General features: G+C 40.7%; 10 protein-coding genes across 12 annotated transcripts in view; 6 read left to right on the top strand and 4 right to left on the bottom strand.

Annotated features, from left to right (window-relative positions):
• rcan1b (regulator of calcineurin 1b) overlaps positions 1-6486 on the top strand; it is a 16708-nt gene extending 10222 nt beyond the window's left edge. For both annotated transcript variants that reach the window (XM_080052603.1, XM_080052604.1), the window contains exons 2-4: positions 3170-3343; positions 3574-3733; positions 4307-6486. In XM_080052603.1, coding sequence (XP_079908729.1) covers positions 3170-3343; positions 3574-3733; positions 4307-4491 — 519 coding nt within the window. In that variant the 3' untranslated portion in view covers positions 4492-6486. The remainder of the gene's footprint in view (positions 1-3169; positions 3344-3573; positions 3734-4306) is intronic.
• A 6425-nt stretch (positions 6487-12911) lies between these two features.
• On the top strand, positions 12912-18898 carry cyp4f3 (cytochrome P450, family 4, subfamily F, polypeptide 3; the record flags this gene model as incomplete). The annotated part of the gene is made up of 13 exons (XM_080052960.1): positions 12912-13115; positions 13416-13560; positions 13663-13716; positions 13905-14032; positions 14267-14388; positions 14473-14619; positions 14814-14937; positions 15061-15127; positions 15763-15892; positions 16083-16216; positions 16335-16399; positions 16492-16574; positions 18671-18898. The coding sequence occupies 13 exons, from the start codon at positions 12912-12914 to the stop codon at positions 18888-18890; spliced, it is 1623 nt and encodes a 540-aa protein (XP_079909086.1). The 3' UTR covers positions 18891-18898.
• Positions 18899-19697: 799 nt separating this feature from the next.
• LOC307270039 (cell adhesion molecule CEACAM1-like) lies at positions 19698-24180 on the top strand. The gene is made up of 11 exons (XM_080053169.1): positions 19698-19949; positions 20888-21037; positions 21151-21276; positions 21379-21542; positions 21944-22037; positions 22149-22277; positions 22398-22418; positions 22758-22778; positions 22919-22945; positions 23032-23085; positions 23182-24180. The coding sequence occupies exons 1-11, from the start codon at positions 19874-19876 to the stop codon at positions 23199-23201; spliced, it is 882 nt and encodes a 293-aa protein (XP_079909295.1). The 5' UTR covers positions 19698-19873; the 3' UTR covers positions 23202-24180.
• A 939-nt stretch (positions 24181-25119) lies between these two features.
• LOC307269943 (uncharacterized protein) lies at positions 25120-30168 on the top strand. Of its 2 annotated transcripts, none has more exons than XM_080053032.1 (9): positions 25120-25419; positions 26140-26301; positions 26560-26685; positions 26800-26963; positions 27091-27178; positions 27286-27375; positions 27506-27526; positions 27784-27835; positions 27945-30168. In XM_080053032.1, the coding sequence occupies exons 1-8, from the start codon at positions 25341-25343 to the stop codon at positions 27798-27800; spliced, it is 747 nt and encodes a 248-aa protein (XP_079909158.1). In that variant the 5' UTR covers positions 25120-25340; the 3' UTR covers positions 27801-27835; positions 27945-30168. The 2 variants fall into 2 exon arrangements, with proteins under 2 accessions (XP_079909158.1, XP_079909157.1); XM_080053031.1 differs by having other exon boundaries at positions 27283-27375; positions 27945-30165.
• A 4-nt stretch (positions 30169-30172) lies between these two features.
• slc19a1 (solute carrier family 19 member 1) lies at positions 30173-37679 on the bottom strand. The gene is made up of 6 exons (XM_080053030.1): positions 37659-37679; positions 36200-36770; positions 34243-35032; positions 32981-33173; positions 32231-32372; positions 30173-31616 (listed from the first exon to the last, which is right to left on the bottom strand). The coding sequence occupies exons 2-6, from the start codon at positions 36500-36502 to the stop codon at positions 31416-31418; spliced, it is 1629 nt and encodes a 542-aa protein (XP_079909156.1). The 5' UTR covers positions 36503-36770; positions 37659-37679; the 3' UTR covers positions 30173-31415.
• Positions 37680-39464: 1785 nt separating this feature from the next.
• LOC307269877 (C-X-C chemokine receptor type 2-like) lies at positions 39465-40532 on the bottom strand (the record flags this gene model as incomplete). Its single annotated transcript, XM_080052959.1, has 1 exon — positions 39465-40532. The coding sequence occupies one exon, from the start codon at positions 40530-40532 to the stop codon at positions 39465-39467; it is 1068 nt and encodes a 355-aa protein (XP_079909085.1).
• Positions 40533-47614: 7082 nt separating this feature from the next.
• Positions 47615-55346, top strand: arpc2 (actin related protein 2/3 complex, subunit 2). The gene is made up of 10 exons (XM_080053201.1): positions 47615-47806; positions 49220-49254; positions 49545-49657; positions 51200-51245; positions 51370-51556; positions 51695-51788; positions 52021-52147; positions 52245-52345; positions 54110-54210; positions 54818-55346. The coding sequence occupies exons 1-10, from the start codon at positions 47733-47735 to the stop codon at positions 54837-54839; spliced, it is 900 nt and encodes a 299-aa protein (XP_079909327.1). The 5' UTR covers positions 47615-47732; the 3' UTR covers positions 54840-55346.
• Positions 55347-56442: 1096 nt separating this feature from the next.
• LOC307269745 (keratin, type I cytoskeletal 18-like) lies at positions 56443-59542 on the bottom strand. The gene is made up of 7 exons (XM_080052774.1): positions 59147-59542; positions 58863-58945; positions 58592-58748; positions 58333-58494; positions 58098-58223; positions 57540-57769; positions 56443-56633 (listed from the first exon to the last, which is right to left on the bottom strand). The coding sequence occupies exons 1-7, from the start codon at positions 59531-59533 to the stop codon at positions 56618-56620; spliced, it is 1161 nt and encodes a 386-aa protein (XP_079908900.1). The 5' UTR covers positions 59534-59542; the 3' UTR covers positions 56443-56617.
• Positions 59543-59912: 370 nt separating this feature from the next.
• Positions 59913-63311, top strand: LOC307269876 (intermediate filament protein ON3-like; the record flags this gene model as incomplete). Its single annotated transcript, XM_080052958.1, has 9 exons — positions 59913-60071; positions 61016-61224; positions 61412-61472; positions 61759-61854; positions 61942-62106; positions 62200-62325; positions 62441-62661; positions 62782-62807; positions 63130-63311. The coding sequence occupies 9 exons, from the start codon at positions 59913-59915 to the stop codon at positions 63309-63311; spliced, it is 1245 nt and encodes a 414-aa protein (XP_079909084.1).
• Positions 63312-65761: 2450 nt separating this feature from the next.
• On the bottom strand, positions 65762-68333 carry LOC307269616 (G-protein coupled bile acid receptor 1-like; the record flags this gene model as incomplete). Its single annotated transcript, XM_080052614.1, has 2 exons — positions 68264-68333; positions 65762-66855 (listed from the first exon to the last, which is right to left on the bottom strand). The coding sequence occupies exon 2, from the start codon at positions 66815-66817 to the stop codon at positions 65762-65764; it is 1056 nt and encodes a 351-aa protein (XP_079908740.1). The 5' UTR covers positions 66818-66855; positions 68264-68333.
• Between the last annotated feature and the right edge of the window lie 778 nt (positions 68334-69111).

Here is a 69111-nt window from a genome sequence, read left to right as displayed (position 1 = left end):
GCTCCATCCTCCTTTTGACTATGACTCACCACACAAGTCCACGGCAAGTGATTGCTCCTGTGCTGCAGTGCAGTCCAGTGTGTACAGCATGCTGACTTTTAACTGCAGGAGGCCGAATGACTGATGAAATACTATATATTAATCCAACTGCAAGAGTCAATTTAATGCTGATCATTATTTTTCAGCTTTGGCTGGGTATGCAAGTGCCCTTCAATCATGAAACACTGAAGGCCCTGTACCAAAGCTATTACATAAATAATCTTATAGATTAATTTATTTTAAGAATAATACTTCAGAGACTGATATGACACAATCTGCTATTCAGAAGATGTATTCCTCTGTTGGATTTGTTGGCATGAAAGAAAGGCTCAACCCACTCACGGTTGTGTGGAGTTACAGGGAAATGCTTCCCCATTGGTCATAAACAATCTTTTTGAAGAGAACAGGCAGAGAGCACACAAACAGCCAAGTGTTATTTTGGTCGACCAATTATTCACAGAATTAATTTTAACAGCTGATACATACAATCAGCCGCTGGCGAGGTTATTCATTTTGACAGTTGGCCACTTGCATACAATACAAATAATATAACAACTTATGTCAATCTGTTGAATGGTAGAGGGAAATAAACAATTCACTTATGAACAAGAAGTTCACAGGTCAGCTAATAACCAGTCCAAGTCTTGTATACAACATGTAAATCCTACATCTATTAAAGCTGGGGTATGTGATTTCTGATTGATCAAAGTTAAAATGAGCTGTACACTTTGGTCAAAGTTAAAATGAGCTGTACACTTTGACCAATCAGAGTGAGGCTCTGATTCTCTGTTCTTAATGGCTGTTGGGACTGTCCATTCACATTGGAACAAAGTTGTTGGTGTAGAGCGTGTCAGGCAGGGACCATAGGGGAGGGACCAAAGAGAACAAGTGGAGCGGTTGAGGTATTTGGATTCGAATCTCTATCCCAACTGCCATTTTCTCCCCAAATCATATACCCCAGCTTTAATGAAGACCAGGGGCCTATTGCATAAAACTAGGATAAGGGATTAACCTAGGATTTTTCGGTTATCCTGGCTTGCGTTAGCCATGATCCGGTTGCATAAAAGCGGAGGGACATAAGTTACCCTGGAGATTTATCCTTTACGTTTAGCCTGGTCCCGACCAGGCTAAACGTAAAGGATAAACTTATTCTGTTGCCTGACTGGCTCAGTCAGCTGTCACTCCGATCTGAAGGTGTTTAACAGTTATTCCATGATCTTCTGTGTCAATAGTTTCAATAACCTGTTTTAAAGTACCATATAAAAGACTGCATTGTCATTTAGTTAAATAGTTCTTCTTTTTTATTATTTAACCTGAACCATTTATAATTAACTTAATTATAATTACATTAAGATGAAATTATATAAATTATAATAATTTATGTAATAGTCTGTTCATATTGCGGGCTATATTTATACAATTGATTATCGATGGTAGATGACGTTGCAAATGTGGGTCAAATAAATTCACTTTGTACTTATAACTATATCGAGGTGCATCTAAAACAAAATTAAATATCAATGAAAGTTTCCTTTTTTCTGTAATTTAATTAAAAAAGTGAAACTTAAATATGTTCTAGATTCATTATACATTAAGTGAAATTAATCTAGAATAAACATACTTTTCAGAAGGTCAACATTTCTGGTTGGTTGTATGCAATATTCTAATATTTTGAGATACTGGATTTTTTATTCCATGATCAATCAATCAATCATCCAAAAAGAAGGCCTGACATATTTCACTTTGTGTAATGAAAGTTTAACTTTTTTAATGGACTTTCCATGATATTCTATTTTTTAAATGCACCTGCAGACTGCTCACTGTCAACTATTTTATCATAAAACAATGCAGGGACATCAAGATTAGTTGGCAGAGATGACATCCCCTGTATAAAATGAACTGCCCCCTGATTTACGGTTTAAACTAGCAAGGCATTGTGGGAAAATGGGCCGTCTTTTACATTTTTACATCAGTAAATCTGTGTTCGATCTCTGGGTCTACTTCTGAAAGCTGTGGGCTGGCACTTAACAGAATGACTTACACCTGGCTTGACAAAGCGGCCCCTTTACATCCTGGATTGGCATTTATGCAATTGACTAATCCAAAGTGCCCAGGCTAAACTTTGTCAAGGCTGGCTTTATCAATCATCCTGGATATCTTAATACCACTTTTATGCAATAGGCCCCAGGACTATTTATTTATATAAATCTATTTCTGTTAAAATATAAAGTAAACAGTCTTTCTATTATATTTCTATAATTAATGGAGCTAGACAAGCAGCCATCTGTTGACTGTCTGTTACTTCATCTTTCTGACGAGACATGAAAGGTTGCGACAAAGGCTCTTTGCGTCATTGCAAGACAAGCAGTTAACTGAGCCAGAGAGTAATATGTGAGGCCGCTGTGCAGACATGATCATTATGTGGGGAAACCTGCACTCCGGCAATGTTATCGCTGTCTGCCCGGGTCTGCAACGGCTCATCACTTTGTCTTGTTGTGCACACACTGACCTAAGACTGAGAAAACAGAGTGGCCTGCTCTCGATGGATGGTTTCCACAAGTTTGAACTAAGCCGCTTAATGTGTGTGTTTTTTTATAGGCCCTGTCGTGAGATGTGGGTGAGATTAAGTAGCATCCATAATATGAGATATCTTCACATATCAAGTGTGTCCATATTAATGGACTTCTGTCGGCCTTTGCTGTTTGTGTGCGTGTCCTCTTAAATGGAAGCGAAGGTCAGCCGTCTATTTAATTTTTCTCTCCCTATTAGTTTCGGTGACAGCAATTGGTCGTCTAAAATTGGGGCCATAGCTCTGCCTCTCTGACGCAAAACGCATGCCTAGTCAGACACCCACAGGCTGCAGGCTTTCTTGGCAAACACAATGGACAGATAAAGTATCATCTTATAATAGAAGCTATTTTTATAAATTTTATTCATAGCGATTTCTTAAGTCCCATAACTGTATTTATGGCATCCTCCAGCCCACGCTGTTAGTATTTTTAGATTAAAAGAAGAGCTGAAGGGGAACAAATGGAGTGGAACTGGAAGAGGTGGTGCAGAAAATGGTTAAAATTTCCCGTCTTCATTACATCATGTCAGTCCTGTTCTCACCGCTATCTCTCTTTTACAGGCCAGTTTCGAAGCCTTGTTCCGCTCATTTGACCCAGAGGTGCAGTTCCAGTACTTCAAGTCCTTCCGGCGGGTCAGGATCAGTTTCAGCGATGCCCTGGCAGCAGCCGAGGCCAGACTGCGACTCCACAAGACCGACTTCAACGGAAAAGAGATGAGACTCTACTTCGCCCAGGTAATCCCTTTGATATTCACCTTTTTCCAACTGCTGCACTGATCTTAAACAAGACACTTTGATCTGTGTCACATGGTTATTTTCAGTCACATCTGGCTGCTATTTTGTTTGAAGTCCAAAAGTGTTTAATTAAATGAATGGATATTTGATAAATAATCAAATTAATTGATGGTGTCAAATCTATAAAGTTATTTTGTCACCAAGACTCACATCTGGCTTTTTGTCTGCAGTCTGTTCACATTGGGAGTCCTCGGCTAGAGCCCCCAAAACCAGATAAGCAGTTCCTGATCTCACCCCCCGCCTCACCTCCAGTTGGCTGGCAACAATCTAAGGACGCCATGCCGGTCATCAACTACGACCTGCTGTGTGCCATCTCAAAGCTAGGACCAGGTATTTACTCTATAAAACAAGTTTCCATTTGATCACACAGCGCCTTACAACTCTGTGTAGGTCAGCAAGGTTTGTGAAGTGTACAGCCTGTGGTTTAAGCAGCCGCTAATTACAAAGTGAACGCACATTGAAAGCCCAAATCAAAGCTGAAAGGAACAGTAAGAGGAGTCAGCTTTCTGCCATGTCTTTCTTGAATAAAGCATGATTAAAGGATAATGTGCAAAATCAATCAGCAGTCGCTCAAAAGCAACCAGGCCATCAGCAGAGCGATGGAAACTAATAGGATTTTGCCTATAAGCATACAGCTGGGTTGGTGTGTGACTACGACAACCTTTTTGCATGGTGCGTTTGCTCAGTATTATCAGTGGAAGTCTTCAATTATGTCCACCCCACTGAATCGGACGATATTAAGCCTCTGAGGGGATGTGTCATTGATGCATCACAGCATTGGTCGTTCACCAATTTTTGGTTTTCCTTAAGTAACTTAATTTTTATTTTTGTTTAATTATTATTAAAATTGTCATCTGAAAATACTGGCATTGTGACCGTACTTCCTCTATTTCTGACCCCCAGGTGAAAAGTACGAGCTCCACACTGCCACGCCCACCACCCCCAGCGTGGTCATCCACGTCTGCGATGACGACCACGGCGACAGCTCTGCCCCAGACGACAGCGACCATGACGACAAGCCCCGCCCCGCAAGGCCGAAGATCATCCAGACGCGACGCCCCGACTTCACGCCCGAAGTCGAGCAGTGAGCTATGGCGAGCTGCAGGGCGCAGTGTGACGGCTGTAACATTTCATCCTGAAGTGATTGTTCAAGTGCTGAAAAAAATGCTCTCAGAGCTTTGAAAAGGTGCCCGAGGGTGCATCAATGTCCTGTAGACGAGCATTTCATAAGACAGGGAGAAAACATATTGAATGCTGTATTCATGTCCCGTGGGAAAGACGGGAGTTATTGACTTCCTAGCGGGAAATACTTTTCAGTTTAGCCCATCAGATGATATGTACTGCTTGTGAATTTGAGGTTTGGTGATGGAGCCGAAGGAAATATTTATACAAGTTTTCAATTGTAGGTGTAATTGTGTACAAATGTTTTGACTCTATTGCTGAAGAACAACAGCAGGATACTTTGCTGGATTTTTGTTTGTGGTGATATTTTGCAATAAAAAAGAAGGAAAAAAGAAATGTATCCTGATAAAGATTGTTGTTTTTTGTGAGATGAAGCTGGTCGGTCGCAAACAAAGTTTGAACAAGACTAATGAAAGTGATTGAGATGCTGTTTATTCCCACGTGACATGAATGAAGCATTGTTATGACAAGTCGAGAAGAGAAAATTAGATTAATTTTTAACCGTTTAAAAAAAAAATCTTTCTTGTTAGGGTGCTACAAATGTTTGTCGGTTAGCTATGGAGTTTACACGCCTCTGACAAGTGCTTCACGATTTTGCAGCTGTTTTGTGGCGGACATGTTAAGACGAAGCTCACCTTACTCAACATTTTGCAGGCAAGCCCCTGGTTTGTCCTGCTTCCACTGCAACCTGTTTCTGTAATGAATTTCAACAGTGTAAACCGGGGATTACTTCACTTTTGGTACTGGTTGTCTTTCTGTCTGTGTTTTGGTTGTAGTGTAGCAAAGATCTGTTGCTGTTTGACGTTTTAATGGAGCTCAGTTACTACAAGGCTTTTTCTTTGTGAATGTAGAAACAAACAGACCTTGTAAGTCTGAGAACTTCAGCTGCACTAACTGTAGTATCAAGTCAATACGAAGGAGACGAATATAAAAAGGACAAAGAAAATGGTTAATAATATTTTAAAGTAAAAGTCTGTGTGGGCACAGGGCAACTAAACCACTGTTATTCAAACATATGACTCGCGTCCAATGCGGCCGTAGGAGTGCTTGCATGTTTAAACGAGATTAGTTTGTTGCCTATAGTTCATGTCTTGACTGGTATATTGTATACATTGTATAACAATGGAAAATGTGCACCAGAAGTATATGTGGAGTGTTTGGGTCTACTTCTGTTCGCACAGGCGTGTTAAGTGTATGTATTTGCCATCTCAAGTAGCTTTTTGCTTTTCATGCTGTGTTCTCCCCCATCTGTTGCTGCATTAGCTTCAAGCCTAAATCTTAATAGAATCTCATATTGTGTTGCTCACTCTAAAACACTTGACTGTCACCTCAACAACAACAAAAGTGAGAAAAAAAATGGGAAGACCCACTTCAAAACATTCAGTTTGACATTTTCTTTTGAGAGAAACTAGTTTGATTTGCGCCATGGAACATGTCCATGTTCCGCGATTCTTAAGCTAAATAAAATAAAGCTGGATTTCAAATAGGATTTCTTTTTTTTACTGTGGCTAGTATTTGTCTAGTAAATGGTATGGAAATTATATAAAAGCTGCTGTTGTGGCAAATAGAGCACCTTCAAACTGTTAAACCTACTAACATAAGTATCCTGCATAATGTAATAATGTAGGCTGAAATTAGAAGGTGAAAAAAATATGATTATTGCATTACTTCTAGTTTGTATCGGTTGTTAGAGGATGTTCATTCAGGGTGATGAGAGAACGCAGCACTGTGAAGCCTGTGACTCACTGCCAGAAAGCTCATCCATCCAACTTCAGCGGACTGGAGGTTGCATTAGGCTCTGTATTTAGCTACTTTTTTACTACTGGTATTTTAAGTTCATTTATCTTGGAAAACATTTTGTATTTAACATTATTGAGTTACCATTAAAGAAAGATTTGACCATCTTAGTTCATGTGTCTCTGCCATTTTATTTCATCCTGACTCAAGTTTGACTTTCGAGGTTTCCTTCACAGCTTTCAGTTTGTTTGCTAAGTTCAGAAGGAGAGAGACATTGAAGAGAATTAAGTTATCCATCAGCTGATTAAAACACAAACAAACAATATATGTGTAGTGGACCTCCTAACTCAACAGCATCATTTTTTTAAATATGAAAAACACTTATAAGTAGTGTCAACTTTGAATACATTTATTTAAGGGTTAAAGCCCGAAGGCCGAACAGAGCAGAGTCACTACTGCTCGAGCTGACCAGTACATCACAGTATGAAAAGCACAAAAGGTGTTAGGAAAAAAGCCATACTCTGATCATCCTGCTGTATATACTGACTGTGTCTCTAGAGCAGGTGGAGCAGCAGCACCCCTTGCTGTCTTTAGAGAGGAATGAAAAAGCGTACAGCACCTGGTATTCCCAGGCAGTCTCCCATCCAAGTACTAACCAAGACCAACCCTGCTTAGCTTTTGAAATAAGATGAGATTGGGCATGTTTAGGGTGGTATGGCCATAAGCATCAATGGCAGCAGCATAAGGGCTTTTTGTAGATGTCATCACCATCATGTACGACTGTGCATTTGGTGCATGAAAACTCCACTACATCGATGAGATATCTTATAGAACAGTAAATAAAGTAATTTATAGCAGCTTCACCTCAGTAATGATCAATCCAATAAATGAATGATATACAATTGTGTTACAATGACGGGAGACCCCATTGTGTTATAAAGTGATGTCTTGAAACGATCCACATTTAAAATACAAGACTGCATGATGTTGAAGCACCTACAAAAAGCCTATTTTCTTACCATTATCACATATGGCCATACCACCCTGAACATGCCGGATCTCGGCAGCTAAGCAGGATTGGGCCTGGTTAGTACTTGGATGGGAGAACCATGGGGGCTTTAAGCTTTTTCACTTCTCAACAGACAGCAGGGGAGCTGCATGATAGACTTTGGAGTGTAATGAGGTCCCTACACACAACCCAGTAACCACCTTCATGCACTGGTTTTAGAAAGATTTTTACAAAAAATTTACCAATACAGTATTTGAAAAAAACTCCACTTTAAATTTGTAGATTTGACTGAAAGTCATAGGCTTACTGGTGCCGTTAGACTCTCGTCTTATGTTTTAATAATTGTGTCCAAATATAACATCTTCCGTTTCTCCTGACTGAATAGAAGTACAATTCTGATGATTGGAAAACCTCACGCTTGAGCTGTGTGAATATTTGTAAATGAAGGCTTAAAGAAAAATGTGCATTCATGTGACTTTATTATTTTCCTTTATATATAACAGTGGAGCATCTTTAAGTGCTTGATTTAAACCACAGCAAGGGGTACAACATAAGGTAAAGTGAAATCAAACAGTGCATTTACAAACAAAATGAAAAGCAACTTTATTTTTCTTAAACATATAGTTCAGTATTCAAAATAAGACTATAAAGCCCCCGTTTCTGTACAAGTACCAGCAACACACACACACACATTTAATTAATCCTTCTTTAACTTGAACTTTCTGCACCAGAATAATGAACTGCTCAGATTATTGAGATGCAAACAAAGCAGTGAATTATCAAATTCAGGACATGTCCTCAGCTTGCAGGCAAAAAGGCAGACACAATGACAGTCGGTATCTTCTAACAGATTGGAGTCGATCGGACGGACTTGAACCAGAGTTCAGACTCTCCTGGACTGGCCTTGTACAGCCTGGTCCACTTGTGACAAAAGGGGGCATCATGAGGGACCCATCACCGCTCCTCACAGGAGACGAGGTGGCCCTGGTCTGTGCAGGGAGAAGTATTCGTCTGGCTGATTTCTGCTCCTGCTTTGCATCATCCTGTGGTCCAATGGAGCAGCTAGGGCTCATCTGCGATTGGCCAGCTTCTGTTTCTGGCTGTTGTACCGAGGACACTAGCCACAGTGACTGACTGTGCTCAATGGTTCGATGAGGTGTTGAGTGCAGAGGAGAGCAGCCTTCAGAGGTGGAGCTATGAAAGGACACAACGTTGTATTTTAACTCCAAACAAAACTACAGTGTGAATAACCTCTTGGTAAATTCTGAGACTTGTATTTGAGTCTATCCTACCAAGTGTATTTCACTCTGCATTGGTTAGGGTTTTATATTTTCCTTTACAAGTGCAGCTTTCTTCCATTAAAACATGTGCACTAATTTTGTAGCATACAACTCATGGACCATCAAACTCAACAGCAACTATGGTTAATCAAAACAGCAGCTAGTCAAGTCAGTCTTTACAATTTGTGCAGCATTAAATAGCTTTAATAAGAGGTCATACAATAACCACTTTAATATGTGTCTCTTCAGGGCTACTAGAGATAACTAAAGAAAGAGGCCAAATTGTAAATGGATGAATCACCGATACACCATGGCACAATGGTCACCTCCCAACATGCCCAACAGATTTGAATTTTTTTTCAATTTGTAGTCTTATATTCTCTGTACTAAAAATAGATTTGACAATGTGTGTAACTGAAATTAGCTGTACTAAAACTGTTTAACTACATACAAATGTAATTAAGGCTGACCTTTAAAAAACAAAAAAAAAGCCCTTTATCCATATTTAGGATAGATAGATCACTATTTTTTTCAGCAGTAATTATGTTTTTATACTATTTTTCAGTTACTTCTAAAGCCTACAATTACAAAAGGGAACTGTGCAATACCTTTAATTGGAGGAACAGTTTAATTTATGGGAGCTTATAATCATAAAAGTGGAAAGTCCAACAGGAGTCTTGGTCTACAGAAGGCGATGAACATTATACTGACTCTATCCACACAACAGGTGAATATGGAGAACATGTAGAGTTTGGATCAAAAGAGGAAAAAATAAATAAAGTCTTAAATAATATATTGTAGTTATATCACTAAGTTAAATGTACCTGTTGAATGATGCCTGAAGGGAAGAGGAGGGGGAAGAGTGAGCTGTCCAGTTGTGTTTTTGTGGGCTTGTCATGGTCACGTAGTCATCCTGAGTCAGCACAGACAAACTGTTGCTTCCCTGCGGTGACATCATCATATACCCCGGCCCCTCCACCTCTTCACCTGGCTCCCATGCCTCCATCCCACAGTGGTCCTCTGTCATTATGGCAGCCCATCTGCACTCATTTCCTCTCTCTTTGTTTACTGGGAGATGATGGTCCATCTTCATTTCCATATAGCTTTCGGTCCCAGACATGGATGTCTGACTAGATCTGAGAGGGCAGAGAGTTGAGGTGCGGCTCAGTGTAGATTCTGGTTCTGTTTGACCTGCTTTTCTGGACTCTAGGTTACTTTGTGTTGGACTTGTCTGGATTTCAGGGTTTCTGGGGACTAGGGCCAGGCGAGGACCAAATGGTTTCACATTCAACCCCTTGTCTCTGTATTTAGGTCTGCAGCGCTTTGAGGCCATAGTCTGAAGCTGATTGTGGTTGGAGGTCGGGGACCGGCTGAAGTCAGGGAGAGCTCGTAGTGCCCTTACGGTCTCACGGACCACCTCGTGAATGTGCTGGGCTGCAGGGCAGACATAAAGAGGACGGGTCAAAGTCCTATGGGTAAAACAGCAATGAGTAAAATCAATACATATTTTACTCTTACCTACCGTGGTCTCCTGCTTCCATCCAGATCTCTCCAGGACCGTTCGGTGCCGACCTGCCAAGCTCCAAGAAAAACAAGCCGTCCAAGTGGCCAAAGCGCCGAACACTCAGCAAAGGTATTGTTACCGACGGCATATCGCTGCCTGCGCCCACTCTCACCAAGATGAGAGACGTAGCTGTGAGACAGAGCCGGCTGTCCCCCGTCAGGGACTTGGAAGAACCCAGACCTCTGGGCTTCACAGAGATGGGCCAAACCTTTGCAAGGTGAAGGAGCAGGGGCGAAGATCGAGCAGGGATATTTATATGTAATGGAGAGCTATTAGTTTTTGGAAATGGGCTTTTTTATGTTTATTATCATTATTATTATGTTTTTAATAATGTTTTGTCAAACATTGTGTTGTGAGGGTGATATTAGCTTTTTTTTTTTAAACATTCCCTTTAAATTGAAAGGTGAGGTGTAACATGTAGCTGTACACTTTTCAATGAGTTCAGAAGTCACCTGACTTCAGCAAGGTGACAGTGAATTCTATACAACACACCTGATTAACAGACTGCTTTTTGCCAAGTATCTAGATTGCGCTTTACCTTTTGGGTGTTTAAGTCGTTGATATTCGAAGTAATATCGCCTTGTTCAATATAAGGTAAATACTGTATCTAAGAGACACATTTTAATGAATAAATTAAACTCTGTTATTGCTCAAAAGACAAATTGCATTCCTGGACTTTTCCCAAACACACAACAGAAAATAAAAATCTGGTCTGACCTCTTTGAAAAAAGCAGCCGAGGGCAGAGTGCAATAACCATCATCGTCTTCGTCAAACCCTTCTCCGTGCTCTTCATCCGTCCGCTCTTCCTCCATCAGTTTCTTAATAGCAAGGTACCACTCCTCTTGTTCACACTGGTCTTCCACAACCAGCACCATGGTCTGATCCTTGGCATACAGTGCCACCGTGTGGCCTTTCCTGGAACTGCTTATGCGGCTCACACCAAGACAGCAGCGCAGGTATATAACCCTGGGAAGAAGGAATTAATTTGATTTTAGATTGCATTATTGTAATTTTAAAGAAGCCTCTTTAAAACCTTTAAATGTTTGAAGTTCCTTTTTTACCAACCCTTGATTGCTTGAGCCAAACAGCCCAGCTTTTCCAGCGGCCTTCTCTGCGGCCGTGAACTTCTCCTGGTTTTTGTACCACTCGAGGCGGCTCGGACCAGTGTGGCTCACTTCTCTCAGGACAAAATATCTTCTGTGGTTCTGATCCAGCTTCCCCAGGTAACTCTGCCTCACCACATCACTCTGCCACCTAGAGGAGGTCACGAGGGCCACAGTCAGTGGAACAAGAGTGTCTGTTGTCTGGCTGGTAGGCCTATAGAAGAGCTCCTGGTATAAACGAGGCGGAGGACTTGACTGTATTCCACTGTGCGGGAAATCCTGGTCCATTAGGTGATGGCTCATCCAGGGGGGCTGCAGAGGTGATTCCCCAGGCGACCATGCTCCGGTGGAGAGGCAGGTGGAGGACGACAGAGGAGAGCTGGAGGAAGGTGAAGCTCTCTTTTGGTTGGCACACCTGCTCATGCGTGCATCATTTTTCTCCATTTTAAGCGGAAAACCTGAAAACAAGCGGAAAATGAGTAGCCTAACTGCACTGCTTTATAAATAAACACCGACATTATACTTTGCAGCTACTCTTTGCTTTGTAGAATTGACATTTTAACAGTGTTTTACTGTTGTTCAGAAAAAAAAGCAAATTTAAGTAAAATGTTATTTAAGGCTAAACATGGGGGCTAGGCTAGAAGACACCGGCTAATTGAAATTGAGCTACTAACTACCGTAGGTCACGTTTTCCCGCACATTTAGGACAAAGGGGTTCAATAAAAACTTACCTGATAGTGACAAGTACAAACATCATTAGCTGGAAACACGCACTGCGTTGCCTGCTTTTTCATTTCAGGCCGCCTGCAGGAGGCAAACTGTGGTTTTCCTAACTAATTTTCCACCACGCTCCAGTGTTTAGACGCAGCCCCGTTTGTCAACAGGTGCGCCAGGAGCTGCAATCAGCGTGGCCTTCAGGAGCTCATCATAAAACCTAGCTCTCAGTTTAAAAACATTCTCATTCTGATTTTGGAAAGGAAATACAAATACGTGATTATTGCTAAGTTAAACTTGATGTATAAAAGTTGATAAATTAAATAATAACTATATATAGGCCTACTGACTTTTGCGCCTATGCATCTGAAAAATGGTGTAGGCAGTTTTACTAAATGTTTGTGCTTTGTTTTGTTTGTTTTTTCATACTGGTCTGTATAGAAGGATTATTATAAAATAAATTCAAAATTGTATTTAGCCGAGGTTAGAGCGTCGGAACGGACATGTTCGTTGCATGTAATTCCCGTTTCTACCCCATTTAATCTCTTTCTCTCCGTCAAATAGGCCTAAAGCAAATAAAATGCCAAAAAAATTATCTTTAATTTATAAGCTACTATTGCTTAGTTAGCTAATTAACCAGCCCACGTTTCAATTAAAATATGTGTATACAATGGTTCTATCCCCTTAAGATAAATTTGAAACCATTTTCTCACAGGTTCTAACATGCTATAAAGTAGCCTAAATAAATTGAATGTCATTATAACAGACATGAGGAAGTGGTGTCACACTACGGTTATAGCAGTTGCTGTTGTAATAATCGGGCGGGGCGGTTACTGCATATTTCAACATTAACAACTTCTTATTGTAGACACAGCCACCTTCGGAGCTGGGGGCAAATTCACTCTTTCTGTGTACAGGATGCCTTTCTTCCAGGGTGTCTTCCCTCAGGCCTTCACCTGGTTGGGCCTCTGCCAGGTCCTGCTCCTGTTGGCTGCAGGACTGGGGGCTGTGGTGGTGTACTGGGCCATGAGGCTGTTGGCACGCCATGCATGGTTCATGCACAGGCTTTCCTGCTTCAGCAAGCCATCTGCACACTCCTGGCTTTTAGGCCACCTGGGTCAGGTAAATACACACATAGACACACAACACAACACACACCTACTTTTACAGAATTATTTGTCAAGCTAAAAATGTAATGAAAGGCATCTAATTTGTTAAAACATTAGGAAATAACTGTTATTTGTAATCAGGAAGTTGCTAAATATTAGTATTACAAAATATATTCTTTGTGATACATTTCTTCAGACCAACCAATGCTCACTTTACTCACCCTGTAATTACCTTTAATAAGACTGCATTCATAAATTTTTATTTATTTATTCATTTAAACCTAAGCTAAACTGATTACATATTGTGACTCAGATGCAGAGCACAGAAGAAGGCCTCCTGCAGGTGGACGACTTGGTGAGGACATACACACACTCCTGCAGCTGGTTCCTGGGCCCTTTCTATCACCTGGTCAGACTCTTCCACCCGGACTACGTCAGGCCTCTGCTGATGGCACCCGGTAATGGGAAAACCAACCCATCAAGTCAAAAACTGATCATTCTTGCGTAATTAATTACAAAAAACAAACTTCCATTACATTATCTCTTTTTCCTGCATCCAGCCAGAATCACAGTGAAAGATGAGCTTATCTACGGCCATCTGCGCCCATGGCTTGGTGAGTCAAGGAGCTCATGTTGTTTTGGTGTAAGTCTAGTTTGAACATAGAGAGAAGCCTACTCTAGGTTTCACAGGTTTCCCATTAATTAAGCAAAACACCTGTTTTATATTGTCATAATAATATATAGAATATCAATTAATGTTATGCCTTTATCACCCCAAAGTCTTCTCTCTCTCACGTCCCAGGACAGAGCCTGTTGCTAAGCAATGGGGAGGAATGGTCCCGCAAGCGACGGCTGCTGACGCCAGCGTTTCACTTCGATATTCTGAGGCACTACGTCACCATGTTCAACACTTCCACCAACACCATGCATGTGAGACCAACAGTCATTTGTTGATACCTTGATTCATTTGTTGAACTTATATATCAGTGTAAAATGTAAATTGTATACACAGCCTATAAAATCGGCACGTAAGTGTCCGAAGAAAGATGAACTTTAAAACTAGTTTTTTAAAGCTAAGTTTAAATAAACATTGTATTTAGATATGATAGATTGTAAATAAGTCCTACAACTAGCTGATAAAATAGATGTTTCTGTGTGTTTCAGGATAAGTGGCGGCACCTGATGGCAAACGGCAGGACTAACATAGAGATGTTTGACCATGTCACTCTGATGACATTGGACAGTTTGCTGAAATGTGCCTTTAGCTACAACAGCAACTGTCAACAGTGAGGACTCCCACTTCACCATGTTACACAAAAAAATCTTCTACTCCTGTTGTACTTATTTCAAAGAAAATATTCTGTCTCCAGGTCTAGCAGTGAGTATGTGTCAGCAATAGTGGAGTTGAGTGACTTGATAATAGATCGACGCCAGAAGATCTTGCACCACTGGGACTGGATTTACTGGAAAACACAGCAGGGAAAACGCTTCAAAAAGGCTTTAAGCATTGTGCACAGGTGTGAGCTCCTCCTTTATGTAACGATGGAACACAAGACCTTATAGAAACCAGAGAAAACTAGTATTGCTATTTATATCATACCTTTGTATATTTACCTATCATATTGTAACATATAAAATAGAGTATAACTTGTGTCATAAAAAGCAGCATAATGTATACGGTTGTATTGTGGTCATTGTACGGCGTTTGCAGTTTTACCAGTGAAGTGGTTCAGAGGCGTCGCGCCCTAATCAGCCAGCAGAGGGAGACGTACACAGACTTCACCACAGCGCCACAGAGAAAGAAAGATTTTGTGGACATCATACTGCTGTCAAAGGTGTGGGAGAAGAAGAAGAACAAATAAGATTATTAATTAATGTGAACAACAGATGGATAGAGGTTTTTTTTTAAGTGAAGATCAATAGATCAAGGACTACAATGTTATTCTGTGTTATTGCAGGATGAGGAAGGACAAGGCCTAACAGATGAGGAGATACAGGCCGAGGCAAACACCTTCATGTTCGCAGGTAAGACCAACGACAGAGTTAAGTTGTTATATAATGCTAAATGCTATAGCAATATTGACCTAAATCTTGCTCAAATTAGCCAACATAACCTACTGGTCATACCAGACCAAGTGAGGATGTAGCAGTGAAATTGAGTGCATTAGCAGGAGTGTATTTAATTGAGAATTGGTGCCACGGTTACACTGTTTATGAGTTGAATTTCGTATTCGCTCCAATTATCGGATTACATTGCATGTGCCTGCTGTTTTTGATGAACTTAGAAAAACTGTTTTTTTCTTACTGTGCACCTGCAACCTAGAATAACCTGCAGAAAAATCTAACGGTGACCTCAATTGTGTCCTTTGGGCAATTCAAGAAAAAATGTTGTCCTGTTTCACTGCCAACTGTTATTGTTTTAACTGATTTATTTCCTTTTTTTTTTCTTAATAATCAAACCACCTATTACCGACTGGGCTCTTTAGGTAACTTTAACTTTATAGACATTGTTTTTATTTGTGTATCTTGGTGTGTGTGTGACCTTTTTTAATTTGTTTAATTAGTTTTCCACATCAATATGGTACTGAGTTACAATGAAGCTTATCTGAAAAATTGCCATGAGCGATTCAAATCAAACCATTTGATTCCTTTTCCAACAGGTCATGACACAACAGCCAGTGCGATTTGCTGGACGCTGTATAATTTAGCGCGCCACGGCCACTATCAGGAGAAGTGCAGGCAGGAGGTGATGGATCTGATGCAAGGGCAAGAAGAACAGGAAATAGAGTGGTCAGAAAAAAACACACACACACACACACACACACAGAGGACCTGAATCACTGGACATTTGATTGCAAATATCAAAAATGCTCAGTAAGAGGTGAACAACTTGTTAAACCCTGTTAGTATTGAGCGTACTTGAATATCTGTGATTATTTAAATGTGTACATAATGTGAGTGTGTGTGCATTTACCTAAAGGAAGGATCTGTCCAACCTGCCCTTCACCACAATGTGCATTAGAGAGTCTCTCCGGCTGCACGCTCCTGTGCAGGCTGTGACCAGGAAGTACACCCAGGACATGGCTGTGCCGGGGGGTCGGACGGTGCCAAAGGGTGAGAGAGGGAAATAGATATAGGATTATGAAACTGAGTATTGCCTCGTATCCTGTTCTTTTTTTTCTTTTCTATTTTCTCTATAAAATAGCTATTTATTTTCATATTTATCCCCAAGGTGCAATCTGTTTGGTCAGTATTTACGGGACACACCACAACCCTGCCGTTTGGACAAATCCATATGTAAGAAATGAAATAGAAAGGTCTGAATTTCCCTTTCACTTTGCAGCACAAACATTGCAGTTTCATTTGTTTGATTCAATGCTCTCTTTTAGGAGTTCGATCCTCTGCGTTTTGACCCTACAAACACAGAGGGACGGGCTTCCCATGCCTTCATCCCCTTCTCCTCAGGCCCAAGGTACTGCGTCCCCATCACTCTGCTGCTTAAAGCCCCTTGTATATCTAAATCCACAAAATCTTTCTAACTATGTAATTTAGGGAGTAAATTGCATGATGGTAAGCATCTAAAAAGAGTTAGGCATATATTTATCAATTCAAATTAAAGATATTTTTATTTATTATAAGTTTGGTAAACTTTACAGAAATTCCGTTCAGATGAGGCAGTCTATGCTCTGGTTCTTATTACACAATAAGTATTTTGAACCAAACACAGGGTTCTCTGTCCGAATGTTCTAAACAATTGCCATGGATATACAGGTCCTTCTCATATAATTAGCATATTGTGATAAAGTTCAATATTTTCTGTAATGTACTGATAAACATTAGACTTTCATATATTTTAGATTCATTACACACAACTGAAGTAGTTCAAGCCTTTTATTGTTTTAATATTGAAGATTTTGGCAAAAAAGTAAAGAAAAACCAAAAATCCCTATCTCAAAAAATTAGCATATTTCATCTGACCAATAAAAGAAAAGTGTTTTTAATACAAAAAAGTCAACCTTCAAATAATTATGTTCAGTTATGCACTCAATACTTGGTCGGGAATCCTTTCGCAGAAATGACTGCTTCAATGCGGCGTGGCATGGAGGCAATCAGCCTGTGGCACTGCTGAGGTGTTATGGAGGCCCAGGATGCTTCGATAGCGGCCTTAAGCTCATCCAGTGTTGGGTCTGGTGTCTCTCAACTTCCTCTTCACAATATCCCACAGATTCTCTATGGGGTTCAGGTCAGGAGAGTTGGCAGGCCAATTGAGCACAGTAATACCATGGTCAGTAAACCATTTACCAGTGGTTTTGGCACTGTGAGCAGGTGCCAGGTCTTGTTGAAAAATGAAATCTTCATCTCCATAAAGCTTTTCAGCAGATGGAAGTGCTCCAAAATCTCCTGATAGCTAGCTGCATTGACCCTGCCTTTGATAAAACACAGTGAACCAACACCAGCAGCTGACATGGCACCCCAGACCATCACTGACTGTGGGTACTTGACACTGGACTTCAGGCATTTTAGCATTTCCTTCTCCCCAGTCTTCCTCCAGACTCTGGCACCTTGATTTCCGAATGACATGCAAAAAAAGTACTTTGGACCACTGAGCAACAGTTCAGTGCTGCTTCTCTGTAGCCCAGGTCAGGCGCTTCTGCCGCTGTTTCTGGTTCAAAAGTGGCTTGACCTGGGGAATGCGGCACCTGTAGCCCATTTCCTGTGCACGGTGGCTCTGGATGTTTCTACTCCAGACTCAGTCCACTGCTTCCGCAGGTCCCCCAAGGTCTGGAATCGGCCCTTCTGCACAATCCTCCTCAGGGTCCGGTCACCTCTTCTGGTTGTGCAGCGTTTTCTGCCACACTTTTTCCTTCCCACAGACTTCCCACTGAGGTGCCTTGATACAGCACTCTGGGAACAGCCTATTCGCTCAGAAATTTCTTTCTGTGTCTTACCCTCTTGCTTGAGGGTGTCAATGATGGCCTTCTGGACAGCAGTCAGGCAGTCTTACCCATGATTGCGGTTTTGAGTAATGAACCAGGCTGGGAGTTTTTAAAAGCCTCAGGAATCTTTTGCAGGTGTTAAGAGTTAATTAGTTGATTCAGATGATTAGGTTAAGAGCTCGTTTAGAGTACCTTTTCATGATATGCTAATTTTTTTAGATAGGAATTTGGGGTTTTCATGAGCTGTATGCCAAAATCATCAGTATTAAAACAACAAAAGACCTGAAATATTTCTGTTGGTGTGCAATGAATCTAAAATATATGAAAGTTAAATTATTATCATTACATTATGGAAAATAATCAACTTTATCACAATATGCTAATTATATGAGAAGGACCTGTACTTTGATATGGCCACGCCCATACAGTCCTGTCAGACAGTACTCGAGCTCTTTTTTGTAAAAGCTTATTGAGACACCCAACAATGAAATCGCATAATTATTGTTACTACTTTAGACCAGGTTTCCAGAGGCTTTACCTTTCAAAGTAAATAATATCTGACACAATTAACAACATGCTGGTAAACAAAAATACCTTGTATTTGTGTGTTTGTGTGTGTGTGTGTGTACAGGAACTGTATTGGTCAGAAATTTGCCCTGGCAGAGCTCAGAGTGGTGGTGGCGTTGACCCTGCTCAGGTTTCGTCTGAGCCCAGGTTGGGACCCAGAAGTCGGGATCGGCTCCAGGGGAGTCCGCCGTCTCCCCCAGCTCGTGCTGCGTGCTGAGGGAGGTTTGTGGCTGCAGGTGGAGCCCCTGACCTCGCAAGACCTGGAACAGCAGCAGGATGCATGATCCAAAAAGATGGCGGCTTACACAAACAGAGAAGCTCTTGTTTCTAAATGCATCTGTTTTCTTCTAATCAATCTATGGGGCTACATGATTCTTTTCCTATGCCTTTAAAAATAAATTTTACCATTGTTCTAATGACTTGACTTTTTTTTTTTTACTGCATTAAATAAAATCCTTAATTTAAGAGAAAAATTATCTAATCCTTAAATTTACACAAGTTACACAGCCTAGTGCATGTAATGTATCATGATGTAAAATGCTTCTGTGGCAGAGACTGTGGTAACAAATCACTGCATTGGATATAATCTAAGGAATCTTAATGGGAATATTCAAATTGGGACACATTATACATCTGTTGAATGTGTTGCCTCATATTACTCAGGGACGGCCACACCCTGAATAAAGTATCTTGAAAGTGTTTGATGATGGGTTTTCGTTTAAATATGTAGTCATAAATGTAATGTAATTACTTTCACTTGATTGATTTTTCTCTCACACTGACGCAGACATGGACTGATAACACACATACAGTAGTGCTGTTTTGAGATGTTCTGACTGCAGTAACCATCTCTGGACACTAGGGGCGGAAAAGTGCCGTTTTGGATTCTTCTTACGTATTAAATTATTACTTTATAGGCACTTTTACAAAAGTACAAAAGTAATTGGTTTCAGTAATGTGACATTTTAGGTTAGTATCGAACAGTAGCAATAGCCTATATTAATTTGTAAATAATATAATATCTTACATCGTGTTTGCTGGAGGCGGAGACACTGATCCTGGTGAGGGAGTTACTTTCGCTTCTAGTTTCTTCCAACTGGCGCCCCATTCGTACCGCTGACTATTTTTTAATATAATTGAAACATAGTTTAATGAAGTCTAAAATGTTTTTACTTTATAGAGAACGATACTCTACATATTCCTCTCGGTCCTGAGGAGAAGCAGCTAGGATTTCCCCTCGTTTATTGAGCGTGTGGCTGGGGAAGAGATGTGGCCGCCGCTAACATCCATGATACTGCCCGGTCTAGTGTCTGTATTCCTGGGAGCTGTGACAACAGTCTCCGGTGAGTTCCATGGTCGTCACTAACTTTTAGCCGACGTATTCCTTTCAATTTGTTTGTGAGTGTGTGTACATGTGCAGTTTGTGTCGCAGTGTTGTTGGCTAGTTTTCCATATCCGCGGTCCCACCCAGTGTTAACCAGCATGTTGATACAACTAGTTTACAGTGCTGCTGTTACAGAATGTCAACTGTCATCTACAGAGTGTATGAGAGCTACCTTAACATGGTAAGCCTACACTAAGTAGCCTACAATACTGTAAAATACAGAAGAGAATAGAATAGGCTACTGCATATTAGAATGGTTGAGCTCGAGAGTTCAGCTTCATCAGAGACCAGAAGAATAGCAATCATTTCCCAGCCAACCTTAATATAGGCCTACAGAAGGCCTAGGCCTATATCAATAGCCTATCTATCTATCTATCTATCTATCTATCTATCTATCTATCTATCTATCTATCTATCTATCTATCTATCTATCTATCTATCTATCTATGCTCGCAATGCAACACTTAGCGTGACCTTTTAACACTAATTTCTCTACTTGTTCGTGAAGTTGGTCGAAACAATAACCATTTGCCCTCTAAAAGGAAAACAGCTTAATATTCATTAGGCCACACTGTGTTATTCAACCAGGGTTAAGTGAAAGGCCCATTTAAAGGAGTAGTCAGCAATTCTGGAGAAAGTGTGTTGTCAAACCCACTTTGTCAAAATCAGTGGATATCTCCTCACTATCCGCTACCAATCTGTAGTGTTTTTGCTAAAGTGGGCCTTTGTTTACCTTTGTTCAAATTTACAGTACCAGTTTACAGAGCCTAGGTATTGAATTAACACCAGTGCACACAAAGAACGGACAGGTAGCAGATTGTTGGGAGATATTCACTGATGTTGACAACAAGCGTTCTTCAGAATCACTGACACTGAGCATCTCTTTTGGCCTTGTAGGGTCTCAGTTCTTCAAGAAGGTCGGCGATGACATTGTCCTCAAACCAAACACCACCATTGGGCCCATCACCAGCATTGATTGGAAGGTCGGCCCAGACTTCGCTGCCCAGTGGGAAGGAGAGGATATCGAACTCTACCGTCAGTTCAAAGGTATCATGAGCCCGGTGCAGCTCAGTTCTAATTCAAAAGGTGTTGTTTTTTTCCCTTTCTTTTTAATTTGTGTGTGTGAGTTCAATACGTTCCATCTTGGTGTTTGTCTAAAGAGCGTGGTAGCCTGAACATCTCAAGCGGAGAGATGGCGATCACAGGGCTGACTTGGGACGACAGCAGCTGGTACACAGTGGAAATCAACAGCGTACTCGCCGGTCGAACTCATCTCACGGTCCTCTGTAAGTGGATGACTGAAACACAGCAAATGAAAATGGGGTAATTGTGTCTTTGTGACTGCGACAACATTTTTCAAATTGTTCTTTCCTCCAATAAAACGACAGATCCCGTCCCTACACCCAGTGTTGTTAAAGAATGTGACGGTGAGATGAGCAGCTGTGTTTTGGCCTGTGAGGGAAACACCACGGGCGCTCAACCGGTCACCTACATTTGGAAGTCAGGGGACGTTGTGTTAAAAGATCCTTTTAAGACGCACCGCATTACAAAGGTGAATTTATATATTGTGTGAATTATGTTGACCAGTGTGTGTGTGTGTGTGCGCGTGTTTATGGCTCCGATGAGTTGCAATGTGCAAATTACAAAGTCAGTTTAACAAAGACATCGCACGTATAAGTACAATTTTTTCTGAGACCCAGAAGGATCTCGTAGTTGTAGATAGATAGATAGATCCTTTAATAATCATTTACAGGAAATGACAGTGTCACAAACAGCGTATGGACAGACATAACAAACACACATCCCTCATAGCTAAAATACTTTAAAAAATATAAAAAACAATAAATACTACAAAGTGCAAAGTTATTTTTGTGCATTATAGTTGTTAAAGCAGATGAAGCTCATGTGAAATTCAACCAAACTTGTGGTAATAATTATTGACACTGCTCACAGGAGGACACTTCAGGCATGAGCGAATTCAATTGCGAGCTGGAGAATCCGGTCAGTAAGGAGATTAGCCGACCCATTCCCAACCCATTCCTCACAGGTGAATTACTACACCGAATAAACACAAGAGAAAGCATCCCGTACAATTACATCGCGACACAAAAAAAAATCCCTCAGTTTACCCCACTTATCTATTGTTGTTGTTTCACAGCACCTGGCAGCGGCAAAGCATCTGAAAGCGACAAAGAGGAAAGTCTGAAGATTTCCACAGGAGTCATTGTCTTCCTCTGTCTGCTGGCATCCGTGGTGTTGCTGGGTGTCATTCACAGGGTGAAAGCAGGTGAGAGATTACAACACTGAATTTTACTTTATTTCCCAATAACAATTTGTCTAGAAGTCTGTATTTTATATAAACCCTATGATGATGACATCTTTGAATTATTCTGTTGATCTCCTCCAGGATCGTGGTTCTTCCAAAAAGGTAAGAAGTCTTTTAAACCGATTCAGTGTGTAAGACTCGGGGTGATTACTGCCCATTGTCTAGTGGTCATTCTGGGAAATGTAGAAAGTTACCGCTTGAAGTACAAAAATAATTTAACATGGCCATCTTGCACCCAAGTGGCCAAATCATCATGTGTTAAATCAGCATATGCCTGTAAATACAACACATTAATGCATCAGGACACTTTTTGCCAGACTTGTAGAATTATTCTACATTCTAGTCAGCAAAATGTTCTGTGAAAGTAACACTTACCAACTTAAAACGCCAATAAATGACAACCTTCTTAATACATTTCCTGCTGCGATTCTCTCCCTGCAGAATCCATGCCATGGACGGCAGGTCAGTAACTAAAGACCATATGCTTGCCTTGAAAAAATCAATCAGCCTCGACACTTTGCACACACAATAACAGACCTTTTCTTCTTCTGTGCTCTTATTTTTTGTTGATGTGGCCGTCCCCATGTTATGCACTGCTACAGACTTCTGGAGGAAGGAAGAGAGGACACGTAAGTTTGGGCCACAGTCTGACTTATGCAAACGTTTTTAATGTGAAGAAAGCCTTGACATCCATGTGTGCCTCTCATTAATACAGGTAGAGATGAATCCAATGGCACCGCATCTCAAGTAGTAAATGGACCGCCAGACGGTAAGATGTCCTGCATATCTCTATGTCATGATATTAAATCATGTTCATCACTTTCTATTGTGACTCTTCCTCTCTCTCCGTTTTGTCGTCCGGCAGAGGAAACCCCGATGACATAAGAGGCCCAAACGAAGTCAAGACCTGTACCGGAATGTACCAGAAGTACATATGCACTCACTTAAAGCCACATCTGAAGAAACCAAATTTGAAAGACACTAAGAAGGGAAATATTTAAAGAAGTTATTTAGCATGAAATAAAATAAAAAGACAAAAAGAGTAGTTACAATGCAGTATAAATAAGCTCAGGATGGAATAAAAACACTGACAAATAGAAAAGCATTTAGAATTGAAGGCAGGCAACGAGTGGTGGGCCTTTGAAGTCTAAACAATACCAGGAAACCCTGAGAAAGTGTGTGCCTTCCTGTGACGGACAGCATACCTGACACTGTCTGGCATCAAGCTTATTTGACCCACAGCTTCACGTGACCGGAAGCAGATCCCATGTGGACGAGGAAAGGGGTTCTTACTTTGATGGGAGGAACTGGACTGATAGCACAGAGGGGAGAGAAAGGGACGCCATTGTCTGGTTGGGCTTAAACAACAGGCGAGGCTTTGTACAATGCCTTACTGCAACAGCTACAACGTGTGTGTGTGCGTGTTTGTGTGTGTGTGTGTGTGTGTGTGTGTGCGTGCGCGTATGTGGCAAGCATGGCACCAAAATGTCAATCAATATTTTTAATTTCTTCTTCATGGTAATTATCACTTTTTAAATTATGAAGGACACAAGAACAATGTAGACTCCCGCACACTATCTATCTAGCAAGAATACTTTATTTGAAATGTTTTGGTGCTAGATCTTCACGTTGCAAATACAATGTTCCTGCAAGTTACACAGGGTGCTGGAATCTACATTCTTCTTGGGACAAGCTCTGCACTCTCCTACGGACCTGTCTTTAGAAAACAGTTGTGCGTAGAATCTAAATTCTGAAGAACAAATGTTTTCACCACTGTGTGTACATGCTATTGATATGTGTTTTAATTGGATGACTGGTGACTTTCCTTTCTTGTAGTTTAAAATACAATACACTACACTCCCAATACAGCTTTCGCTACATACTTGTGAACGTTTTTTAACATGTAAATAAGCACTACTTGATTTCAAGTATCAGAACCGGCATTCAAAAACATTTTTTTAACATTTTTTAGGGATTAACGCACTGACTTATTCATACGTTGCTGAGTGTTTATTGTCTTTCTGCCTGTCGCAGTGTTGGGCGATGTAAAGAAAGTAGATAAATGAACAAGTACTTTTATATGGGCTACAACTCTGAAATCAACCTCTGTGTTTGGTCAAACTGCTTTTTAATTTATATGTCTTTCTTTAAACAAAAGTGAAATAAAGGATTAAATTAAATATTTCTCATTGACTTTGCACGTCCAGATCTGGACACTTTTCAAGGTAATTCACAGGTGACAGCAGAAGCTCTTGTTTTCTGAATGTATTTGTGACATTAGTTTTCTACCAATAACTTTGTTAGGCCAGACAACCCTTTTATTGTGCATTTTAAACATAAATGTGGTGTGATGTCAATTGTAACTATCATTGTTCTAATAAATTTACTTTTTTTACTGTATTAAATGTGGTTTCAATAAATCCTGAGTTTAAAAAAAGCTTCATTCAATACCTAAACTGTCTTCAGGCAGAGAACGCGTCTCTGGCCAGTGCAAAACTCTTGATGCAAGATTTAGAAAATTTCTGTAGCAGAGACACAGTGCGGCAACAAATCACTGCATGGGATATTATCTAAGAGTCTAAATTGAACTATTCCGATCAAGTACAAATACACATGATGCATCTGTTGCATTGTGTTATTTGTTGTCGATTCGTTTCTTGTCAGTTTTACATGTTCTGTATAATAACAGTAGGCTACGTGACTGAGATTTTCTGGCTGCAGTAACAATCTCTGGACACGTGGGGGCAGAATACTGCCGTTTTAGATAGCTACGTGCAAATGAAATGTACTGCAATATTATACTCGCTAGAGGAGCAGACACATCCCGAGTCTGTTCAGATGGTTCGAGTTAAACTTTTGCATCCTGCTTTTTCCAAACTGGCAACACTCCTTGGCGCTGGCTACATTTATTTAAATTCTTTAATTGAGCTTATAATTAACGTAACTTGAAAATTTTCTCTCGGTCTAGAAGCAGCTTTTACTTTGCCTATCGTTTTTTTGAGGGCTTGACTGGTGAACAGTGAGATGTGGCCGCCAGTTACACCCTTCATGGCAGTGATTGTCTGGGTGTGTCTCATGCTGCCTGGTGTGACGGCACATTTCGGTGAGTAGGCATAGTCTCCATGCTTCTGGAGAACTTTTATACCTGTCAGTGTTTGCATGGGTTAACGGTTATATGATTGTAGGCCCACGTGTGGCACTGTTGTGGTGTTCCACACCCAGTGTAAACCATCATGTGTGTAGGCCATAGTAGCCCTGCAGTAGTTTAAAACGCTACTTTAACATAATGTCAGCTATAGAATAGTTGGCCTTTATTAGAAAAGAAAAAATAGAATAGAAAAGTATATTGTACAACAGAAAATAATAGAATAGAATAAATGACTACTGTAAAAATTAATAGTATAGAATAGCCTACTGTATATATATAAATAAAATAACATAAACCTGTTAATCTATACTGGCAATTCAGTAGTGTGAGTAAAACTTTAACAATAAATGTGACAGCCTATTTGTTCATGAAATTGGTTGAAACAAGATTACAGCGATGTATATTTTTTTTTTGGCATTTTTATGCTTTATTGATAGCGTAGAGACAGAGTTGAAATGGGGCAGAGAGGGGAGTGACATGCAGAGAACGACCGCGGGCTGGAATCGAACCCGGGTCCGCTCCGGACTGCTGGCCGAGGCCCATGGGGGGGACGCCCTACCAACTGAGCTAAGGGCGCCCCCTATTATATTTAAACAGGGCCAAGTGAATAAAAGGCCCATTTTAATGATGTTTAGATGAGAAAAATGGCACACTGAGCATATTTTTCTCTTGTAGAGCAATCAAAATATGTGAAGGTGGGCGATGACATTGTCCTCAAAGCAGGCCATAGTGCTGGGACTATCACCAGCATCTTGTGGAAAATCAGCCCTGAACTTGACACCATCGCCGAGTGGGACCAGGACACAGGTGAAATCCACCTTTACCGTCAGTTCAAAGGTACCCTAAGCCCAGTGCAGTTCTGTGTGTGTGTGTGTGTGTGTGTGTGTGTGTGTGTGTGTGTGTGTGTGTGTGTGTGTGTGTGTGTGTGTGTGTGTGTGTGTGTGTGTGTGTGTGTGTGTGTGTGTGTGTGTGTGTGCGTGTGTGCGTGTGTGCGAGTGTGAGTGTGATGAAAAACTAGCACCAATCTTAAGGTGTTTTTGTTAAGTTTTCTCTGTCTTTGAGTTCAAAACTTTCCATGTTGGCATTTGTTCAAAGAACGTGGTAGACTGAACATTTCAACTGGAGAGTTTACGATCACGGGGCTGACTCGAGATGAGAGCCGATATTACACACCGGAAATCAACAAAAGGACCACCCTAGTAACAAGACTCATGGTGATTTGTAAGTGGACAAGTTACACAAAGTTTATAAGGCCTAATAAAACCAAAGCAGAACACAAAAGAGGAGACAGGGTTTTTCGTGACCATGACAACTCATTTCAAATTCTTTTTTAAGCTCCCGTCTCTACACCCACCATTTCTACAATCTGTGACGATGAGATGAGCAGCTGTGTTTTAACCTGTGAGGGAAACACCACTGATGTCGGGCCGGTGATCTACAATTGGAACTATGGGGAAATACGGTTGGAAGAAGGACACAAGGACCTAACAATTACAAAGGTATTGTATGCTTAATAGTGACGTGTTGATGGTAATCAGTGTTTGTGGCTTTTTTCCTCTTGATGTGATGCAACGTGCAGTTTTCCTACAACAATATAAATGCGTTTTTCTTGTCGCGTTCACACAGAATTATGAAGCCGAAGAGTTCAGCTGTGATATGGATAATCGCATCAGTAAGGAGAGCAGCCAACCCATCCCCAACCCGTTCCATGCAGGTGAGTTACTAAGTAGGTTAACTACACTGAAATGAATGCAACAGGAGCTGCGTCCCAAAATATCCTCTCATGTTCCGTACTTATTGCTCCTAAACATTTTACAGCAGCACGTCTGAAGATTATCATCGGAGTCACGGTCTTCCTCTGTCTGCTAGCACTCGCGCTGCTGCTGGTTCTCATTCACAGGTGGAAAACAGGTGAGAAATCACTACACTGAATTTAACTTTTTATCAATAAAAATGTTTCTGCAAGTCTTTATTATTATGTAGTAGTCCTATAATGGGTGTAGTATGACATTTTTCTAATAATTCTGTTGATTTCCTCCAGGAATGTGGTTCTTCCAAAAAGGTAAGAGGTTGCAGTCATCCACAAACTTTATATTACTTTTACATTTGTAATGGGTTTTTCGGATCTGGAAACAACACGAGCATCAAGCAAACCGGCTACTCGGAAACTATACTTTATATTAATGTAAACAATAGATATTTTTCCTTTTGCACAAGAGGCTAAACTAAAACATGTTGAATGAGCGTACTCTCTGAAATGCACCAACACTGCCTGATGAAGAAAGCGTTGACATATTTGTGTCCATATCAATAATACAGGGAGAAAAGTCAATTAGCACCACAGCTCAACCAGGGAGGCAAAAGAGGGGAGGTAAGATGTTCTGCTTGACTCTAAATATGATATTAAACTTGTCCGGTATTTAGTCACGTTTTTTGCATTCCATTGTGACTCCCTTTTCTGCTTTGTTGTGGTACGACAGAGGAAACACCGATGGCATAGGCAGCCCAACCGCCCCAAGTCAGGACCACCACGACGGAAAAAAATTGACAATACACAAGAAGAACAAGTGCACTCACTTTAAGCCAAAAGTGTTTGCGGCAAGCATGGGAACAAAATGTTAACTTTTCCTTATTTATTTCTTGTTTTAGTCATTTGCACTATTAAATGCTGAAAGAGATTAGAAATGTAAGTTTTTGCGGCTGTTTACACATGCTATAGATGTGTTTCGAATGGATGACGGGTTACCTTTTTCTATTAAGTATATATCTTTTTCTTCTTGCAGTTTTAAACAGCACAATACCACTTCTGCCTTTGTAGCAAACTGAGAATTTTTTTTTGTAGTATAAGTATAAGAGTATTTCTTACCATGAAAACTATTCATTGCGTTGGAGATAAAGAATGCACAAAGATAAATGTACAAGTTCAAGTGCAACTCTAAAATAAACCGTTTTGTGTTTTATAATAACTGTTTTTTAATGTTTTTTGTTATTTCCCATAACAGTGAAATAAAGGAATAAATTAAATATTTCTGTCATATGCTACAGTGAATACAGGAAGTCAACAGTTGAACCACTAGAGGGCAGTGATGTATTCAACAGAAACAAAAGGGAGGGATGAATCTGGTGTAAAAGCAGCCCAGATTTTTCCCTGAGGGAGTACACCACATCAGCTGTAAAAACAGTCCAGCTGAGAACAATAAATAAAATAACGTGTAGCTAAGACCTGCTGAGACAATAAACGCTGAAACAATAAACACAAAAAAAAATACTCAAATGAGGCACTATGGTCTTCATACCCCTTTTTGTTACGTTACAACCACATACGTACATTTATTTTATTGGGATTTTATGTGATACACCAACACAAAGTGGCGCATCATTGTGAAGTGGAATGAAAATGAAATGTGGTTTTATTTATTTTTTATAAATAAAAAACTGAAAAGTGTGGCGTGCAAAAGTATTCAGCCCCCTGAGTCAATGCTTTGTAGAACCACCTATCGCTGCCATTACAGCTGCAAATCTATTGGAGTATTTCTCTACCAGCTTAGCACATCTACAGACTGATATATTTTGTCCATTCTTCTTTGCAAAATAGCTCAAGGTTCAGATTCAGCATCAGATTGGATGGAGAGTGTCTGTCAACAGCAATTTTCTAGTATTTCTCAATATTCTCAATTGTTTTTAGGTCTGGACTTTGACTGGGCCATTCCAACACATGACTATGCTTTGATTTAAACCATTTCATAGTAGATCTGCTGTGTATGTTTAGGGTAGTTTTCCTTCTGGAAGGTGAACCTCTGCCCCAGTCTCAAGTCTTTTGCAGACTAACAGGTTTTCTGCCCTGTATTTGGATCCATCCATCTTCCCATCAACTCTAACCAGGTTCCCTGTCCCTGCTGAAGAACAGGACCCCCATAGCATGATGCTGCCACCACAATGTTTCACTGTGGTGATGGTGTGTATAGGGTGGTTTGTAGTGTTAGTTTCCGCCACACATTGCATTTTGCATTCAGGCCAAAAACTTCACGTTTGGTCTCATCTGACTATGGCTTTTGGCAAGGGTTGGAGGAAGGTGCTCTGTTCAGATGAGGTCAAAATTGAAGTTGTTGGCCTAAATGCAAAATGCAATGTGTGGTGGAAAACTAACACAGCACATCACCCTATACACATTAGAACATTTCAAGGGGTATGAATACTTTTGCAAGCCACTGTATATCAAATGTAGTATTATTAACATATTGAATAATATCTTTACTAGAAATTGTGTGCTTGAAGGAAGTGTGCAACACAGTATGTTTTAATTGATGATTCCATCTAAATATTTGAGGATTTCAACCACAGAAATCCCCAAATTTAACATTGTCATGTTTCAGTATCAGAGGAAAGATAAATATGAATGTATTGTTTATGAAATGTTTTCTTCTCTTGCCTCTTTACATGTGATCCTCTCTAAGAAAAGCCTTCTTTTCCCCTCTTCAGGGCTCTTAAATGTTAAAATTAATCAATGTAAGGCAAGTTAATCGCAACAAGATCTAAAATTATATAATAATGGATCTGTAAAAACCGTGACAAGAGAAAACGTGTTTACCTTTGAATTATCACAATTCAAATATTTTTGGAACCACATGGAAGTTAATAAAGTAAGACGAACCCTCCCTCTGCGATTTAAGACTTCCAGTATTTTAGTAAAAAAAAAAATTAGAAAGAATCCAAAATAATGATCATGGAGCTTTTCATGCATCAAAAGTAATTTATTTGTGAATAAAAAATAAACATTTTATCAAAGTCAGTGTTTTTTCTTTTTTTTACAGCATTCAGACAGGTTCACAGTAATGTCAATTCTCAGCAATTAATTAAATCAGAAATGTTTAAAAGAAATATCTATTCATTCTGAATGTAAGTACAATCCTATTAACTGATAAGAATAATACATGTTGTAAGAAAAAACCTCACATTGACTCTAAAGGCATCAACCGCTTTTGGAGTAAACAAATGTCCTTTTTTAAACCTACTGTTTGTCCTGTAGTTTCTGTACCATCACTGTGTTCCTATGTTGAACCAATGAGGAGGTTTTACAAGTTGGAGCTCTACTTGGCAAATGGCAAACTCACAAGCCACAGGCAGCAACTGAGCAGCAAGACAATTAACTAGTGCTTATTTTTCAGTAAATTACTACTGAGAAAAATTGTCATATTTTAAATAACCACATTTGGTGAGTGTGTAAGCCTATTTAGATTAGTTGTTAAAAAAGTTTTCATCTTTGTAAAAAAATCAATAAACAATACTGTCACAAATGATTTCTCATTCTCAACATATTCAGTGGACAATTTGAAATATTCTGATTGTGCTGCATCTTAAATTACAGAGAGCAACTTTTTACAGCATTTCAGCTAAATTAGAATTAAAAAAATAATAATAACTGCATAAAATCTGCAGTTTACAACTTCAAATTAACTAATAAAAATGCTTGTTTTCTAACTATGTGGATTGATACGGAAAGAAAATTAGCCATCATACTGATATGGTCCTTTTCCTCTTTTAATGGCACTTGCCATTTCATGGAACTGTGTCATTAGTTATGATAGGAGTGTCAATGACACATAACACATACAATATAACTTCTGGCCATGATATTACCAGCCCTTCTCTGTGTTTAAGATTATTTCCCCCAATATGAAAGCATTGTATCATTTAGTGCTTCAGTAGAAATTACTTTCCAGGTACAGAAAATCACGTCCGACCGTCAACAAACACATAGGAAACTCTCCAGAGACGTCAGCCAGTCTGGGCAGTGTAGTGCAGCAGCTTCGGGTATCAGATGAGGCACTTAAGATTTAAGGAAAAACCACTCGATCAACATCATAGGGTTAAAATGATTGATCCCGCAAAGTCTGAAGAGCTTATTCACAAAGAGACTGGGATCGTCATAATATAAGACACGTTTCTCATCGTTACGCTTTGGCGCCTTTGCCGTTGGACAAAGTTTCTGCGTCTGAACCAGCAGCCACAGGACTGAGCTCTGTGTGTGCGACCTGTTCATTGGCCCCACATCCTCCCACAGACTGCTTTCTATAGTGACGGATGAGGACCACGGCGGCACAGATTAAGTAGACGACAGTAAGAATGGTGAAGTAAATGAAGTAAACCAGGAACTGTAAGAAACAAATGGAGACTTCTTAAAATCAGATAAGACATGAAGTGGAAATGATAAATTAGTAGTTGTAGTTCAGAGGAGGGAAAAGGTCTACTTAGCTGAAAGCACCTGACAAACCTACAACTTGTGCGGCATTGGTTGATTAAAATCCAACTGATACAAGTCACGCTTTCCATTGTTTAAGAAAATTTGTTTTCTTTGAGACACACTTCTTCAGTCCAAAAGATGTAAAAAACTTTTTTTTAAGCAACTTTTATTTTTATTTTTTTGGAGTTGAAATGGGGCAGAGAGGGGAGTGACATGCAGAGAACGACCGCGGGCTGGAATCGAACCCGGGTCCGCTGCTGGCCGAGGCCCATGGGGGGGGCGCCCTACCAACTGAGCTAAGGGCGCCCCCAGCAACTTATTTCTTAAATGTCTTGATGAAAATAGATGCCATGGTTTAGTTATTTAAACCCACATTAATTTCACAAATCAGCTTTTTATTATTACTATATATCCTCTCTTGACCAACATTTATATTCATTGTGATTAAATAATATCCCTTTCCCTAAAGACATGCATCTAGGGGGAAAACACAGCACACTTTAATAAGCTCTCAAGGTGTTTTACCTGACTGTGCACGTCAAACGCCAGGCCTCTCTTGTCAATAAATATCAAGTTGATGATGGTCTTCAGAATGGTCCCCAAGAAAGTGTTGATGCCAAACACTAAGGCGCACAGCTCCTTGTTGAGGGACGAGGCAATCTGGAAACTATGGAGAGATGATTAGATGATCAGCCTGAAGGTGCTTCAGGGGAACTACGGATGTATTTACTGTGACAAACTCTCAGCTTTGGCATAATATTAATAAGGGTCTTTAATTTTGGCTTCTTCAGTTACTTTTATTTTTATTTGTTATTTTTCTTCAGGTTTTACAAATTAAATATAAACATGTGGTTCATGTCAATGTAGAACTGTTTTTTATTTGATGAAAATATTGATAATGTCAAATAAAAAAAGAAAATTACTTTAACAAAAATCTAGCTAGACTTTTTTAAATCACCCACCTCAGGAATCACTGTGGATTAAGTGTGTGTTAGCTGCAGGCAGCCTTCAATTTATTTCCATTATTGTTATTTTCTCTAATAATTAAGTCTATGAAACATTATAAAACTATGAAAATGTACATCAAAAAGTCATAGGTGACTTCACAAATGCCTTGTTTTGTTCAACCAACAATACTTCAGATTACTACAAAGGTCAGGCCAAGAGGAGCAGAACATTCTCACATTTGAGATTCTTGATAGATCATAGTTTCTTTTGGTTAAGAAAATGAAAATAACGGCAGAAGATTTCTGTTAATCAGTATTTGGCACTCACGTGGCAATTGGCACCAGAAACTGGTAGAAGCCCCTGAAGAGGACATAGGCCATGTAGCAGACCCAGATGTTGTCTGTGGTGCCCATGAGGAGCAGCAGACCGGCCTGCACTCCTGTGATAATTCCAATGAGCAGCTCAGACCAAACGTTCCAGCGAATTTTCACATAGCCTGCGATTAAGGACATCACTGCACCTGCAGAGAGACACATCCATCAAGACTCTCAGAGCTAATCAAACTTTATTCATCTGATTTATCATAAAGGAAGATAGTGTGTAATCTGGGCACTTAATGACTGCTCTGCTAAAAACTATCGTCTTGTGTTTATATTTGTCCTCTTTCATTATGGAAATATATTATTTCACAAAGGAAATCCCTAACTGGCTGTAATGAACAATCTGGTTTCAGGAGCCTATCCTTATTTACAACCTAACTTTTACTGCTTGCACATGACATCCAGGTTATTTAAACAAACTGCTACCTTTGTGCTTCACAGCTGTTTAAAGGGCAGCTGGGCCTTTACCTGTGCCTAAAGCTGATGTAATCACTTGACACAATAAAAGGTTGGAGATTAATTACTCAGCCGCTTAACTGCAGGTGACATCAGCTCTGCAGCAGGCTTTCATCTGCAAATACGATGCTTCTGCCAGACATTAATAATAGTATACAAACCAATTTTATGATTTTGATGCTTAAAAATTAACACTATAAACAAAACAAAAACGTACCATCACTATTCAGTTTATTATTAATCTAGATGGCTGTTTTAGCTAAACATCTAATTGGAACTGTAAACAGGTGTTTAACTGACCATACTTTTAGAAAGATTAGTGATGTAGGGTTCATTCACCAATGAAAAAGGGGACTGTTGTTTTTTGTACTGATGTCATTAAACATTCTTTATATTCTGCTTTAACTCTTCCATCAATGAGCAACATTTTTTTTCTTATTGGACATTTAAGGTCATCTTCACAAACACAACCTCACTCTCATCATAGCTTGAAAATCATTTGCAAAGCATTTCTAGATTAAGGATTATTCATGAGTTCTTACAGCAACTTTGTGCAAGAGTATAGCTGTTAATGAAAAGCCCAACACTTTCTTTTGGCCTTGAGACATTATGCTGGCGTTGCATTATGCAGTGAAGAAAAGCATGCAACTGATACCTTACTGCTGTATGAACATAAGAACTGAGCTAATAAAACACAGATACAATTTCAAAAATCCAGCTAAACTAAGTATTGTAGTTTGAGAAATGTCTCACTCAGCAGGGTAGAAGCTGCCTCCACTGCCCCGTTGTAAACGTGCTTGCTCTCAGTGGCCGGGTAGACTTTGTACCACAGGATGTGGACGTAGAACAGCACCAGGTAGTAACCTGTGGAGTTGAAGACCCACCACAGGGACCAGAGCCTCAGGTTGGGCCTCCTCACCACGTTTCTCAGCTCAAGCAGCATCTGCACCATGACAGAATCCCTCCAGCGGGATGCAGAGCACGGGGGGGCTGCCGAGGAAGACATGCTCTCTTTGGGATTCATTTTGTCCAGTTCTGATTTGGAGGCTGCCGCTGCGCCAGACAGCTCCTTTTGCTCCTGCGTCCGCGTTCGGTTGAAAAAGAGGGAGCGTTTAGGCCAAGGCAGGCACATTGAAAGCAACAGACCAAAGCTGACAAACCCCAAAGATATAGCGTTGAGGTTGTAGAAGGTGACTTCGCCAACAGACATAAACATCTGGCCCAGAACGGAGCTTGTGAACACTCCTAAGAGGACTGCGGTGCGCGAGTATCCAGCCACGCGCTGGTAGAGATTAGGACTGACCAGGGAGAAGATGTACGAGGAGTAGGCCACGCGGCAGGCCATGGTGACGCCGTAGAAGAACTCCATGAACTGCATCTGGATGAGGGAGCTGCCCAGGAGCAGAATGATCCAGATGACCACCTGGCTGAAGCCTTGGATTACCAGCACCGGCTTGTAGCGCAGGAAATCCGTCAGCAGGAAGGCTGGCACCAGCACGGCCATGTAGGAGTACGTCAGCACAGGAGTGATCTCATTGGTCACCTGGAAATGACAGAAAAGTCTGATTTCATTTGAATCTCTGCTGAAATGTAATTTCTATTGCTTCATCAATTAAATTTTGATATAATGCATAACATGCTTACAGTTTAATGTACTGTCCAAAAATCAAAAGGTATTGTTTTTTAGATCATTTTGCAGACACAAACATAATTTCTAAATATATTCATATGTCCCATCCATAGTCAAATCACTGTTGGCAATACACTTAATCTGTGAAATATTGGGGAATCGTTCATATCAATGGCTCAACTGACATCAGTATAGCTTATTATCATTTATATACATTTGTACCTTTATATTTTTTATATGATAATATAATAAATAAAGTAGCCAGGTGATTTAAAGATGCTTCAAAGCAGTAAAGATAACAAACAAGTTCAGGTTTATCAGTGCAGCTCTCAGTCTGCCAGACAGCACTATTTTTTCTAGTAGAAGACCTTCTGTGTTAATGATTGTAAATACAAGTCTTATCTCTTTAAATTACTGAATAATTAACCAAGGCTGGGATGGGACACAGAAAAAAAAACATTGCAATGACCAGTGAACCCTGTATGTCAATATACATACTACATCATAAGGCTGGACATGTGACTCAACTCACTAACATTAAAAATTAAAAAAATGTATCCTATCACTTTTCTACAAATCTAGGCTCTACTGATGTTTTAATAGCCATTTCTCCATTATAAACCAGCACAAGCCTCTTACACTAACCCTTTTTGGAGGAATGTGCACTTTGACCACAGGAGGATGGAGTAGCAATCTCCCTACAGGGAACTCATTACTTCTACTTGACTGCATACATTGGGAAAACTTATGAAAGGGGCTTAAAGGGGAACTTTTGTTCTGTACTTTACGTACACTCTTCTCTATATGAGGCATACTGAGCCAACTAAGCTTATTTTTGTCAGGGGCGCCCTTAGCTCAGTTGGTAGGGCGTCCCCCCCCCCGGGCCGGGCCCAGCAGCAGAGCCGGGTTCGATCCGCCCGCGGTCGTTCTCTGCATGTCACTCCCCTCTCTGCCCCATTTCACCTCTGTCTCTCTGCACTATCAATAAAGCATAAAAATGCCCAAAAAATATCTTTAAAAAATAGATATATTTTTGTCAATAATAATAAATAAACATCCCAGTCTGAGGACAGCACTAACCTGCTCCCTGGTGAAGTTCTTTTCAGGGCTTAGTAGATACGGCGTAATGAAGGGCTCCCCGGGCTTTATCGAGCCCATAAAGCCATAGAAGCACAGGAATATCACGGCCCACGTCCACTTTCTGGGCTCCTTGGGTTCCTCCTGGGGGCCTTCGGAGGGAGACGGGGCCTCAGGAGGAGAGACAGCCATCGATACGTCTCCGTCTTCATGTCCTCCGCCATTTCCCAACGCAGGCTCCTTTAGGTCCATCTCTTTCTCCCCGTCTGATACGTCTCCACTTCCTGCGGTGTCATCTTCTACCATTGTGTCAGCAGCTGGTGTCACTTTTTCCTTATTCAATGTTTGTTCTCTGTGTCAAATCAACATGTAAGGAGCTGAAGGCTTCCTACTTGAAATGAAGAAACAAATGAAAGAAAAAGAACCCAAATGTTTGGGTTAAAAAAAACTGAATTCAAACTGTGCTTTCTGCTTCTCCGTACCAGGGAATTGTGAACCGGAACATTTTAACAGGGTGATGGCGAGATAGCTGACTGCAGGCTATCCAGCAACTGAGTCTGGTTGCACTGTTAACCTGAAAAGATAACAATGTTTTCCATTGGTCAGACTTGTTTTGACACCATGCAGAAGCTGCAGCTGACATTTGAGCAGGCTGGGTACTTTGGAGGCAAACCTGACAGAATGAAACAAGTTTCTTTCTTATCATCAATATGAATACTTCTGCTGCTTATTCTCCTAATGCATTCATCGTTTGTTATAGAATATCTTAAATATTGAAAAGTGGCCGTTGGAAGCTGGCAAAACTCTAGCCGATGCACTGAAATCAAAATATTCAGATTATAATATAAGTGTATGATAACTAGCAAATTAAAAGAAGAGATCTTTCAAGAGCAATACATGATTCACTTTAATTCTAAACAAGTGAGATTGTCTGCTACAAACCAGGTGCCCGCTATAACCTTTACCTCACTTATCCTGCTTAAGTACTTTCAAATATATCATCTGGCCTATATAAGAATTAGAAATATAAGTATATAGGATACACGAGGCCAATTAGGTCACATTGTGCTCCTGGGGAATGAGATGCATGGCCTGGGGTAGGCTACGTGTCAGGAAATAAACGGGGCGAAAACGTAAACAAGTTCAAGAAGCCATCCAAAAAGATTAATAGTGCCAGTTGTTCGAACTTGACAGCGATACACACACGCGTGTTTAATCGGTATACTGACGTTAATTGACACAGGTGCGAAGTTATAGCCGGCTAACAAGCTGGTTAGCACTTTAAAAATATAAACACAAAGCGGTTGTACAGCTTATGCCTGCACATATTGATAACACGGCCTATGTAGCAAAAATATGACGCCGCACTCACACAACTACTAGCCGCTTGCTCATTTAGAAAGCACAATTTTAACTTGATTGTCATTTTAGCAGACATTCATATTGAGTGGACGTTACATACCCACATAACTCGTGAACCGCGTGAAGCTCATCTGAAGCTGCGCGCGCCGCGTGGTGGATCCTTTCACCGCAATGCCTTCTGGGAAATGTAGTTTCGCAGTCGTACTTCGGCGACAAAGTTGTTTATCTTAACACTTTCAAGTAATTTAAGAATATTTTTGTTTTCGTTTTTTCTATGAGTTCCATCTTAAACAAATTTAAGAACATAATGTTCCTATAATTCATATTTTATGTCACACATTTTTTTATTTTGGAAGTGCTGAGTGTTTTAGGTTTCAAGCTTGCCATCTGCTGGGCAAAACGTGTTACTACTACTAGGCATACTACTACTACTAGCCTGCTACTACTGCTACTACTGATAAGAACCAGAGTAACTAAGTAATCTGTTATAATATAATATGACAATACTTTACATGTTGTTTTACATTATTGTAATGTGTAATATATTGTCACCTATCATTGTTTCTAGATGATACTATTATGTTCTGAAAATGTTTTTATTAAATCATTTTTGTTGCTAATGTTTATGCTTAGAGGCCATCCAGTTGGTTCACACTGCTGCAATGATTGCACACAAAAACAATAACATTAAATAGATTTTTTTACTTGAGACAGGGATGTAAATATCAATCAAATTAAAGAATAAAAGCTATTAAAAGTTGATGGAAAGAAAATCTCAATTCAAGATACATTAATAACCTACTTGTTCTGGAGCTTTTAATTGCATCCGTGTTTTTTAAAATATACATTTTTATCAGCACTTTAAGGATTTAGAGTCCTTGTTTGATGAAAAGTTTAAATTGAATTCCCCAAAGAAATTAATTCTGGACCTTGAAAACTTTGCAAAAAGTAGTTTTTTCAAGCTCAAAAATGAACTCACCATCCTAATTAATGCTAGCAGCTGTGTGAAAATGATTGTGCTTCAGTTGCGGTGTCATTTATGTTGAGTTATCTCTTTGCATATTTGTCTTAAATGTTTGTAGCTACTTTGCCAAGTCAAAAACAAAAAAAATTGTTCAGTGTCTACCAACATGTAGAATAAAAGAGAAGCATTTTATTTTGAAATTATAACCTTTCTGGACATTTACTTAAAAACAGTATTGAAATAGTTTATACAAACACTAATGCAGGTCAATTTACAGGCTATATAAATAAAGAGAGAGTGCAGTCTGAGTAATGTAAGTAAATGCTCTCTGGGATTCACTGGTTAAAACTACTGAAAAGCAGCTCCGCTTCTTTCTTGAGCGAGAATCAGATCAGAGTCTTGAAATGTGTCAGGTTTCCATGGTGTGTGTAGACAACAGTAAATACGATAGATGGCAGCAGTGTGCAGTGTAAAAGCAGAGGATGAGTGGCAAGGCATTACAGAGACAAAAAGTGACATACACTAGGGCTGTGTTCCAATACCCATACTTACCTGCTATTTAGGTAAAACATTTAAGGATGTCCCAGTTCATGTGGTAAGATGCAGCATGTTGAAAAATACTTGGATGCCCTACCAAATTCGGTCATACCTTCTAGTGTGGAAATAAGCATGCTTTTTTGGCAATTCTCATCCACAATCCACTGCACACCAGAAGTTATGTCACAGCGACAGAGCCACCGTGTGAAAAGAACAGATATGCAACAGATATATAAGCAAGAGGCAAGTTCAAGGCCCGATGTTATGATGAAATAAATGAGTAAAAGTATGTCCCAATTATGTGCTTAACTAAAGAAAACCAATATGTAGAATAGGAAAAAAAAGTATGTAATTTGTAACTGTCTTGAAATAAGTTCATAACATAGCCTACATTTAAGTACATGTTTAGAGAACAGCTCCTTCTGAGGTTTGAGAGGTGGACCTGCTGAACTTGGAGCCCGACATCCTCTCCTGCCGGACCTTCCTCTGTAGAAGCAGCACCATCCTCCTCCTGAACTTCTCCGCCACAAAGGCGTAGAGCACGGGGTTGATGCAGCTGTGCAGCAGAGCCAGGCCGTTGGTCATGTCCATGGCCGTGCTCACAGACCTCCTCACAGCACAGTCTAACGGTATCAGCTCGGCCCTCAGGAGCGTGTCCACCATCAGGGTTAGATGGTACGGAGTCCAGCACAGCAGGAACGCAATCACCACGGCAAGGATCACCTTCATGGCCCGGTGCTTCTGGAAGCCTCGGGTTCGCAGCAGCCTGGCGACGGTGATGCTGTAGCAGACCACCATGACAGCCAGTGGGAGGATGAAGCCAAAGATGTGGCTCAAGAGGCGGGTGGCAAGCCTCCAGGAGTTGGCACTGCCGATGTCAAAGTTCTCAGTGCACACCACCCTGTTGGAGTCGGGGTCAGGCTTGGTGGCGTCGTTGAAGAGGGCCGGCAGAGCGAGGGCCCAGCCAAGGGCCCACACCGCCGCACAGAGGAGCCGGCTGCACAGCCTCTGGCGGCTCCGGAGACTCTCACTGGCGTGCACGATCACCAGATAGCGGTCGATGCTGATGCAGGCCAAGAAGAGGATGCTAGTGTAGAAGTTGGCCTCAATGACCAGGTTGAGGAGCTTGCACATGAAGTCCCCGAAGACCCAGCCTTGGATGAGGGCCACAGCCCAGAACGGGAGGGTCAGGGCCATGAGACCGTCAGCTATGGTCAGATGAATCAAGTAGATGTCGGACGGGGTCAGCGCCTGCCTGCTGGTGCCGATCACCCAACCCACCAACAGGTTCCCCGGTATGGCCAGAACAAAGATGGCTATGAGGAGGACACACAGGGTCACGGCTGCAATAGGATCTAGCAGCATTGTCTCACAATTGAACGTCTTTGGATCCGGAACATATTTGGTGTGGTTGTTGTGGATCGTCTCATTAAGCACATCGAACAAATCCTCATAGGTAAAGATGTATGACATGACTATGGATGGACAACAGGTTGATATTAGCACACTATACGCTATACTACAAAAACATTGATGCAGGGCCATATTTAAGATAGTTGAGATTTAAAGTTGCACAATTAGAAACAGTGATTACAAATGTTTGCTGTTTAATGAGGTTTTCTTTAAACATATAAATACATTTAAATTAGTCTCACATTTATTAAATAAAAAACTCAAATTAAATTTTATATCCACCTGCTCTTCACCTATAAGAATAAACCAGTTGAGACACTCACCTTCTGCTCTGGCAACAGCTCAACGCCCAAATAAATCTGAGCCCACATAGGCATTCCTCTAAGTGTGATACAACACTTTTTTCTTAGTGTGCACTGTGCAGAGTTGTCCCAATGTCCTGTTTCCTTCCCCACAATATTACAGCACATGCCTGCGTCATCAAATGTCTTTGTTTCAAAATAATTTTCAACAGAGCACACTTTGTCCTGTTGAAGTAGACAAAACAGACAATAAATGCAATTCAATTCAAATTTCAATATGTAACGACACGTTTAGTTAGTAAGGCTTGGTGATTAAGAGATTAGAATATATGATTAGAATATTATTTCATTTCAATGTTCAATTAATTCATATATGAAAATGTGGAAATTCAGTGATTCCATTTTCAAGCTTGCTCACACAAAGTAGTAAGAAAAAATGTAAATTGATCTTATTTCCTTATCATATTTTTTGGTCCGTAGTAAAAATAAATAAAAAAAATAATAAGGTCTTGGACGCTCTCCAAAACTTTTTCAAAAATCAAAATGTCTCAAACGACCATTCTCTACGACTAATGAAATAAGAGCTTCCGACATTTAAAGTAAGACATCTTCATCATCAGAATAAACGTTGCAAAGACTTTTATGGTTTAGGACCACCTTTTTTCATTTTTGTGTGAAGATATTTTGTTGATTTTTAATTGTTATTTATTTCAACAATACCACCAAAAGATTTCAAATGATTTATTGTCATGTGCAGAAGAAAAAAAAAGACTAGGGCTAAGTCAGAAATGTGCTACTATTTTAAAATAATAATGAGTCCTTGCTCCCCAAACTAAGTCCCTGGTTGATAAGATAGTTAGTCTCTCTACAAATACATGTATGTGTTTATTTAGGGATGAGCACACTCACACGCATTGACACTAGTAAAGCATGGGTAAGGGGGGCCTATTGACTGGAGGTTTTCAGGGGCCCAGCCATTAGTGTGGGCAGGCCTGTTCTTAATGCATGCTTTGGAATAACTCAGACTGACACACAAGACATCTGACCATGTGAGGTGTGACCCTGTTGCAAGTGGTTGGCTAACCCGGTGCTGTGTGGTAAGGTGTTGCACATATGATCAGGTTGGTTGAAATGACATCCGTTGTTCTCATTTTTGCTGTTGCAACGGTCTGCTACATCATTCCCCATGTTTTTGTTCCCACATTGCGTCTAACTGTTTAAAACAATCATTAGTTACCAGGTTCATGCTTCTGGAATCTGAGATTGCTTGTGGATTATGTGTTTCTTTGTTGAGCCAGGTCTAAATTCCTGAGCATACACCACATGCCAATAATTACAGGGGATCAGGCTGACATACTCCTCTCTAGTCAAATATATACATTTGTTCACCATTAAGAGACAAAATATGCCTTTTCTCTTTTTGTCACTTCAATCAGGTTTCAGAGAGGAAGATGCATGGTAATCAACATAGCAGCACGTTGCATCATGGCAGCTGTCACATTTCTGCAGAGTAAATGTAGACACAGAGGCTCCATACCACTAACTGAATGTACTGTTACATAGCTCCATCAGGTAGCAGGAAGGCCCCCAAACGAGAATGGCCAGTTCCCTAGTATCTGGTTCAGTATGCAAACACTGTTTGTGTGTGTGTGTGTGTGTGTGTGTGTGTGTGTGTGTGTGTGTGTGTGTGTGTGTGTGTGTGTGTGTGTGTGTGTGTGTGTGTGTGTGTGTGTGTGTGTGTGTGTGTGTGTGTGCGTGCGCGTGCTTGCAGCAAGAGTGTTATGTTTTGCTATAATAAGTGTTTTTGTCTTTTCTGGAGCTGTTATAGTTGAAGAGTTCAGGGCAACAATAAATAAATAAATATTAAATGCAGAATTGAACAAGGAAGTCAATATGTGTTGCTTAAATGATGCAGTTTCTCTGTAAACATGTAGTCCTTACCTGATTTCAAGTCATCAGAATCTAATTAATTTATTAATGTCGTACATCACAAGTAAAAAAGAAAAGCGTTAAAAACTATACTCTGGGCAACAGTATGCACTTTACAGTTCCTAAGAAAGCATCAAAATAAACTTGAATCAACCTCTGACAGTTGGAGCCTGTCATGTCACTGGCACGGGCATTAATCTTCTTGGGAAGACACAGTGGCCGTCTTTCTCTGTATATTCTTGATTGGCATCGCAACTTTTTTCACCCCTATTCTATTCCAGAGCATTGGAAACATAGTTGTCTCTGATTCCTTCACCAGTGCAGATTAACATCTTCATTCCACTATGTGTTGAGGCTGTTAAAGGTCACACACAAAATCCATCGTCCGGTCATGCACATTGTTTGTTTTCTGAAGTTATACTGGAAACTGGAGAGGATTCCTGAAAATGATGAGGCTCTAAGCCTTTTAAAAATGACCAACTATTCTTGGAATGTACTATACGTTGGCAGCACCCATGTTTTCTCCTATAAAATAACACTTTTTATGAGTCCCGCTATTTGACAAGGCCCTGCTTAGAGACCTCATGTTTGCTGTCAACACCCCTAGGGGCACGCAGCTATTTGTTTTCTAGGATAATTTTTTGGCATACATTTCTGTTATTGCTCCCTTTAAGATATGACGATACTCCAATAAGAAGGATTGAAGACGCACCCAGATCATTTTTCTAAAAGTACCATTACAACAATGTAAAAATGCCATTCAAAGAAAAAAAGAAAAAAAAAGTCTTGCATTCAAAATCCTAAATCTTGCATGTTATCAGCATCATTAACAATACTTACATAAAAAGTAAAATGACTGACTCTGAAGAACTATGCCATCTGTCTGATATTTTATAAATTGTATTTATATATGAAATTATTAGTTCATTAATACTGATGTATCAATACACAGTTTAACTACAGTATAAAGTGGTGCAACTGTCAGGTGGTTCCCAATCTGCATGTCATCCAAGGGGAGATACATCTGAGGAGTGATAAGATGATTCTATAATAGGGAAAGGGAAGGAGAAAATGTGTATGCTTTTTCAATGCTTTTAATGTGAAATACAGGTGAGTTTGACCTCTTTAAGACTCAAACAAACAGGTAATTGAACGACACGAAGTGAGAGGTTTTGGTTTTGGTGAAACTGAACTCTGAAGTATAGTTCCAACTAAAGACCGCTTCCGTCACAAACAAAATAAATGAAATTCCAATCCACACTCCCATTGAATAAGAAGTTGACAGCTGATCTCACTGATGGATTTCTTACACCGTGAAAATGTATTTTTGAAGGTGATCATTATAATTTATTTTGTGGTGCTTTGTTTTTTGTCTACAAACACCACAATAAAGTCATTATGGTTCTACAAATACGGTCATTGACATTGTCAAAATCGTTTATATACAGTATATATACTTATACGTATATATAAAAATATCTATATAGGCTATATTGTATATATTTAATATTGCATTTATTTAATTGACCTGTGCAATCATTTAACAGTGCAAATCAGTTGATTGGTAATGCCGTGTTACATTGATATAACAATATTATTTATTAACACAAATATTATTACATTTTAGTAATAAAGTATTTCTGATTCTGATTCTCATACGGCATAATCTGGATTTGCATTGTGGCCTTAAAGACATATAATCAATGATTCTTTGCAATTTCTATTGGAAGTAAAGCTTGTTTATAAAACTATTTTTTCAAGTGAATGAGAGAGAAAAGGCAATAAATAAGACAAAAAAAACTTAGAGCCACCAATCTATCGCACCAAATTCCCTTACAATAAACTATTATATACTCTCTCTCTCTCTCTCTCTCGCTTCTGTAATACTGTATGTGTCACTATTCAAACCGATCCTGAATTGTAATGCTTTGGGGGATTCTGAATTGTGATGCTTTGTGGTTTCTGTTTCCAATTCACTGAACAAGATGATGGATTCGCTTGGATGAATGAAAAAGAGATATTTGAAGGTCCTGATAAGACAGTAGATAAGATTCCCAGGTAAGCCCAACTACAACAATAGGTTTTTCTTTGGAGCTATGAGTGTAACGACAAAAAAAATTTTCTGAGGAAATGTTTTCTGCGGGTGAGCTGCAGGGCTTATGTACATAGTGTTTGAAGTATGTCGTGCAATGCTAAGTATGATGTACAAGGCTAAGGAAGGAAAGCATTACAATTCAGGATCGGTTTGAATAGTGTGCAAATTACACATACAGACAGTATTACAGGAGAGAGAGAGAGAGAGAGAGAGAGAGAGAGAGAGAGAGAGAGAGAGAGAGAGAGAGAGAGAGAGAGAGAGAGAGAGAGAGAGTATATATAATAGTTTATTGTAAGGGAATTTGGTGACAAACTTAACCTCAGTCTTTTCATGTTTAGTTATTTATACATTTTAATCAACTGAAATTGTTAGTCTGGCACATTGCCTCTGTAAGGAGACCTCTCTCTCTCTCTCTCTCTCACACACACACACACACACACACACACACACACACAACTCAGTCGTGCGCTGGAATGGTGCAAAAATATGATAATAGTGGGAAACAGGTGAGTGTGTTGTTTGGGCGCTGACCTGCTATAGGCTAATCACTACACTACCATTCAAAAACTGTGAAAACAGATATAGTCAAAAACTTGAGGTGACACACGTAGATCTGCAGTGACAATCCGCGAGTCGCCGCCGATAATCAGTGTGCATTAATCAATACAATCGGCCATATAAAACATGCAATCTTTCTCCTTATCAATCTTCCCGTTTTCGGTTTTGTGCCCCCGAGAGCTTTCTTTTCTGCCTCTCCAACTTTAGGTCCCTGTCATCAGATGACAACACGATTCAAATGAAAGCTCTCGCGCTCCAGCGCGTGCTCGAGGGGGCGCACACTGGAGCGCCTATAGTGTGGGGAGGAGGAGGCGAAGGAGCGGGGGGCGCCTTATCACTGACGTGCTTCTGTTATTGATCATATCATTTACACAAACGCTGTTAAAGAAAAATGCCGACTCCAAATAATTTTCCCCCGATCGCTTTGGCGCCCCTCTAGTGCGGCGCCATCTCCGAAAACTATTGACATAAGCTTACATTTGTCAATTAGTTGGGCTTTTATTTTGAAAGTACATATCACAACGTCCGTACATTTCCTTTGATAGTATTTGCTTTTATTTACTGTATTCTGGTATGTACCAGACAAAGGCATTTATTTGGAAACTATGCTTTTATTTTGAAACTAGTTCTGTGGCGCTATAACCGTAATGGCTAGTACAAACAGGCACAGCAAAAACTTGGGTCGGCTGGCTTGACTGTCGTTTTCGATGGGTCGGCTGGCTTGACCGCAGTCATATACGCTAGTACCCACTTTTAGCGCCACTGTCTGAAGTGCTCTTATAAATATAACAATTATCAAATAAAAGTGCAACTGCAGCATTAATTAAATTACAGCTTATGTATTTTCAGTATAAAAAAGAAAATACTGTCTGTTTGCACAGCTCGATTTTTCTTCACAGTGACGGTGATAGTAAGAGCTGGTTGATGCCTTTTCAAATGCGTATGCATGTTCAACGTGTTGGCTCCCTTTATATGTCCATGCTTGGCTCCTACATAGGCGATCGCGGTGAAACAATAACCTGTGTGCCGACATTGTTCCACACGTTTATCACTGTTTTCATAATTCTACTGAAATCCGAAATTATCCCTCAAACGGGATTTGAATGACAGGGGGACGCCTGCAAGCTCCGGTTTCCTGTTGTTAATCAGGGGCAAGAAGTGGAAGGTTTTAGACTGGCAAAGTCAATCTCCAGACTTAAACGGTATAGAGCATGCATTTTACCTGCTAAAGAGGAGAGTGAAGAGAGTAACCCCCTAACACAAACAGCAACTGAATGAGGCTGCGGTGAAAGCCTGGAAAAGCATCACAAAAGAAGAATGCAAAAGTTTGGTGATGTCAATGGGTCACAGGCTTGATGCAGTTATTGCAAGCAAAGGATTTGCGACAAAATCTTACGTTTTATTCACTTTAATTTATTTAAATTTTATCTGTTCCAATACTTCTGCTCACCTAACAATGTGGTGTTCCTTTACAAATATTGATATCTTCTCAGTTGTGTATCGGATCCAGATGTGAATACCTGGAAATGAAAGCTGAAATGTTGAGCTATTGTCTCATATTCATCATTTTGTGTCAAACCAAAATGTTTCCAGACTACAGCAAAAAGAAAGGAATTGGCCTCACTGTTACTATTGGAGGGGACTGTATTTATATATATATATATATATATATATATATATATATATATATATATAATTTATATAGCCAATTTATATATAAATTATCCCAAAAGGTTTGAGTTACACAGCAAGACAAGAAAACATATTTTATAGTTTTGACATCTGAATTACAGAAGGTACAGACAATAAAACTTCAATACAATTTTTGATGTAAGAAGTCATTAGGCCTATATGGGTCAATCTTGTTCTTCATACTTGACAATTGACATTTTTCACATTTGGTGGAACTGGAAAGGAGAGGTTCTTATCGCTTTTATACAATGTAGTACATTTCTGGAAGATACGTTTTCTCTTTAGTGGTGAGAGGGGATGGAAATTGAGGTGAGGACAGTTCTTCTAATTTATTAGACAACATTTTTATCAAATTCATCCATCTCTGTCTTCTGAAGGCTCGTGTGGAATAAACACAGAATAGGTTAGCAAACCTTTTATTAAAAGATCATTGCTTGTGTCATTGCTTGTCTTATATTGCCTATCATCATCAGTAGCCTAATAATGATTAATATTGTAATTGCGAATTTATTACAGGCAACATCGCGGCTGTCTTCATGTTAAGGGGTCCTGATTGCAAAATACGCGGAAGAGAAGGCGGAAGCGGTTTGTTCTGTCAAGGGAGGAAAAAAAATTAGCAGAAAATTTGACACAAAACGGGTTTAATCCCACCGAATAGCCATCCCCTATATTTCCTCCGCTGCGATGATCCTGCTCGAGATCAATAACCGCATCATCGAGGAGACGCTGTCGCTCAAGTTTGACGGCGCGTGCAACGGGTGAGATATCATTTGTTACACCTGGCTACCGATGCTAACCACAGCTAGCTTCCTCCTTTTCTTTTTTTCTTTATTTAGAGGCGATAGTTGCATTCAATGTAGCATGGAGGAACGACAGGGGCTTATAATAAACGTTTGCAGACTTGCACACTTAGGCTAGTAAGTTTTATTTATTTTTAATTCAAAATAAACCAAAATACCCATTGAATTAGCTCGTCGGTCCTTTTAGCCTACAGCTGGGGTGTGTCTGCGCGTTCACTGTGTGCCAGATTTAGCGTAACAACCCATTGGAGTTTATCCCCAAAGGCGCTACTCCCACACTCCTTTTGAGGCAAAATAAAAAACTACTTATTATTATACACTGATAAATATTAATTAATTGGGACATTTTAAAACGTAAAGTTGGCTGGAAAACTGCTCACATCCGGTGTCATTAACCACAGTGTAACAACATTGTCCGTAACACTCCAGTGGATTTTATCCCACCCCGGCGCTTCTGGCACACTCATTTGACGCAAAATTACAATTTATTTTACATATTTCTGCAACCACTTACCTGACACTGACAAATATGACCAAAGTGGGAAATGTAGGAACGTTTAGGTTGCTTACAAACTGCTCATATCCTGCGTCATTAACCATGGTTTAGCATGTTTGTTGATGCGCTAACTAGTATTAGTATATCGGTTTCAATTAAGTAAAGGGACACTTATTTACTCTCCATCTGCAACACAGAAGCAGCTAACCTGCTGTAACCATCGTACCATCATGTCTCTTCTACTTCCGCATTCATTAGTCATGCCGAGTCAAGTCTGTGGCCTGTGCACAGCCTGAAGCAGCTGTTGTAGTATCCGTATGCAGCCTGGACAAGTTGCTGCAGCGTCCCCCTTAAAATCACAAGTTTTAACTTCTGTTGTTCACCCATAAAAATTGTGTAAAGGTGATAATTTATTTAAAAAAGTAATGTTTATTGAGTCCTGTTTTTTTTTTGGGGGGGGGGGGGGGGGAATATCCAAAATCCTGTTTATTAAAGGTTGGGCATTGATTAGGTAAATGTAAAAAAAAAAAATGTATTGGTGTTAAAATGTCTGAAGTCAGTCTTTTAAAAGTAGTAAGAAAAATCCTAGGAAGTGGGATTTTATTAATCGTATTTTTTTCGTAATAATTGGTAGCATAGTTTGCCTACAAATGCCAGATCAACGGAACAGTATTTGGGCCACATGTGAAAAATTAAAAATTATTTATCGGCCGATCAATCAACATGACTAGGGAATAATAAATGTATTGATTAATGGTATCAGAACTGCAGTTTGTCACTATGCCAGAGTTGTGACAGAGTAAGCTGCACCATATTATGTAAACCAAATTATTTGTTAATGGTTTGGGTAATCTTTTTTTATATTATCTTTTTAGAACCAAGCCGGAGGCCGTCGATGTGACGTTCGCAGGTGAGCTCAAATTGCATCATAACAGCATTCTGTATAGCAGCAAGAAAATAAGATAATATTTGAGTCAGTGCTGCTTCTGTCATTACACCAGTGCTATTATGCGATGAGCCTGTTGCACATGGTCGACCCTGCCAGTACTCGCTGCTGGATCACACAGAGAGTTCCATCTCACGTGTAATGGACTGAAATCATTTTACTGTACTTAGGTTACCAATAAAGACAACCCATTTTTGTCTAAGTACCAAACCTGTCGTTTTAGGAGTTTTAATGTTGTTCACCTCTGCTACCAGATTTCGATGGCGTCCTGTACCACATCTCAAACCCCAACGGGGACAAGACCAAAATTATGGTCAGCATCTCCCTGAAGTTCTACAAGGAGCTGCAGGAGCATGGGGCTGATGAGGTAACACACACACACACACACACGCACACACAGAAGAGCTAAATAATGCTTCTCTGTGTTGGTGGAGGCAGAAACATGGCCTTACCAATACTCAGTTTAACAAGTGCACACATACACATTCAACACAAACCAGGTTGTCTGCAAGTCCTGGAAAACCCTTAAAGGTCTTAACTTGAAGTCTCTTAAAAGTGCAGTTGTGGTTTTCTCACTGTTCCTCTGCTATGAGAATAAACCCTGACCTGCAGTGCAGACTATCTTCAGACAGATCTCTCAGTTCTTAATCTCAATGGTAATTCTTTTATTTGAGCAGCAGGTGAGCTGTTGAAACCTGCGGTCTCCCTGCCAACATGCACGGCTCTAGCAATGAAAACAGTGTGGCTGGAGTAGTGCCGATAGGGAGGTTTTGCTGTCAATCTAAGATGATAGGGTATTGAGAAAAAAAAAGCTGAACTAAATCAAGAATGCAATCTGAGCACACGCACTGCTCCACGTCAAGAAGAGCTCTGTTTCCATGTAAGGAAAAAAAGCAGCAGCGGCCGAGGCTTCTGGTAGAAACAGGAAGTGGGTCTGTGTGACTCACCCCAGGCGAGGAAGTGCTTGTGTGTGTGTGTGTGTGTGTGTGTGTGTGTGTGTGTGTGTGTGTGTGTGTGTGTGTGTGTGTGTGTGTGTGTGTGTGTGTGTGTGTGTGTGTGTGTGTGTGTGTGTGTGTGTGTGTGTGTGTGTGTGTGTGTGTGTGTGTGTGTGTGTGTGTGTGTGTGTGTGTGTGTGTGTGTGTGTGTGTGTGTGTGTGTGTGTGTCTTGGCTGCCGTCCAGCAACCATCCTCCCTCCTCTTTTTCACTGAAACTAAAGAGCAGAGGTATAAGGGCAGGCTTCAACAATGTCACATTCAGTTATTGTAGCCCTTTGAAAATATCTGTGAGCCAGTGTGTGATAATTCCGTTGCCTTCTGGCGGTCCATTCGTGCCATACCTGAGCTGGATTTGCATATTACTGCTCGTTCATGCCACAGTGACAGGTACACATTAGAGAGGACCCCCTCCCAGATCAACACACACGCCTCCTTCCTCCCCGTCTTTTGTTACACATCCCGTTTGTTTACATGTCTGTCTCTGCCTTTATTGGCCTGCAATTTTGGCTAGTCTCTCAACTCAAGCCACATCGTCTCAGAGGATTCCCACAGGCTATGATAGTCACTGGTTTGTTTTACAACTTTGAACATGTAAGGGCCGGTTTTGAACGTGTCGATAGCACCTTATCGTCAACCCCCCCCCCCCCCCCTTTCCTTTACTCCAGCATCAAAGTTTGCTGCAGCCATAGCAGCTCTTTCCTGCAAAGTGTACATAATCTTCTGTACATAATAAAGTCAATATCCAGCTTTTAAAAGCTTTTACAGTCTTGTTCTCTTGCATGTGGCATTAGATTTAACCTTTTAAAGTTTCTGTTCTCCTTCTTACTTTGTGTCATGCTTTTTCTGTGAATAACATGCGTTTAAAACTGTATTTGGAGAAGTACGATTGAAAAATATATGTTTTTAATTTCAGCTGCTCAAGAGGGTCTATGGGAATTTCTTAGTTGATACAGAGGCCGGTAAGTTCTCAAAAAGTTACTGATCTTTTTTTAGAGATTAAAATGATTGCTTTTAGAGCCACAAAGCAGTATTAAATGTCAGCTTTGTTGCTCATGTCTATAATCTTTTCTCCAACCCTCCCAGGCTACAACGTGTCCCTCCTCTACGACCTGGACGCCCTACCAGCCAATAAAACGGACGTGGTCCACCAGGCGGGCATACTGAAGAGGAACTGCTTTGCCTCTGTGTTTGAAAAGTACTTCAAGTTCCAGGAGGAGGGCAGAGAGGGCGAGCAGAGGGCTGTGGTCCACTACAGAGACGATGAGTCCATGTACGTGTAGGGGGCCGGGAGTTAGAAAAATGTTCACGTTTTTATAAAAGGCAGAAGAGCTCCATTTCAAAAGGCCCAATTCATTTTATGTGCAATTTCTGCTGTTTTTAACCTCCGAAATGTCTCCCGTCTTCTCAGGTACCTGGAGGCCAAGAAAGACAGGGTGACGGTGGTTTTCAGCACGGTGTTCAAAGACGACGATGATGTCATCATCGGCAAAGTCTTCATGCAGGTGTGTGAGGTCACAAGTGCAAAAAAGTCATTACATAAATATTTGACGAAGGTTATATTTGACTTAGGCCTTGTAAATGTAAGTCAGTCATATATATCATTAAGTTATCTCATAGCTGTAAAATCTTGTATTGGCTAAAACCACCAAAGCTTCAACAAACAGGTGGCTTTTAAAACCTGTGGTGTAACACCGACTGACTGACTGGCCGTTGTGTGTGTGTGTGTGTGTGTAGGAGTTCAAAGAGGGCCGGCGAGCCAGCCACACAGCCCCCCAGGTGCTGTTCAGCCACAGGGAGCCTCCGCTGGAGCTGAAGGACACGGACGCCGCCGTCGGCGACAACATTGGATACATCACCTTCGGTCAGCAGCACCCGTTAACACATCGGCTTTATCCTCCTAGGACTGTTAATCTCATTTACTAATTTGTTACTCAATGTACTTTTCAAATATGTTTCAGTCCTGTTCCCACGTCACACCAATGCCAATGCCAGAGACAACACCATCAACCTCATCCACACCTTCAGGGACTACCTGCACTACCACATAAAGTGCTCTAAGGTCAGTTCAGTTTTAAAAGGGTTAGCAGTAGGGGTGTAACGGTACACTAAAGTCACGGTTCGGTACGTACCTCGGTTTTGAAGTCACGGTACGGTACGGTTCATAGTTAAGGGAGAATGAACAGCTTTAGCTGTCAGTAACTAGCTAACATACACATAAAATGCATAACAAATCTAAAAGAATTGCCTGAAACAGAAACTCAGGCAATGTGCCAGACTCACAATTTCAGTTGATTAAAATGTATAAATAAATAAACATGAAAAGTTGAGGTTAAGTTTGTCTTAGTTTCTGTTTCCAATTCACTGAACAAGATGATGGATTCAGACAGTAGATAAGTCTGTCCTGATCAAACAGTAGATAAGATTCCCAGGTAGTGTAAACTAGAACAACAGGTTTTTCTTTGGAGCTATGAGGGGAGAGAGAGAGAGAGAGAGAGAGAGAGTATATAATAGTTTATTGCGAAGTTATCCCTCAAACGGGATTTGAATGACAGGGGGACGCCTGCAAGCTCCGGTTTCCTGTTGTCTTTCGCCATGCAGTTCGCACTCTTTTCAATAGCACTGTATAACATTTTTATTTGCACCACTCATAGACTGTAAAAGAAAAGAGGGGTAGCCTACTACAACTGCTAATAGGGATGCAAACGGAACACTAGAGCGGATAGGTGTGTATCTCCTGCTCTGACCGCAGCTGGGAGGGACTGCTGCGTGAGGACTCGGCCGCCTGTCAGTGCTCTGGGAGGGGGCAGGAGCCTCGGGAGGCACCCGCTGCTCGTTTAGAAGTAAAGAGCGATACATGCTTTAGCAACAGAGTCTCCAAAAGTCACCAATAACACCAGAAAAAGTAGCTAGATTTGTCGCTAGTCGCTTTTTGGAAAAAAAGTCACCAGAGGGGTCTGAAAAGTTGCTAAGTTAGCAACACTGCACCCTCATGCTGTGCTCACCATGGAGATAAGGAGATACTCTAAACCGCTGGCTGCTACTGCGCACGCGAGAGCGAGCCGGAGGCTAAATGGTCCGGGGGGAACTCCGACGACAAGTTTTAAGTTCCACACCGCAAAACAAGCCTGTACATTCGCTATAATATTAACGCTATGTACGCCACGAACGGACCGCGGTCCACCTCTGTAACACCAAATACGTGCCTGTACCGTCACGGTACGGTACAAATACATGTATCGTTACACCCCTAGTTAGCAGCACATATAAGTGTCTAAAAACAGTTCTATTAATGCAAATGGTGCCTACCTCTACACCTTTTTTTCTTATTTTCAAATGAGGCCTTTTAGATTTTTTTACTTGGCTCTAACGCTTGTGCAATTCACCTTTGTGCCATTAACGCTGCGATCCTGCTATAATCACAGGCTACAAACAAGCCTTATTAGAGGCTTTTTACTGCACCTTCTCCACAATAGAGAGTCTGGTCATAGCTGAGATCAAACGAAAGCCCCTTCCGTGCCGCCGACTTGCCCTACCAGCTTGACTGGCCATACAGTTTTTTTCGGAGCGCCATGTGGGCGTTTGTGTAATCATCGCAAACAAAAAAATACGACATGCTTCTGAAGAATGCTCAAATGGACTGTAAACCCCTAATTAAAGAGAGAGAGAGAGAGAGAGAGTGTGTGTGTGTGTGTGTGTGTGTGTGTGTGTGTGTGTGTGTGTGGACACACAATTCAGATGTCTTATTTTTCTGAGTTGAAAGGTCTTTGCGTTGTGATGTTTGATGTTGTTTTACCCTGAATCCATGTTGTGTGTCTCCCTGCAGGCCTACATTCACACACGCATGAGGGCCAAGACGTCAGACTTCCTCAAGGTGCTGAACCGCGCTCGACCCGACGCAGAGAAGAAGGAGATGAAGACCATGTCGTAAGTGGCCACCTTAACTTCATATAAAGTGACTCATGAGTGTGTGTTTGCCGACAGAAGCAAAACCAAAACAGATTCAGCTTTGTGATAAACTGTGTTGCGTCTTTGCTGCTGTCTGCATCTATGTATCTTTATTGTGTTGGTCTGAGGTGTGTGTGTGTGTGTGTGTGTGGCCGTGTTTGCAGCATTTGAAGTAATTCAGAAAGGAATTTTAACAGCTCTCCGCTCTGTTAAAACCTATAAATACACAATAGTTTAGCTGGTAAACATCTACAGTCTGTTGGAGCACAGAGAGTCTTTGTCCTGTGGTTAATGTATAACTGGAATAAACAGGGAACCCCCATAAGATGACATGTTCACCATTTTCAAAAAATTCAACTGAAAGGTTCCAAAACAAACATTGTCAGATAACAAATTCTACAAAATATTTAATCGATCACAATAGTTAGTTTGGTAAAGGCATGAAGAAGATTAAAGCATGCCACGAATCCCTCACCAGGAGGAAGAAACTAAGCAGTAGCATGCACAAAGAATGAAAGAGAAACATAATTGTAGTATGTTGTAACATCCAGATTTGTAAGATTCCTCTGTTTGTTATGTTTTTCAGTGGAAAGACCTTCTCCCGCTGAGGCAGACTGCCCCTTCCTACCCACCAGAAAGATACAAACCTCTCTGGAACACACCCAAAACACGCGTTACACTGAGACTCCACGCCAAATCGGACAGGACGCCTCGAAACGCCCCAAACCAATCCCCCCCCCCCCCCCCCCCCCAAAAAAAATTTGTCCAGTCCACTTCCTTTATACTTTTTCTTCTTTTCAATGAATAATAATGTCTAATGGCTCTACTTAGGGGAACCCACGACTCAAGATAAATGGGAAAAAAGGGCATTCCTCGCTTTGCATAGTTAAAGAGAATTATTAGTCCTATATAAATATATATATGAAAAAAAAACAAAAATTTTTGATACGATATCTTTTACTCCATTTGGTACTCTTGCTTGCCCCTCCACCCACCTTTATCATGCGATATCCATGTGTTGGATGATTTCAATCCCCTCCCTTCTTGTCTGTGCTTTCATGTCGTCTGTACCATTGTCATTTGAAAAAAAATAAATCACTCTTACAAAAAAAGAAGCTGGTAGTAGTGTGTGCGGTTTGCAAAATTCCCATTTAATTCACTTTGTACTTTGTACTATCACATTTATCACAAAAAAGACCAAATCTTCCTCAAGAAATTTCTTAAATTAACCTAAATATTGGTGATTCTCCACTTTGATCTCTGGCTTAAGTGTTTTTAATTACTGATGGGTTTAAAGGCTCTTAAAGACAAATATTTTTTAACTGTAGTATAGATGTCGACTTTGTCCTGTTGTGCAATATGTATGACCAATACATTTTTTATTTGCATTGCAGGCTGATGATACATTATGCCAAAACATGATTCAAATGAATCATATATTTTCTGATACTCATTGGCGAATAAAAACCTTCTGGACTCAATTCCTGACAAGCTACTGAACACCACAGGTGAAATGGGTAACATGATATTTTGACTGTAATATTAGTTTCATATAAGGTTTTGTTCTTCTTTTTAGAAGGTTTGGTTGAGTTTTCTTTCACATTACACTTAGAATAATACATACTGTATGTAGGAGCTCCTTATATACTGGATGTGTCAAACATTGATGGATTATTGATAATCAGTTTTGTTATTGTGGCACACACATAAAAGTCTTATTTTAAAAGAAAAATCCAAATTTCTATTTTTCAAATTAGCTGTGCTAGTCTTCCACATTCACCTTGTTATCTCCAAAGGTAGTCTATCCCCGGTGAGAAGTAGGCTACTGCACTTTGTGATTATTTAAGTGTATGGTATGAAGGTAAGTGAGTGTATTGCCACATACGGAATAAATTAAACACTGCTCTGGTATCCTTCTTTCATAATCAAATGCATTTATTTGCAGACATCTGAGAAAACAAGCTCACAGTAGCGTTAAATGTTTGACAATATGACAAGTTGCCTGAGCAACAGAACAACAGAAAGCAGGGAACAGCTAGTTCTAGATCAAGCTTGGGCCACTTCGCCCTCGGCTTTTTTCTTTTTTTCTTTTTTATCTTCATCATCGGAGGAGGAGGAAGAAGAGGAGGACGACGATGAGGAGGAGGAGGAGGAGGAAGAAGAGGAGGAATCCTTCTTCTTTTTACTCTTGGGCTTTTTGGTTTTGGTTGGGCCGTTGCTGGGAGCCGCTTCGTTGCCGACGGCGACCTTCTGAGCCACTATGGGGTCTCCTTCAGCTGTTTCAGGGGCTTTATCGGCTTCCTCAGGGGCTTTGGGGGGAGTGGATTTGTCTTGTTTCCCAATGGCTTCTTCTTTCACCTCCTCCTGCTGTGTGGGCAGCTTCTCGTCAGGCTTTTGCTGAACTGGAATCAGATTTTTACAAGTTTCAAGCAAATAATTGTGACAATCATCCTTAACAGTTCCCTTAACCTTATAAGGTTATAGTGTGCTGCTGGAGAGTCAACAAGGCACCAACATTTGCCAAAAAAGACAAGATAGGCCTACAGAAATTATATTGCATTTGTTTGGGATTGATTTGAAAGTGAGAAGTGTTAAAATCGTCAAGAATTTGTGGATGGTGTTAACCAGTGCAGTCAGGTGACATGCCTTACTTTAAAGGAGTCATTCGATGTTTTTTGGAAATAGGTTTATTTTCTTTCCGACACAGAGTAGGCTACAACGAGAAAATCCACACCACTCTTTTTCTTCTTGGCGTACTCTCGACCAGAAAGCAAATAAATGGCTATCTCAAAATGATTTAATTCAAAATGTGCTGTGTTGGGGTTAGATTTCAAGCATTGTGACATCACTCTCAAGTTTGTGCTTCATTTTCTTTTCAGGCGGGGATTCAGAACTTACCACTTGTCAGCGCATCCTCTAAAGAAAGATCCGAGCTGTCAAGGGATTTATAAGGCAGGATTTAACATGAAAGCTAATTAAAAGTATTAAAAGCCATGACATTTGTTTTTGTTTTTTACATATTTGCATTCAAAATAACTATAATCGAAATAGTCAATGGCCGATTCATTTCTAGTCAGTGTTTGGTGTATAGACAATATTTGATAAACCTTTAATATTTTTCATGTACAAAAATCCAAAATCATAAAGTAACTAGTAGCGTGACTTAAGCTATCAGATAAATGTACGTAGTTTGGAGTAAAAAGTAGAATATTTAGTAGAGTAGCAGTATAAAGTATACCACCAATGTCATTTCACTTGAGCAAATAGGATTTGTAGGCTAAGGCTATCTAAACCGTGACCGTTCTCACCTTTCGGGATCGGCTGTCATGCCCTGAATCAGCTTTTGGTAGCTGTTGATTTCCTGCTCCAGTTTCATTTTGACGCACAGCAGGTCGTTGTTGATCTCTCCGTGGCGCTCCACCTGTGCCCTCACCTCCTTCAGCTCGGCCTCCAGGTCCCGGATGGCCTGGTTGAGAGGCGCCATGCGTCTGCCATACTCTACCTTGGTGCACAACAGGGTCTCATCCAGATTCTGGATCTGTAAAGGAAGGCATAAAGGTCTTTTTCATTTAATTAAATTTTTTAAATTTCAAATCTCTTTTGATAGTTCTATCGCTGTGACTTCCCTGGAACCTCAAACCTCTTTTAAGTGTATTGTTTTGTTATGCAAGAGCAGATCCAGGTGGCAGCGGTGGACTCAAACATGTCAGATTTACAGCAGGCTATAATGACAGGGCCGTAAGAAAGGCTTGTCCAAACAAGGACTACAAAAACCCCATAGGCGATTTCTACCATTCCTGAGGGATTATAGAAAATGCTTTTTTGGGGTGAATATTTTGTGTTTTTTTGTGGTTTTTCATGGTTACCGTGCTGTGCTGACCCTGGATCTTAATCTCCAGAAACTGTTTCCGTTTGAGCAGATCCTTGAGCTCCGTCTTTCCCAAGTTCAACTCCTCGTTGTTTTGGGCCACCGCCACCTTGATGTTGTCAAACTGGAGAGGGAAAGGAGATGGAAATGCAGAGATGAACGGATGAGAAGGAGGAAATAAAGAAAACATGGCTATGGGTTCCTGTTGGGTGGTGTATAGGCCTATAGCCTACCTTGCCCTGGTACCACTCCTCTGTCTCCTTTAGGTTCTTCTTGGCTTGCTTCTCATACTGGCTGCGGACCTTGTTGAGCATCTCGCCCAGGTTGGAATCCTGGGAGTCAATTTCCACCGTCACCTCCGAGTGCTTGATCTTCTCACGCAGCTCATCCACGTCCTACAAGAGTCCGTTTTGCGTTAATTTTTTTTTCTCCAAGATTTTCTTTAGTTGTTCAGTCGAGATTGAAGTGAAATTTTTGTACCCCGGTTCTCACCTTTTTGTGATCCTTCTCAAGGCGAGCCAGCTCCACCTTGACCAGGTCGATCTCTTCCTGCGTCTGCTTGCGCTTCATCTTGGTGTCCTCCTGGGTCTTCTCCAGGTCGTCCAGGTCTTTCTCTAATTCCTTCCGGGCCTTTTTCTCATCTTCCAGCCTGCACACAGAGGGGCAAGGAACTCTTACTTCTCATTTGGATCAAAATGTATTGATATCATCATCATTAGTTGTCTAGGATTTATTTTTTAATTGTTGATTGAATTAATCTTACTTTTTCTGGAAGTCTTCATCAGCCAGGATGCTGTTGTCGGTCTGGAGTATCAGCTTGGCGTTCTCCATGGTGATGTCTTTGATCTAGGGAGAAGAATGCATGATGTATAGCCTATATTTTAAGCTCATTATTTAGAACATTTATTTACTTAATTTAGCTTTTAAATGTTGAATGCATTTCTCAAAAAATTGAAAGAAGTATCAAAAAAGATACAGTTTTGTTTAATCGGTTATTTGCTCTCCAAGATATAAAGAAAAATAGAACAAATCTATCTGAAGACCAACCTGCTTCTTTAGGTCCTCCAGGGGTTTCTCGACCTTATCCCAGTCGCGTCCCTCGGGTGTCTTCCTCTTGGCCAAAATCTCATCGATCTGTTTTTCCAGATCGCTGTTCTCCTCCTCCAGCTGCCTCACTCTGCCCAGGAACCCGGTGAGCCGCTGGTTGAGGCCGCGCAGGGTCTGCTTGTCGTCGGCCGGGGCGGGTGGAGCGGCGGCCGGAGCCGGCGCATCAGCGGCGGTGTTTGCAGCTCTCGCTGGAACGACGGGAGAAGCGGAGTCTCTCTCCGTGTCGTTGCGCAGTACGTTGCGCAGCCCCTGCAGGCTCGACACGGACGCCCGGGAGCCCCTTCCCCCGGCTCCACCGAACATGCTGGCGGCGGTGTTTGAAGGCATGACTGCTGATGGATGAGAGAGGCTTGTTTCAGACAGAGAATCACCTGGTGGATGTGATGAATAAGCGTACAGGTGGATTTATACCTGCACTTTTACGCATGAATCCGCCCCCAGTGATGCCATTGGCTCCTGATGCCAAGCACAAACTGGTACAGAGTGGAAATTCGGGTATTTCATGTTGACATCTTCATTTTTCTCATTAATTTCGTACTTGGCGTCTCTGGATTGGAGTTGAGGGGAGGGGGTGTGTCCCTGTCCACCTTTAAAATCAGGTGATGGGAAGGGGCTGCAGGTAGGCTACATCCAGCGCTCATCTGCTCAGTGTTCCAGCTCGCCGTTGTCTGTGTGTTTGAGTCAGCTCACCGTTCCAAGCCGCAGCATGTCTAAACCGGGAGATTTCAGCAGCCAGACCTTCACCCCCGGCGCCTCGGGACCGGCCAAAAGCGTCCCGACCAACAGAATCGACCCGTCAGGAAAATCCAGGGAGAAGGATGACATGGTTGGACTCAACGACAAGTTCGTCAAGCTGATTGATAAGGTTTGTAAATAACATTATTATTAGGCCTATTAGGCAGGCATATTATTATTATTATTAGGTTATTATTATGATGATGATGAGGATGAGGATGAGGATGATGATGAGTAGTAGTAGTAGTAGGCTAGTAGTATTATGTATTATGTTCGGTTGAATAATGTCATGCATTCTATTGATTGTTAATAATTTGCATGACAGCTAGCCTAATACAGGGCTGTGTATTAAATTATCGATTCATCTATAAATACCAAATACTGAAAACAGGGAGGAAGAAAAAAAATTATAAAAACAGTAGGCCTACTGTATTTATTTTACATTTACATATTTCCTGTTTTTCTTTGGCTATGACAAAATATATTTATTTTAATTAGGTAGGCTACTTAAAATAGCATAATCTTATTTATTTGGGCATTATACATTATTGTATGTTGTCTTTGTTTATTTTTTAACCACTCATTTAAACTTGCAATATGTCATACTAGTTCATAACAAATCTATTTCACAAGAATAGAAAAAAAAAAAAGCTTGAATAATTGTGCTCGTTTCCCGTGCCTCTGTCTTCTCTTCTGCCATGAATTCTGTGACCTGGGGCCACAAAAAGTGTGTTATTCTGCAGCAGGCTTCTTCACCTTCATTTAAAACGTGGGGCATGTAAATGCAGGACGCCACCTTGTGGACAATGACGTAACTTTAAGTCTCAAGTCAATTCAACAATTTGTCAACATAACCTGAAATAAAAATGTAAATTTAGACTCAAGGTACAGTGTTGGTTTTGGAGTAGATTGGGAGAAATAAAAAGAGATTTAACACATGTATGTGTACCCCCTAAACAGGATAATAGGCTAAACACATATTTGGAGTGTCCTAAAAAATATCTATTAGGCCTACCTGTCATCATCAACGTGAACCGCATAATACTACGATGTAAAACTGTGTCTCTGTCGCAGGTGAAACACCTGGAGGACCAGAACAAGAAGCTGGACACCAAGCTGAAGATCCTGAAGGAGAAGGACGACTACGCGGGGAAGATCGACGCCATCGTGCGGCAGCTGGAGAACGAGATGGAGCAGCAGATCCAGAACCTGATCCGCGACAACCAGAAGCTGAAGGCCGACCTTAACAAGAAGCAGGACCAGGTGGAAGACTCCAAGAAGAGGTCAGATTTAGAGTGAATGACTAGGCACAATTCTGGGCCACTGTCTAGATCTTTAAATATTGTCCATTGTTCCTGCACTAGGTCTATATCTTTTGATTTTGGTTCCAGTATTTGCAGATTTTAACCATCAATTATGTCCTTATTGGCACAAATTAATATTTAACCCTCTATTTTCTTTTGGTCTCAGCTTTGAAGACGAGATGCTAAAGAAAGCGGACCTGGAGAACAAGTTTATCATCACCAAAAAGGTGCAATCAGCATTGGTTCAAAGTTTCAAATCCATTGTTGGTACTAACTGAAAAGAGTTGTTTCTGCATATCTTCATTTCATATATATTAGACAGTGGCATAATAATGATATATTTGAAGTAATTCCATCACTGTGTGCCGACTCCATATAGCCTATAGATTTTGCACGTGTTTGCATGTCTAACGTGTGTGTGTGTGTGTGTGTGTGTGTGTGTGTGTGTGTGTGTGTGTGTGTGTGTGTGTGTGTGTGTGTGTGTGTGTGTGTGTGTGTGTGTGTGTGTAACAGTATGTGGATGAGGGTCACTTGGACACAGTGGAACAGGCACTGGAGCTGGAGGACCTGATGGGAAAACTGGACTTCTTCAGAATTGGCTACGATGAAGTAACAATGGCGTTTATTTTATTACGTTTGTTCTCACCTTCGTTTTGTTCTTTCTCTCTATAAGACACTCTACTTTTCAACACGCAGGAGATCAAGGAGCTGGAGTCACAGGTGCAGAATGAAAAGGTGGTCTTGCGTGACAACGGCAAACGCTTTCTGGACATGGACGAGATCATCAACGGCGCCAAGATGCAGTATGCAAACATGGCGGCCCGCACCAGGGAGGAAGCCGAGCAGTGGAACCAGAGAAAGGTTGGCGGTTGGCTTTCACAGATGCTTTTAAAGCCTACATAGGCCTACTCAACGTTATTCACACATTTGCGTTTATTTTTTCCTGTCCCATAGATGGACGACTTGGTCCTCAATGTGGGAGAGCGTGAGCAAGAAGTACGTGATGTCAAAAGGGAAATATCCGACTTGTTGCGCCTTATCCAAAGGCTTAACGGGGACCTGGAAGCCCTCGCAAGAAAGGTTGTGATGATGACACGGATTAAAAAAAACAAGAGTTCTGGCCTAAGTAAGCGCCTATAGTGCATCTAAGCATCCCCTGATCTTCCCCTTATCTGTTTGTCTCTTGACTTGTTAGGAAGAGGCCCTGAAGAAGGAAATCGACGACGTGAGGACAGACGGCGACAAGAACGTGGTCCAGGCCCGGGCCAACGTTGCCCAGCTGGAGGAGGGCTTGAGGCGGGCCAAGCAGGAACTGGCCAGACAGGTCCGCGAACACCAGGAGCTACTTAACCTTAAGCTGGCCCTGGATATCGAGATCGCCACCTACCGCAAGCTGCTGGAGGGCGAAGAGGAGAGGTACACGAGCACTGGGGATTTTTTGGGGGGAGGTAGATTCTTGGTGTGTGTTTTGAATTGAATGTATGACAGGATGCATTAATCTTGCACTAATTCTCTCTCTGCTCTATCTCTGCGAAGAATGAACTACCTCATGCGCAACGGAGGTGAGGAAGGATTTTGTTACTCCTAAATTAGCAGCCCCTAAAAATCTTGGCATGGCATATCTGGGTTCATTTGGTTGCTTTGTGGTGCATTATACTTTTTTTCAATACAGATGCCAGTATTAATAATCTAAATGTGTGTAATGAAAATGCATTTAATCTAATCATAATACATTTAACAGAGTAAAAAAACCTGCATCTGATTTTATACATACCAGCTTTCTCATGCGTGATTCATATTGTGTGTCCAACTAAAATTAAACCTCTCTTCTGCTCAGATTTCTAAAAAACAAACCAACCAATCCAAGTCCTTGCTTGCATGCAGACACTCAGATGCAGTCGAATCAACACCAGCCAGAGAACCCACAAGCCCCAGAATTTACCGAATACCCCCATGCAACCACCATCCTGCCAGCATACCCTGTCTCCAATAAACGCCTCCTGATCCGGGTTGATGTGGAGTCTGGCAGAGTTGTGTCCGAGAGCTCCTATTATACGGAAGACTGACTAACCATCAAACCCTATACGTCTGCAGCATTACAGCATATCCGCAAAATTTTAATTCAAAGAAAAGTTCTAATTAAGTTTAATTAAACGCTTGGAGAGTCCTAATGCAAGTGACTTTTATGCAATAATCCCCTCAGTTTGTGTGCTTTCTGGTAGTGAACAGTAACTATAGCTTCTCGGCGTGTTGAACGATTTTTCTTTCCAGAATTGAAGGCTTGAAGTTGGAGAAATTGTTGTTTATGTCAAGCTTTTTGAAAAAGGTTTCTTATTTTCAGTGTTCCCAGTAGCATCAGTGTATTTCTTTCAGTTTGTAATCTCGTACTTTTGTCAGCTAAATAGGAACACGTCTTTGTGAAATAAAAAAACCTACTTTCCAATGTTCAAATGGCTTTCCATATTCTGAATACAAGAACACCTTTTGTGTTGCCTGTTCCAGTGGTGCTACATGTATCTTTACAAAATGTGGCAAGTGTTGCTTGGCAAGCCTCGAAATGCTGTCAAATCTCCTCAACTTTTTTAATTCTTCTCTTTTTCTTCCTCGACACATTTTGTACCTCAAAATATGCCAAAGTAATCACAAGTTTTTGCAATGGAATACGAAGGATGGATAAAGCAACATGAACAATGATGTCTCGGCTCTGTCTTTCTTTCTTTCATTCACACAAAAAAAAACACATGAAGAGTAATACTTTAAATCAATACATTTAGGGGAATTGCGCCTTATTTGCCAAGAGTTGGCTGAAAAGAATGATATCACTTGCGTATCTGTGCAGTTAACATGTAGCTGGAGCCAGGAGGCGTTCAGCTTAGTTTAGCATAAAGCCTGGAAACATATTCATTAACATGTGTGTGTGTGTGTGTGTGTGTGTGTGTGTGTGTGTGTGTATATAAATAAATATATATATATATGTCATATCTATTGTTAAAATAATAACAATATATATATATATATACACACACACACAATATATAATTGTAGGCTTAGCTAAGCTAACAGGCTGCTAGCTCCAGCTACATATTTAACAAACAAATGTCAAAGTGGTATCAATCTTCTCCTTACGTTCTAGGAAATAGAACAAACAATTACATTTTCCAAAAAATCTTCTATGTGAAGAATTCATACACAACAGTTTTTTGTAAATGGAGTTAAAGGTTCCCACTTTAAATAACAGTCTGACGATAGCAGCTGGAGCCCGACAGTCTGGTCCCGTCTTCATTTTCCCCTCCTGACTTCCAGACACATTGTGGAAATGTGGAAAACATACTGGAACATGACTTAGCAGAGCAACACAGTCAGACAAGACATAGGCTACAGACAATGCATCCCATGATAATACCCCATCTTTCCTTATGTCCCATAACAGTGTGTACTTGTTTGCTCTAAAGTTAATTAGATTAAATCATGGGTTTCCTCATCAGCTCACATGAACTGTCTGTTTCTTTCACCACCCACACAGCCTACTGTCTGTACACATTAAAAAATGACATTGTGATCGGGCAAACAAATTATAGCATGACATGTATTCTGTGTTTAATCAAATGTCAAATAAAAATATAACTTCCCTTTGAATAGATCTCTCACATCAAATAAAAGTTGTATCCTTCGAAATGAAGGTCTGTTTACAAGCAGCAGATGTTTCCCCCAAAGAGCAGCGCAAGTCTGCTTTTACGATATTTATTCTTCCCGTAACATTTTATTTACATATGGCAGAAACTCGAAACATTTTCATATCCAACTTTTAAAACACTGGGATGGTTTCCACCCGTTTCCACCTTGTGTCTTCTCGCTGAAGCCTTAATGTCCTCATGTCTTGTAGACGTATAACGGACTGTGGATGCATCCCTGTTCCCTCTTCAACTTGCATACCAGTATAATAGATAAACACCAGCGAGGGACGTTGGAATAAACATTGCAGAATGGCGGGAGGGAGGAAGGTTGACAGATGAAGAAGATCTATGACCTGTTCAGCAGGCAGCACAAATAGAAAAGAGGATACAGCCTACAGTATGTAAATACATACTGTAGGCCTATTTATATGATGTACAGCACTGATACAAGAAGACAACTTACATTTCAGCTTTCACATTTAGCAAGTTATAAGCCTTGAAGGCATGGAATTCAAAAGAAATTAGCCTACATGCTACACCTCAGCAAAACCAACCCTTGTTTTAAACAAAGGTTTTTTTAAAGTTCTCATAATTCTTATTCATCTTTCTAATGTCTCCTAATTGTGTAAAATTAAAATTATGAAATGTAATAGTTAACCATCAGAAAAACTTAAAATAGTAACACTGATTCATACATTTTAGAAGAATAAACTAAATGTGTTTTCTCTACTGAAATGCAGTATTGGCCTTGATCAATAAACTATAAAGAAGCAGCATCAACCCTCGCAAACTAATTTCTAGCAGATACATCCTCATAAATATTCATTTCCATCAGTATTTCCTCACACCGCCACCTCCTCTGATCCCTGCGTCCTTCCCCTCAATCCGTCTCTAAGCTTCCGGAGAAGCTTGCATGCGGGCTCCGTGTACTCCCTGTTGGCCAGGCCGAGCACCAGCGGCACCACCGCCATGCTACCGATACCGGTGCACGACAGCACGATGTGAGTGGTGGAGCTCCACTTGGTGTCGCTAATCAAGAAGGCTACGCAGACGTGCATGTAAATGAGGTAGGGGACCCAGCACGCCAGAAAGGTCAGCGACACGGCCACCACGCAGCGGGTGTAGCGCAGGTTCAGCCTCTGCTCTCGGTCTGAGGCCTGGCTTCCCCGTTCCACTGAGCGATGGAGGCGACAGATGTCCTTCAGCTGGCCTCGGGTGATCCACAAAACTCGACCAGTCATGCCGGCAATGGTGAGGATAGCAGGCAAGACGAGGCCGTACACCTCCAAGTAGATGAAAGCATTTGGGAAACTTCGCCGGTAGGAGCAGCAGGCGGTTCCATTTGTTGAACAGGTCGATATCGGCGTCGTCCTTTGGCCGTTCTCACAGCAGTCGTTCCAATCTGGCCCGGTCCAGTTATTCCACCCGAAAGCAGGCAGAGACGCGTACAGAAGCGGCGGCGCCCACACAGCCAGCAACGCCAGGGGGAAACTGCGGTGCATCCATAGGTTGTTGTAATGCAAGGGGTCCACGATGCAAATGTAGCGCTCGTAGTGGACCATCACCAGGTTGAAAAGGAACGCCAGGAAGAGGAAGTTGGGGAAGATGTGGACCACCATGCAAGAGTTGAAACTCAATTCCCGGTTGAGGCCCATCAGGGGTATGAACGGCAGCGCCACACCCGTGCACAGGTCGGCCACCAGCAGGCTGAGGAAGAAGTAGTTGGTGGTGTTGTGGAGCTGGCGGTTCCAGGCGATGCCCAGGATGATGACCAGGTTGGCCAGGATGATGGAGGTGGACAGCGGGACAGTGATGGCGTAGATGAGCTGCTCCCCAGAGAGCAGAGCGTTGGAGGCGTTGCCGTCCATCATGTGCTTGATCAGCAGACTTCCTCCCATGTGCAGCCCGGCTCCAGTCCCATCAAGATACAGTCACCCTGTGGGGACGAGAGGAACATCGCTTAGGGAGCAGTAGATGGAAGATGGTGCCATAAAACATTTGAGGGTTAGGGTATCAAGTGAACGTCAAGTCGGGAGGGGTAAAGATACATCGCTATAGATCGAAATAATGATTTTTGGCGAAAGATCGAACTGTATCAAAGCAACACCCAAACAATAATGCTTATCGCCGTCTTTACTATACACTTTTGTTTGGAAAATCTCTCCTCATGTCTGTGTGTGACACTATTTCCACTGAAAGAATGGATTGAATATCATTTAAATTTCTGGAAGAGCTCAGAAATAAAATGGTACAATTGTAGTTTAGTTGTTTTTGTCAGTTGACATGGTTGTGTCCTATCACGCCAGACTTCATGATATTACAAATATTGTATCGTTATTCAATGAATCGATTTAAGATCGTATCGTGATGAAACCAGCGATGTACACCCCTTTCTTTGTAAAGAAAGCACAAACAGCTTGGAGAAACTTGCAGAGGAATTGCAATTGAAAAAAATTAGTAAAGTAAAAGAATCGCTGCTTACTGAAAGGGAAGATTTTACAAGAATGACTCTCCATTTATTTACATTCACCTAAACTATGTATCATATTTTCTTTTTGGTGTCTTTGTATTAGAGAGAAAAACAGGCAAGCTGCAGGAAACTTAAGCAGACCGCAACTAAAGAAAAACATTAAAAAAAGAACAGTTATAGCCTGCCGTGTGGATTTCTGTCATGTCTTGACCGATGAGACACATTTAAGCCCTTTGTTAGCGAGCAGAGAGAAGACAACACGTTAACAGACAAGAGGTAGCTTTCATTCAATTATTCATCAACTTTTGCTCTGGAGTTACACCTCCCTTTCATCCCTTTTTCATTTTAGAAATTGATACATAACCTGGAGATCATTTATTAAATTCAACGTTATAGAACACAATAATCAACATTTTTATGTCTATATGCTTTATGATTAAGCATTATTATGCAAGGTTTTCTCCCAGATAAGTTTTTTTTATAGTTGATGTTTACAGTAATATTTTAAAATGGAACAATTGCTTTTGTGATAAAGTGAACATTATGTTTGATAATGACATTTCAAATAAATATCGCAACATTCCGGTGTTTCCATTAATAAGTACAATAAGCACACAACCGGCTCAATAAAGGGAATTTATGGCATCAACGTCCTGTGAACATTACAGCTGGAATGCAATTTGGCCTCATTTTATGCTTTCTTCCTGGTTATGTAACTTTTGTTTCTTTTCCTCAAGAGCTTTCTTCTAATAAGAGGCATTCGGTATGAATTTCCTTCGGGAAATGAAAAAGTATATCACAGTTCAAATAATTAGCAATCATGCAATTCATGTTATGCAGAAACATAACCAAACAAATCCAGTGAGACTTTTACCTTGGGGTGATCCGTCCATTCAAGTATCCTTTGACAAATGAAATGCAAATAGTTCTTCTGAGTAACTTAAAGCCTGTTCCCCTGCATGTCATATCCACAAGCAGGTGTCCACGATTAACCTCAGGAGCTTTAAGATTGATTCAGTGACGGACACCTCAGCACAAGCGAGCAGTCAAATGTGAGGCAGATACTTTAAAGGGGAAGTGCACACTGGAGGAGGAGGTGAAAGCGGTTAAACTGTATGTCTGTGTTTTCCTGTAGGAGGAGTGAGGGAGGGTCACTCAGTGGATGAGGCAGCAGTGCTCACTAACCCTTCACCTACAAACCCTACTTCTTTGTACTTCCTGCAGCGTAGCCTCATGACATACATATCTTCATTACTGTCCAGGTTTGCAGTGCATGAAGAGGATGGATAGCTGTTATCATTGCCGCCTAAATATGATAAGAGGATTCCAGAGTATCAGCAGCAGCAGCACTGGCATGTGGTTCACTTTCACACACTCCAGGATGGCCTTCAGACACCTTCTATTTCAAAGCACACCAAGGGATGAGCATATGATGTGGAAAAAACCTCCAACTTACAGCATACATGTCTCTATACCTCTAACAAAAATAGTACAAATAAAGAGCCTACAATAATATTTTTAGCAGTAAAAGGTGAAAAATGTCAATTGTTTTTCCAAATATTTAGAAGCATTTTGAAGTTTTGAAGATCCAAAAGCCTAAATAGCCGACATGTTAATATATAATTACATTTGGAAATACACTAAAAAGATAACAGAAAATACAGATGCTCAATTAATTTATTCCCGTAATTTATTAAGAAATGTAAAAACAATCAAGCTACT

This window comes from Ammodytes marinus (assembly GCF_949987685.1).
Source record: "Ammodytes marinus genome assembly, chromosome: 24".
Taxonomy (NCBI): domain Eukaryota; kingdom Metazoa; phylum Chordata; class Actinopteri; order Uranoscopiformes; family Ammodytidae; genus Ammodytes; species Ammodytes marinus.
The sequence above is the reverse complement of the archived record's forward strand: the minus strand, read 5'-3'. Positions and strand labels throughout refer to the sequence as shown.

Bases quoted from the DNA above. Each gene is read 5' to 3' on its own strand.
- slc19a1 (XM_080053030.1), bottom strand. From the start codon at position 36,502: ATGGTAGAAGATGACACCGCAGGAAGTGGAGACGTATCAGACGGGGAG. The intron at 35,033-36,199 runs GTTAGTGCTGTC...TGTCATTTCCAG, and splicing joins AGAACTTCACCAGGGAGCAG to GTGACCAATGAGATCACTCC. The intron at 33,174-34,242 runs GTGAGACATTTC...GTCTCTCTGCAG, and splicing joins GGCAGCTTCTACCCTGCTGA to GTGCAGTGATGTCCTTAATC.
- arpc2 (XM_080053201.1), top strand. From the start codon at position 47,733: ATGATCCTGCTCGAGATCAATAACCGCATCATCGAGGAGACGCTGTCG. The intron at 51,246-51,369 runs GTAAGTTCTCAA...CAACCCTCCCAG, and splicing joins CTTAGTTGATACAGAGGCCG to GCTACAACGTGTCCCTCCTC. The intron at 51,557-51,694 runs GTACGTGTAGGG...CCGTCTTCTCAG, and splicing joins TACAGAGACGATGAGTCCAT to GTACCTGGAGGCCAAGAAAG.
- LOC307269745 (XM_080052774.1), bottom strand. From the start codon at position 59,533: ATGCCTTCAAACACCGCCGCCAGCATGTTCGGTGGAGCCGGGGGAAGG. The intron at 58,495-58,591 runs GTGAGAACCGGG...GGACTCTTGTAG, and splicing joins TTGAGAAGGATCACAAAAAG to GACGTGGATGAGCTGCGTGA. The intron at 57,770-58,097 runs GTAACCATGAAA...CTTCCTTTACAG, and splicing joins TCCAGGGTCAGCACAGCACG to ATCCAGAATCTGGATGAGAC.
- LOC307269943 (XM_080053031.1), top strand. From the start codon at position 25,341: ATGTGGCCGCCAGTTACACCCTTCATGGCAGTGATTGTCTGGGTGTGT. The intron at 26,302-26,559 runs GTACCCTAAGCC...ATTTGTTCAAAG, and splicing joins CCTTTACCGTCAGTTCAAAG to AACGTGGTAGACTGAACATT. The intron at 26,686-26,799 runs GTAAGTGGACAA...TTCTTTTTTAAG, and splicing joins AACAAGACTCATGGTGATTT to CTCCCGTCTCTACACCCACC.
- LOC307270039 (XM_080053169.1), top strand. From the start codon at position 19,874: ATGTGGCCGCCGCTAACATCCATGATACTGCCCGGTCTAGTGTCTGTA. The intron at 22,278-22,397 runs GTGAGAGATTAC...GATCTCCTCCAG, and splicing joins CATTCACAGGGTGAAAGCAG to GATCGTGGTTCTTCCAAAAA. The intron at 22,946-23,031 runs GTAAGTTTGGGC...TCATTAATACAG, and splicing joins GAGGAAGGAAGAGAGGACAC to GTAGAGATGAATCCAATGGC.